Source organism: Arachis hypogaea, chromosome 17 (genome assembly GCF_003086295.3).
Source record: "Arachis hypogaea cultivar Tifrunner chromosome 17, arahy.Tifrunner.gnm2.J5K5, whole genome shotgun sequence".
NCBI lineage: Eukaryota > Viridiplantae > Streptophyta > Magnoliopsida > Fabales > Fabaceae > Arachis > Arachis hypogaea.
In genome coordinates this window covers 20,349,631-20,421,719 of record NC_092052.1, presented here as the reverse complement: position 1 = coordinate 20,421,719, position 72,089 = coordinate 20,349,631, and the positions used below count along the sequence as shown (strand labels likewise).

The 72,089-nt window shown below is 32.5% G+C and overlaps 6 protein-coding genes and 1 pseudogene across 6 annotated transcripts; 1 reads left to right on the top strand and 6 right to left on the bottom strand.

The window, feature by feature from the left end:
* Positions 1-13,409: 13,409 nt before the first annotated feature.
* LOC112762967 (signal peptide peptidase 2-like) lies at positions 13,410-15,945 on the bottom strand (annotated as a pseudogene).
* Positions 15,946-21,553: 5,608 nt separating this feature from the next.
* Positions 21,554-22,117, bottom strand: LOC140180523 (uncharacterized). The gene has a single exon (XM_072221742.1). It carries the CDS (start codon positions 22,115-22,117, stop codon positions 21,554-21,556), a length of 564 nt encoding a protein of 187 aa, XP_072077843.1.
* Positions 22,118-38,329: 16,212 nt separating this feature from the next.
* On the top strand, positions 38,330-40,025 carry LOC140180522 (uncharacterized). Its single transcript, XM_072221741.1, has 2 exons — positions 38,330-39,477; positions 39,677-40,025. The coding sequence occupies exons 1-2, from the start codon at positions 38,330-38,332 to the stop codon at positions 40,023-40,025; spliced, it is 1,497 nt and encodes a 498-aa protein (XP_072077842.1).
* Positions 40,026-45,470: 5,445 nt separating this feature from the next.
* On the bottom strand, positions 45,471-55,685 carry LOC112762965 (uncharacterized). The gene is made up of 17 exons (XM_029294253.2): positions 55,668-55,685; positions 55,359-55,574; positions 55,159-55,248; positions 52,111-52,246; positions 51,344-51,433; positions 51,026-51,196; positions 50,819-50,921; positions 50,555-50,727; positions 50,366-50,443; positions 49,824-50,262; positions 49,047-49,739; positions 48,811-49,004; positions 48,161-48,732; positions 47,842-48,076; positions 47,228-47,554; positions 46,221-47,137; positions 45,471-46,139 (listed from the first exon to the last, which is right to left on the bottom strand). The coding sequence occupies exons 1-17, from the start codon at positions 55,683-55,685 to the stop codon at positions 45,471-45,473; spliced, it is 5,121 nt and encodes a 1,706-aa protein (XP_029150086.2).
* Positions 55,686-57,264: 1,579 nt separating this feature from the next.
* On the bottom strand, positions 57,265-59,916 carry LOC112765919 (uncharacterized). Its single transcript, XM_029294659.2, has 4 exons — positions 59,767-59,916; positions 57,692-57,959; positions 57,484-57,580; positions 57,265-57,394 (listed from the first exon to the last, which is right to left on the bottom strand). Exons 1-4 carry the CDS (start codon positions 59,914-59,916, stop codon positions 57,265-57,267), a joined length of 645 nt encoding a protein of 214 aa, XP_029150492.2.
* Positions 59,917-62,714: 2,798 nt separating this feature from the next.
* LOC140180521 (replication protein A 70 kDa DNA-binding subunit D-like) lies at positions 62,715-64,454 on the bottom strand. Its single transcript, XM_072221740.1, has 4 exons — positions 64,183-64,454; positions 63,904-64,061; positions 63,019-63,142; positions 62,715-62,915 (listed from the first exon to the last, which is right to left on the bottom strand). Exons 1-4 carry the CDS (start codon positions 64,276-64,278, stop codon positions 62,715-62,717), a joined length of 579 nt encoding a protein of 192 aa, XP_072077841.1. The 5' UTR covers positions 64,279-64,454.
* A 15-nt stretch (positions 64,455-64,469) lies between these two features.
* Positions 64,470-67,848, bottom strand: LOC112762525 (uncharacterized). Its single transcript, XM_072223830.1, has 7 exons — positions 67,642-67,848; positions 67,327-67,456; positions 66,176-66,262; positions 65,864-66,008; positions 65,503-65,770; positions 64,826-64,922; positions 64,470-64,726 (listed from the first exon to the last, which is right to left on the bottom strand). The coding sequence occupies exons 4-7, from the start codon at positions 65,900-65,902 to the stop codon at positions 64,504-64,506; spliced, it is 627 nt and encodes a 208-aa protein (XP_072079931.1). The 5' UTR covers positions 65,903-66,008; positions 66,176-66,262; positions 67,327-67,456; positions 67,642-67,848; the 3' UTR covers positions 64,470-64,503.
* Between the last annotated feature and the right edge of the window lie 4,241 nt (positions 67,849-72,089).

Here is a 72,089-nt window from a genome sequence, read left to right as displayed (position 1 = left end):
GGGACACAATATTATTCAGATATGGAAACTAAATTTTAATGTAATTACAGTAATTAGGGAATATAAACCCTTGATGATAAAGAAATTATCAAAATAAAATTTAATAATGTAAGAAATATTAACATAAGGAAAAGTATGAGTAACCAATGCTATTATTATACAATGCATACAATGGGGTTTAATTGAAATTAAAATTAAATTTTGGGTACCGAGGGTTTAATTGAAATTAATACTGAATTATAATCATTAATTATAAAGATTTGTTAGTTTGAATGGTTCAAAAACTTAGGATTCAGTAAAACCAAAACACAAACCATGACCTATTCTCTATGAACGGCGTCGCCGACACAACCAACAACGCAACCCCTCTCACCGACGTTACTATCTCTTTTTCTCACTGGCTCGTGTTCACCGGAAGTCGCTCCCGAAGACGTTGAGGTCCTCATTGATGAACGCCCTTCTCCCAGCGTGTGGCTCCTTCCAGCGACACCGCATCATAAGGTGAGAATGGTTCCATTGAAACCACCGGAAGAAGTTCCCGAACATTTTGTTGCCGACGGTCAGCAGCCTAATAAGGTGAGAATGGTTTGATGAATTGTTCACCATGGATGCTTATTTATATAAGAGTTAGATGTTTATAAATTGCTACTTGCAAACTTAAAGTGAACATCCAAAATACTATTAAAGTAACCATCCAACATACTGTTAAAGTAACCATCCAACAAATATCAACCCATTTTTAATAATGGTCAGCTAGGATACGTCACGTTTCATACACATGTTCTTTGAGGTTCCGGTGATCTGTACGTTGACGAGCAGGTGGGGGTTTCTTCCGATGGTAGGAGATGAAAGCGCCCACGCGAAAAGAAGTTGGCTGCTGCACGTTTCGTGGGTGACGGCTCCTTGAGGGCGTTCCCGATGGCCGGCGTCGCGCCCAGCTGCTCCGTTGAAGAGACGGCGGGATGATCAGGACTTAGACGGCGCCGTTATTGATACCAATTGTGAGGATTGATGGGTTGATGGGTGACCTTCCTTTGTTGCAACAGGGATTGTGTGTGATCAAGGATTGAGAGGGTTTGGGTTTTGTCACGTTACTGCAATGTTCAGAAATAGCAAGGGTTTGGGTGTAGGGGGAGGAAAAACGGCAAAACAAAGGGGTTGATTGATTTGGGGAAAAACTGTGAATATAAGAAATTAGGTGGTATGTTAAAATAAACAACTAAAATATGATTAGGGTTATTAATTGATTAATTCTTTCTATTAATATTAATTGGGCCTAATAAATAGCCCATTGTATACATTGTATACATATCTCATTGTCTCCCTAGCGATGCTCTTAACATAAAGACCTAAATAAATAATCAAATAAAGTACTATAAACAAAGAAATTTTTAAAAATCTTTATGCAATTTTAATAGACAAAATCATTATCATATCATTACTTTATCATAATAAATTTAAAAAATTAAGCTAAAATTATTACAAATTATTAGGCGACAATCAAAACTTTCAACAAAGAAATACATTAGAATCAAACAATTTTAAAAATACTCATTATATATTTCAGTATAATTCAGAATAAAAATCTGCTCTATTAAATATTTTACCTCATATATTACTTAGAACTTTAAACTTTGACAATTTTATAAGATTTTTAGGCAACAGAAAAATCTAGAAAAATACACTACATCTTTAAAGATTACGTTTATTTTCTAAAAAATAATCCTCATTTAAGAAGTTGTATAGATATTCTTTGTTCACTCTTGATTCCACTATCTAAAAAATATATGAAATAATTGATGAATTCTTTTCGTGTACCTAACCATACAATTATTGGCACATGTTGAAAAAAGATTTATAACATAATATTTTATTTACCTACGCGAGTGCAGAAATTAGCTACTATGTCCAAACATCCCACAATTGTGCTCGAAATTTTCAAGAGAATATAACAGTGCTTCAAACTACAGTACCTACTCCAAGGACATGCACCCACTGTAATGCACGTCTATTTCACCATGAAACATTTGACATGTGTTGCAACGGGAAAAAGTCTCTTTGCTACAAGTAAATGCTCCCCAGAAATTTCTTGAAATCTTCTTAGACTCTTCTGCAGAAGGGAACTATTTCAGGAAACACATTCGTGGTTACAATCATGTTTTTTCCTTCACTTCGTCCGGTGTACACATAGACGAACAATTAGCTACAACAAAAAGACAAAATCCGAACTTGAGTGAAAACGAACTTGGAAACAACAAAAAGACAAGAGAGGAAAAAAAGGGAAAGAAAAGAAAATCCGAAGAAAGTTTGTTTCAAATCAAAATTAAAATCATATCTAACATTCAATTAAAACTATGTGTATCCGCTATCCAGTTAAACTTGAACGAAAACAAATTTGGAAACAACATAAACGAAGTCGAGTGAAAACTTGTGTTGTATCCAGTTAAACCTGTCGATTGAGATATTAAAGAAGATAATTATTTTGAAATAGTATCTTATCATATCATATCATATCTTAAATTAAACTTACACATATTAAAATTAATCAAAATCTTTCGTAATTGATTTTTAAGAATAGAAAGCATTTAATTCTATCATAGCTTAAAGCCTTAAACTCTAAATAAAGCACATCCTATAAATTCTGATTCATGAGTCTCACATTCTAGTGAAAAAAGTCTAACCTATTTTTGAAAAGTGTTTCTAGTGTCATCATGATTGCCAAGATGAGAAGCAAAAAAACTTTGAAGGAGTTGTTGAAAATGAATTTGGAAACAACAAAAAAAGAATTTGGAAACAACAAAAAGATAAGATGGAATGAAAGGAGATAAAAGAAAATCGGTTAAGTGATAGAAAAATACTTGAGTTGAAAAATGGGACTAGTGATATATTTCTCAATCACAAATCTTTTACAAATGTATGCTGCTGAATAATCTAGCATTACAGGTAACTGGGGCTCCCAGAAAATGACTATTCCTTCTTCAACTCCAATATTTCAACTCCAAAGAGTTATGGTATGCAAGTTTATTCCACCTTTTTGCTAGATTTGGGATCACTCTCTTCTTTAGCTGAGTTGGCTATTTTTGACTCGTCAAACTCCAATAACTGATTTGAAACAAAGTAAAAAAATTGTTATACATAAACTCTACAGGTCTGAGTCTAGTTAAACCTACATTCAGTTAGTCTTCCTCTAACTATAACTCAGTTCATAAGGATTGTTATTACTATGGTAAAATGTTAAACATACTTAATAACCTTATAGAAACTTTAACAGGAAACTTAGGTCAATTTACATTTGTAAATATGTATAAGATTTAGTTTTGATATGCAACATGATGCAGTTTGTTTGAAAGACAGTTAAAATCTTACCGTAAAAGAAAATTTAGTTACCGCAATAATTAGACATTTTCTTATTTACTGTAGACAATGTTATAATTTCAAACCAAAATTAAAACTCACATCCTTTCTAGTGGTTTCTAACACTCAATTAATATCCAAAATAGAATTTAACTTTCGATCCACTATCAATGAATCATTAGGTATTTTTATTTTAAAAAAAAATGTTTGGAACTTTTATTACCATTATGCTGTTGCAACTTGCAAGTAATTTGTTTTTGGAAAGTACCTTATTGGATATGTATTGCCCTCACAAAAAATTAGTAAGAACTTAACAAACAAAGGTAAAATTAGTAAGCTAAACGAACCTGTTTAACATCAGCATTCCATATGCAATGAACAGCCAAAGATCCAATTACAGCAGGGACAATGTATAAAAGAGCAGGCTGAAACAAAGATAAAAGGAAAGAAGGAGAGGGGTGAAGGGAGAATCCAATCAATCCATATTAAAAGAGAATGTATTTCCTATATACTCCTAAAAAAGCTAATTTCAAAAGTACTCCTTTCTACTAAAATGTACTAAGACTTCAAAGTTCATTTATAATAGATGAATATTTTAATGATATTTGAGTAAACATAAAAATAGGAGAAACTTTGCAACTTTAGTACTTAGTTTTGTAGCTGTCTTCAAACTGCAGGCCGGCCCAGCACACTATATGACCTTAATTTTGTCAGCCGGATGCACATTTCATCAGATTATTCACAAAATTGTCAAAGAAACATGATATTTTCACATGCTTGATCAGCCATATGTGTTAATATGATCTTCAAATACTTTCCATCTTAAACTACCATGACATCATAAGCGAAAGCCAAGAACAAAAGGGAGAAGTAAAAGAAGAAATAAGTACTCAAATCCAGTCGCCTAAGCAGCTTGAAACCAATTTATCACAAAAATTGTAAGCGCCAAGCCAATAGTATATCCTAAAAATAAGCTTTTGAAATATTGAGGTTGTTTTTCTCTGGACACATCAAACTGCAAAGCCAATGCTAAGAAGATACCTGAAGGTATTGTATCAAAAAAATGAAATAAAAAAATTATGACATAGAAGTCACTGACTCTTTACCCCCCAAAATGCACATAAGTATGAAAATATGAAATATGAAAACTGCATAAAATTCTGCAGTACAGGAAATACAATAAAAAAAGTATATAATCTTTTCATGACTAATTCCACAATGTGAAGCATATAAGAAAATATGAAACATGTTTAATAACAGAAATGAGATAGGAAAAATTCCCTATTCAAATGGTCACATAGAGAACAATGATTGAAACAACCATACAGCCTCTATAAAATAGTCATTGACTAAATATGTGGTTAACCATAGGTGAAAAGTTGAAGATCAGAATAATCTCAAAGAAGAATTTTACAGACTTAAATTAGGTGAAGATCTTAGAAGTTCTGGTTAGTAGAGGATGACAAAACCACAAGAATTTATATTTAACTTTTTTGTTATATCAGGTGTAATTAGGGAGATAACATTTAATATTTTATTTTGTTGTTGTTTGTTGTTCTACCAATGGCTTTTGAGGTTTCATGAAACCAAAGGTGAGAGGAACCATTCCTCCTCATTCCACATGAAACTCACTTTTGTATTCCTATAAATTGACAGATAATGTGGTAAAATGCATTACTTTTGTTTCAAAAACTTAAATTTTAACATTCCTCAAATTGAGCCACTTAAAAATTTCAACCTTCCTACTCATTAATGAACAACTCTTTTCCTATAACATATCAGAATCCAATACCATATATAAATTAAGAAGTTCTACACTAATCTTACTGCTACAAAAAGCCGGATACATTTGAAAGAAAATACATCAATAAACAAGTCAGCCTAACAGGGATGACAATGTCACCAAGGCCAAGCATTGAAAATGGTCGAGCAGAATCTGCTGTGGGGAACAAAAGCTGAAAAATAATCGGAATGATAAATATTAGGAAGATATTGTATAAAGTATATTGTTTAAATTCATATAAAGGAGGAGAAAATAAACTCAATTCACTTAGATAACACTTTAACTTTTATCGGAGCATCAAACGATTTAGCAACACTAACCATCACTGGAGTGAAGAAAACCCAGAAAATGTCATATACAAATAGTCCAGTCTGCACAACACATGAATAGAAAGGATACACACATCAACTAACAGGAAACACTAAAAAAAAGTGTAGAAGAAACTTTGTTTAAATACTAGTCTCGGTAAAAAAGATTGGAAATCAACAAAGTCAAGATATTAAAAAATAAGGAATTGCTTCTCCAAAACTTTGTTTTCTTTTTTTTTTCTTTCAACAAAAAGATGAGAGAACAAAAAGACAAAAGATAAAAAAAAAGGGAAATAAAATAAAATCCGTTTCTTTTTTTTTTTTACGTGAAAAAAAAATCAGTTAAGTGATAGAAAAATGCTTGGGTTGAAAAATCAGTTAAAACCTTACAGAAGAAAATTTTTCAAATAAAAATTAAAATCATATCTAACATTCAATTAAAAGTTAAAACTGTGTGTATCTACTATCCAGTTAAACTTGAATGAAAACCAATTTGAAAAGAATAAAAACGAAGTTGAGTGAAAACTTGTGTTGTGTCCAGTTAAACCTGTCAATTTAGATATTAAAGACTAAGATCATATCAGATAATTATTTTGAAACAGTATCTTATCATATCATATCTTAAATTAAACTTACGCAGATTAAAATTAATCAAAATATTCCGTAATTGATTTTAAAAACAGAAAGTATTTAATTCTATCATAGCTTAAACTCTAAATAAAGCATATCCTATAAATTCTGATTCATGAGTCTCACATTCTTGTGAAAAAAAGTCTAACCTGTTTTTGGAAAGTGTTTCTAGTGTCATCATGGTTTCCAAGATGAGAAGCAAGAAAACTTTGAAGGAGTTGTTGAAGCTGGATTTGGAAACAATAGAAGCTATGGCTCCGAATCCCTTCCGCTTTACAAGAATTGACGTCGTAGTGTCCCTGCGGGATCCAGAGTACTGCAAAGTGAACCGGGCAGCAATTAAGGCAACGAAGAGGTCCTACTGCAAAGAGGACCGTGCGATACTTAAGAGGTTCTCCAAAGCGTTGAAGATGCACTACTCTCTTGGAAAGGCATGCACGAAAGAGAATCAAGGCAAGAGAATGCTGAATAAGAAGAATGCTGCATCATCACCTTCAATAGGATCCATATTGGCATCTACATCACATTCAACAGGATCCACATTGGCATCTACATCAACAACAAAGACTGATATTCCAAAGCTTTTGGAAATTTTCAAGGCGATTATCGCTTCACTGAAAGGATTTGATGTAACTTTTGTGATGCAGAGGAAGTTAACAAAGACAGACTTGGATATATACTATAGTATAGGGGTTGTTAGGCTATTTCGTTCTTTCGTTAGGATCTCGATGGCAATATTTAGAGGCGAACCAAAATTTAGGTTCCAAAAACATTGTATACAAATACTCTTTGCAAGAACTTTCAACAATGTTCGTTGAACTTTTTATAAAATTAAATGTTAAATAATTAATTTTTTTCTTGTATTTGAGCTTATATTAGTTATTCTCCATTCTTTTTTCCATTAAAAATGCTTAACCTCCTAGCATCCACCTCTCATCAATCAAAAACTTTTATAGCAATTTAGCAGTTTATTTACATTTCGCTTTTCAATTTTTAGCTACTATCTTTGTTTAATTTATTATTTACTTACTTTAAAACATAAATATATATACAGAAATATTTTATATTTGAATTTAAATAAAATTTTATATTTTATATTTTAATTCTAACAATTAAAAAGATAAAATATATTTTTTGTCTTTGAAATTTTTTATTTGTATCAAATATACGTTTGACAACTTCAATAATAATACATAACAACTATATCTGGTTTGCTTGTGTTGAAGGTTATTCTTGTAAAATTGTTGCTTAATTGGTCTTAATTTTTTAAAAAAAATCAGCTGTTATAGATATATTTAATGCAATTGAAAAATTTTTGGGATAAAATTGAAATAAAATAAAACTTAAAAGTATTTTTAAAACTTTTAACAAACTTTAAGGACAAAAAATATATTTTACCTAATTAAAAATGCCATCGAACAAAGAAGGCTTCCTCTTGCAAACTTGTCAAAACTATGTGTACTCAGATAAACTTGGGTGAAAACGAATTTGGAAACAACAAAAAGATAACAAAGAATAAAAGGAGATAAAATAAATTGGTTAAGTGATAGAAAAATGCTTGAGCTGAAAAATGGGACTAGTGATATATTTCTCAATCACAAATCTTTTACAAATGTACGCTGCTGAATAAGCTAGCATTACAGGTAACTGGCCTCCCAGAAAATGACTATTTCTTCTTCAACTCCAATATTTCAACTCCAAAGAGTTATGGTATGCAAGTTTATTCCAACTTTGTGCTAGATTTGGGATCACTCTCTTCTTTAGATGAGTTGGCTATCTTCGACTCGTTGAACTCCAATAACTGATTTGAAACAAAGTAAAAAAGTTGTTATGCATAAATTTTACAGGTCTAAGTCTAGTTAAACCTACATTCAGTTAGTCTTCCTTTAATTATAACTCGGTTGATAAGGATTGTTATTACTATGATAAAATGTTAAACATACTTAATAACCTTATAGAAACCTTAACAGAAAACTTTAGGTCAATTTACATTTGTAAATATGTATAAGATTTAGTTTTGATATGCAACATGATGCAGTTTGTTTGAAACACAGTTAAAAAATCTTACAATAGAAGAAAATTTAGTTACCGCAACAATTAGACATTTTCTTATTTACTGTAGATAATATTATAGTTTCAAACCAAAATTAAAACTCACACCCTTTCTAAGTGATTTCTAACATTCAATTAATATCCAAAATAGAATTTAACTTTCGATCCACTATCATTGAACCATTAGGTATTTTTATTTCAAGAAGAAAATGTTTGGAACTTTTATTGCCATTACACTATTACAACTTGCAAGTAATTCGTTTTTTAAAGTACCCTAGTGGATATGTATTGCCCTCACAAAAAATTAGCAAGAACTTAACAAAGAACAGATCAGAGGTAAAATTAGTAAGTCAAACGAACATGTTTAACATCAATATTTCATATCCAATGAACAGCCAAAAATTCAATTACAATAGGTATAATGTATAAAAGAGCAAGCTGAAACAAAGATAAAAAGAAAGGAGAGGGGGAGGGAGAATCCAATCAATCCATATTAAAAGAGAATGCATTTCCCATATATATATATATATAAACTGAATCTAAAAAAGCTAATTTCAATAGTACTCTTTTTCTACTAAAATGTACTAAGACTTCAAAATTCATTTATAACATATGAATTTTTTAATGATATTTGAGTAAACATAAAAAAGGAGGAATTTTGTAACTTTAGTACTTAATTTTGTAGGTGTTTTCAAGCTGCAGGCTGGCCTAGCACACTACATGGCCTTGATTTTGTTTCTCAAGAAAGATGATATTCTGAAGATACAGTATCCTATATACTTAGAACATAACAACGGCGTATAAGTTATTCTGCCTCCACATTAAATCTTCTTAATACAGAGGATTAACAAAATTAACTAACTTAATTTGGACGATTAATTTTATTGCTAACACTAATTTTTAATTTTTACAAAAAAAATGTATAACATATAAAGTTTGTTTTTTTTTTCTTGTATAAGTGTAGGTCGAGACACCGCTGTTGGTACTACTTCAATGTCTCAACTAATTTCTTATCATAAACTAATTACAAATAATGCTAGAAGCCATGCAAATATGAATGGTCAGTATTCTATTTATATATCTAATATTTTATCATCATCATATAATATTCATTTAAAATATTTTTTGTATTGAATAAATGTAAAAGTTTGTTATCATACACTACTATATAAAATGTCTAATGACAAGAAAAATTATAAATTTAATAAAAAATAATGTTAAAACAAATATTTAATACATAAAAAATTCAAAATAGTCAATACATTCATAAGACTATTAATAATAGGAATAACTTTGTTAATAAAATTTTGGTAACAAAATATATCTTTTAAAATTAAAGAGTACAAGTAAAAATATCAAATTTAAACACAAAAACAACAATTAAAAAATAGTACTAAAATATTGATATTTTATCTCATGTATTTAAACATATACTGTACAAATTATATAGGTCTTTTTTATTATCAAGTCTTTATCCAATTAAGAATTCAATAAATAGTGAAATTTGGTAATGACACGTATCCTAATTTCTTAAAAAAAAGATTAAATACTAGATTAAATGTTACAAGTCAATAGGTAACTAAATAAAAAAAAATCAACTTAAAAACATAGATAACGTATACATTTTTAAGAGTTACTAGATAAATTTTTATTGAATAACTAACTAAAAAAATACTACTACCACAATTATCCAATAGCAATAATTATGGGACACATAATATTATTCAGACATGGAAACTAAATTTTAATGTAGTTACAGTAATTAGGGAATATAAACCCTTGATGATAAATAAATTATCAAAATAAAATTTAATAATGTAAAAAATATTAACATAAACACCTAAAAAATAACCAAATAAAGTACAATAAACAAAGAAATTTTCAAAAATCTTTATGTAATTTTAATAGACAAAATCTTTATCATATCGTTACTTTATCATAATAAATTTAAAAAATTAAACTAAAATTATTACAAATTATTAGGCGACAATCAAAACTTTCAACAAATTAAATAGCAAAGAAATACATTAGAATCAAACAATTTTAAAAATACTCTTTATATATTTCAGTATAATTCAGAATAAAAATCTGTTCAATTAAATATTTTACCTCATATATTACCTAGAACTTTAAACTTTGACAATTTTATATGATTTTTAGGCAACACAAAAATCTAGAAAAATACACTACATCTTTAAAGATTACATTTATTTTCCAAAAAATAATCCTCATTTGGGAAGTTGTATAGATATTCTTTGTTCACTCTTGATTCCACTATCTAAAAAATATATGAAATAATTGATGAATTCTTCCCGTGTACCTAACCATACAATTATTGGCACATGTTGAAAAAAGATATATAACATAATATTTTATTTATCTACGCGAGTGCAGAAATTAGCCACCATGTCCGAACATCCCACAATTGTGCTCGAAATTTTCAAGAGAATACAACAGTGCTTCAAACTACACTACCTACTCCAAGGATATGTACCCACTGTAATGCACCTTTATTTTACCTTGAAACATTTGACATGTGTTGCAACAGGGAAAAGTCTCTATGCTACAAGTAAATGCTCCCCAGGAATTACTTGAAATCTTCTTAGACTCTTCTGCAGAAGGGAACTATTTCAGGAAACACATTCGTGGTTAAAATCATGTTTTTTCCTTCACTTCGTGTGGTGTACACATAGACGAATAATTAGCTACCACAAAAAGACAAAATCCGAACTTGAGTGAAAACGAACTTGGAAACAACAAAAAGACAAGAGAGGAAAAAAAAAAGGAAAAGAAAAGAAAATCCGAAGAAAGTTAGTTTCAAATCAAAATTAAAATCATATCCAACATTCAATTAAAACTATGTGTATCCATTATCCAGTTGAACTTGAACGAAAATAAATTTGGAAACAACATAAACGAAGTCGAGTGAAAACTTGTGTTGTGTCCAGTTAAACCTGTCAATTGAGATATTAAAGACTAAGATCATATCAGATAATTATTTTGAAACAGTATCTTATCATATCATATCATATCTTAAATTAAACTTACACATATTAAAATTAATCAAAATCTTCCGTAATTGATTTTTAAGAATATAAAGTATTTAATTCTATCATAGCTTAAAGCCTTAAACTCTAAATAAAGCACATCCTATAAATTCTAATTCATGAGTCTCACATTCTAGTGAAAAAAAGTCTAACCTATTTTTGAAAAGTGTTTCTAGTGTCATCATGGTTGCTAAGATGATAAGCAAGAAAACTTTGAAGAAGTTGTTGAAGCTGTAATTGAAAACAATAGAAGCTATGGCTCCGAATCTATTCCGCCTTACAAGAATTGACGTCGTAGTGTCCCTGCAGGATCCGGAGTACTACAAAGTGAACCAGGCAGCAATTAAGGTAAATAAGAGGTCCTACTGCAAATAGGACCGTGCGGTACTCGAGAAGTTATCCAAAGTGTTGAAGCTGCACCACTCTCTTCGAAAGAAACGCATGAAAGAGAATCAAGGCAAGAGAATGCCGAATAAGAAGAATGCTGCATCATCGCCTTCAATAGGATCCACATTGGCATCTACATCGCCTTCAATAGGATCCACATTGTCATCTACATCAACAACAAAGATTGATATTCCAGAGCTTCTGGAAATTTTCAAGGCGATTATCGCTTCACTGAAAGGATTTGATGTAACTTTTGTGATGCAGAGGAAGTTAACAAAGACAGACTTAGAGCCTAATAACATCCAGTTAGCGATGCCGGAGAAGCAGATAAACGAAGAGTGCAAGTTCTTGGCACACAAAGATGCAATGATTGTGAGGATTCTTGAGGCTCGGGATGGGAAGGGGCAGCTGATTGGGATGAAAGTAGGGCTCATAGAACCGTCAGGTGAAGTGTGCCATGATCAGGTTCTGAAGAAGTGGAATATGACCTCTGCATCAACTTATAATCTAGTGAGTTCTTCTTGGTGTGACATTGTTAGGAGGAATCATCTCAAGAAAGATCATCTTCTCAACATTTGGGGCCTCAATGATGCCGCCAATAAATTTTATTTTCTTCTCCATCATGTAGGCTCTGAACCTTTTGAGCCTTGCAATGAAATCAAGACTTAGCAGTTAGTTTTAGGGTTTAAAAAGGAAGGGTAATTGAAGTATTTTAATGAAATTAGGGATAAAAAGATAAATAGGGATTGGGTAAATACTAAATAGTAAATACTATAGTATAGAGATTGTTAGGCTATTTCGTTCTTTCGTTAGGATCTTGATGGCAATGCTTAGAGGCGAACCCAGATTTAGATTCCAAAAATATTGTATACAAATACTCTTTACAAGAACTTTTATAGATCTACATTGAACTTTTTATAAAATTAAATGTTAAATAATTAATTTTTTTCTTGTATTTGAGCTTATATTAGTTAATTTTCCATTCTTTTTTCCATTAAAAAATGCTAACCTCCTAGCATCCACCTCTCGTCAATCAAAAAGTTTTACAACAATTTAGCAGTTTATTTACATTTCGCTTTACAATTTTAAGCTACTATCTTTGCTTAATTTATTATTTACTAACTTTAAAACATATATATATATATATAGAAATATTTTTTATTTGAATTTAAATAAAAATTCAAATTTTATATCTTAATTCTAATAATAAAAAAGATCAAATATATTTTTTGTTCTTGAAATTTTTGATTTGTTTCAAATATATCTCCTGACAGCTAAATTTTCGAAAAATTTATGACTAATCCAATAATAATACATGACAACTATGTCTGATTTATTTGTGTTGAAAGTTGTGCTTGTGAAATTGTTGTTGAATTGGTCATAAGTTTTTTAAAAATCAGCTGTCATAGTATATTTGATACAATTAAAAAATTTTTGGAACAAAATTAAAATAAAATAAAATTTATGAATATTTTTAAAACTTTTAACAAACTTTAAGGACAAAAAATATATTTTACCCTAATTAAAAATGCCATCGAATAAAGAAGCCTTCCTCTTGCAAACTTCTCAAAACTATATGTACTAAGGTAAACTTGAGTGAAAACGAATTTGGAAACAAAAAAAAAAAAAAGATAAGAAGAAATGAAAGGAGATAAAAGAAAATCGGTTAAGTGATAGAAAAATGATTGATTTGAAAAATGGGACTAGTGATATATTTCTCAATCACAAATCTTTTACAAATATATGCTGCTGAATAAGCTAGCATTACAGGTAACTACGGCTCCCAGAAAATGACTATTCCTTCTTCAACTCCAATATTTCAACTCCAAAGAGTTATGGTATGCAACTTTATTCCACCTTTTTGCTAGATTTGGGATCACTCTCTTCTTTAGCTGAGTTGGCTATTTTCGACTCGTCAAACTCCGATAACTGATTAGAAACAAAGTAAAAAAATTGTTATGCATAAATTCTACAGGTCTGAGTCTAGTTAAACCTACATTCAGTTAGTCTTCCTCTAACTATAACTCGGTTCAAAAAGATTGTTATTACTATGGTAAAATGTTAAACATACTTAATAACCTTATAGAAACCTTAACAGGAAACTTAGGTCAATTTACATTTGTAAATATGTATAAGATTTAGTTTTGATATGCAACATGATGCAGTTTGTTTGAAAAACAGTTAAAATCTTACAGTAGAAGAAAATTTAGTTACTGCAATAATTAGACATTTTCTTATTTACTATAGATAATGTTATAATTTCAAACCAAAATTACAACTCACATCCTTTCTAGTGGTTTCTAACATTCAATTAATATCCAAAATAGAATTTAACTTTCGATCCACGATCAATGAACTATTAGGTATTTTTATTTCAAAAAGAAAATGTTTGGAACTTTCATTGCTATTACACTGTTACAACTTGCAAGTAATTTGTTTTTTCAAAGTACCTTATTGGGTATGTATTCCCCTCACAAAAAATTAGTAAGAACTTAACAAAGAACAGACCAGAGATAAAATTAGTAAGCCAAACGAACTTGTTTAACATCAGCATTCTATATGTAATGAACAGCCAAAGATCCAATTACAGCAGGGACAATGTATAAAAGAGCAGGCTGAAACAAAGATAAAAGGAAAGAAGGAGAGGGGTGAAGGGAGAATCCAATCAATCCATGTTAAAAGAGAATGCATTTCCTATATATATATATATATATATATATATATATATATATATAAAGCTAATTTCAAAAGTACTCTTTTATACTAAAATGTACTAAGACTTCAAAGTTCATTTATAATAGATGAATATTTTAATGATATTTGAGTAAACATAAAAAAGGAGAAACTTTGCAACTTTAGTGCTTAGATTTGTAGCTGTTTTCAAACTGCAGGCTGGCCCAGCACACTACATGGCCTTAATTTTGTCAGCCGAATGCACATTTCATCAGATTATTCACAAAATTGTCAAAGAAACATGATATTTTCACATGCTTGATCAGCCATATGTGTCAATATGATCTTCAAATACTTTCCATCTTAAACTACCATGACATCATGAGCAAAAGTCAAGAACAGAAGGGAGACGTAAAAGAAGAAATAAGTACTCAGATCCAGTCACCTGAGCAGCTTGAAACCAATTCATCACAAAAATTGTAAGCGCCAAGCCAATAGTATATCCTAAAAATAAGCTTTTGAAATATTGAGGCTGTTTTCCTCTGGACACATCAAACCGCAAAGCCAATGCTAAGAAGATACCTGAGAGTATTTTATAAAAAAAATGAAATAACAAAATTATGACATAAAAGTCACTGACTTTTTACCTCAAAATGCACATAAGTATGAAAATATGAAAGATGAAAACTGCATAAAATTCTGCAGTACATACAGGGAATACAATAAAAAAAAGTATATAATCTTTTCATGACTTATTCCACAATGTGAAGCATATAAGAAAATATGAAACATGTTTCATAATAGAAATGAGATAGGAAAAGTTCCCTATTCAAATGGTCACATAGAGAACAATGATTGAAACAACCATACAACCTCTATAAAATAGTCATTGACTAAATATGTGGTTAACCATAGGTGAAACAAAATTGAAGATCAGAATAATCTTAAAGAAGAATTTTACAGACTTAAATTAGGTGAAGATCTTAGAAGTTCTGGTTAGTAGAGGATGACACTACCACAAGAATTTACATTTAACTTTTCTGTTATATCAGGTGTAATTAAGGAGATAACATTTAGTATTTTATTTTGTTGCTGTTTGTTGTTCTACCAATGGCTTTTGAGGTTTCATGAATTCAAATGTGAGAGGAACCATTCCTCCTCATTCCACATGAAACTGACTTTTGTGTCCCTATAATTGACAGATAATGTGGTGAAATGCATTACCTTTGTTTCAAAAACTTAAATTTTAACATTTCCTAAGTTGAGCCACTTAAAAATTTCAACCTCCCTACTCATTAATGAACAACTCTTTTCCTATAACATATCAGAATCTAATACCAGATATAAATTAAGAAGTTCTACACTAATCTTACTGCTACAAAAAGCCGGATACATTTGCAAGAAATACATCAATAAACAAGTCAGCCTACCAGGGATGACAATGTCACCAAGGCCAACCATTGAAAATGGCCGGGCAGAATCTGCTGTGGGGAACAAAAGCTGAAAAATAATCGGAATGATCAATATTAGGAAGACATTGTATAAAGTATATTGTTTAAATTCATATATAGGAGGAGAAAATAAACTCAATTCACTTAGATAAGACTTTAACCTTTATCGGAGCATCAAATGATTTAGCAACGCTAATCATCACTGGAGTGAAGAAAACCTAGAAAATGTTATATACAAATAGTCCAGTTTGCACAACACATGAATAGAAAAAATACACACATCAACTAACAGGAAACACTAAAAAAAAAGTGTAGTAGAAACTTTATTTAAATACTAGTCTCGGTAAAAAAGTTTGGAAATCAACAAAGTCAAGATATTAAAAACTGAGGAATTGCTTCTCCAAAACTTTGTTTTCTTTTTTTTTTCTTTCAACAAAAAACCGAGAGATCAAGAAAAAGGGAAATGAAAGAAAATCCGTTTAAGTGATAGAAAAATGCTTGGGTTGAAAAATCAGTTAAAACCTTACAGAAGAAAATTTTTCAAATAAAAATTAAAATCATATCTAACTTTCAATTAAAACTTAAAATTGTGTGTATCCACTATCCGGTTAAGCTTGAATGAAAACCAATTTGAAAAGAATAAAATCGAAGTCGAGTGAAAGCTTGTGTTGTGTCCAGTTAAACCTGTCAATTGAGATATTAAAGACTAAGATCATATCAAATAATTATTTTGAAACAGTATCTTATCATATCATATCTTAAATTAAACTTACGCAGATTAAAATTAATCAAAATCTTCCGTAATTGATTTTTAAAAGTAGAAAGTATTTAATTCTATCATAGCTTAAACTCTAAATAAAGCACATCCTATAAATTCTGATTCATGAGTCTCACATTCTTGTGAAAAAAAAGTCTAACTTGTTTTTGGAAAGTGTTTCTAGTGTCATCATGGTTGCCAAGATGAGAAGCAAGAAAACTTTGAAGGAGTTGTTGAAGCTGGATTTGGAAACAATAGAAGCTATGGCTCCGAATCCCTTCCGCTTTACAAGAATTGACGTCGTAGTGTCCCTGCGGGATCCGGAGTACTGCAAAGTGAACCGGGCAGCAATTAAAGCAACGAAGAGGTCCTACTGCAAAGAGGACCGTGCGGTACTTAAGAGGTTCTCCAAAGCGTTGAAGATGCACTACTCTCTTGGAAAGGCATGCACGAAAGAGAATCAAGGCAAGAGAATGCTGAATAAGAAGAATGCTGCATCATCGCCTTCAATAGGATCCATATTGGCATCTACATGACATTCAACAGGATCCACATTGGCATCTACATCAACAACAAAGACTGATATTCCAAAGCTTTTGGAAATTTTCAAGGCAATTATCGCTTCGCTGAAAGGATTTGATGTAACTTTTGTGATGCAGAGGAAGTTAACAAAGACAGACTTGGAACCTAATAACAGCCGGTTAGTGATGCCGAAGAAGCAGATAAACGAGGAGTGCACGATCTTGGCACACAAAGACGCAGCGATTATGAGGGTTCTTGAGGCTCGGGATGGGAAGGGGCGGCTGATTGGGATGAACGTAGGGCTCATAGAACCGACAGGTGAAGTGTGCTAGTGGAATATGACCTCTGCATCAACTTATAATCTAGAGAGTTCTTCTTGGTGCGACATTGCTAGGAGGAATCATCTCAAGAAAGATCATCTTCTCAACATTTGGTGCTTCAATGATGCCGCCAAAAAAGTTTTATTTTCTTCTCTATCATGTAGGCTCTGAACCTTTCGAATGAAACCAAGACTTAGCGGTTAGTTTTTAGGGTTTAAAAAAGAAGGGTAATTGAAGTATTTTAATGAAATTAGGGATAAAAAGGTAAATAAAAATTGGGTAAATACTATAGTATAGTGGTTGTTAGGCTATTTCGTTCTTTCGTTAGGATCTCGATGGCAATATTTAGAGGTGAACCAAAATTTAGGTTCCAAAAATATTGTATACAAATACACTTTGCAAGAACATTCAACAATCTACATTGAACTTTTTATAAAATTAAATATTAAATAATTAACTTTTTCTTGTATTTGAGCTTATATTAGTTAATTCTCCATTTTTTTCCATTAAAAATGGTTAACCTCCTAGCATCCACCTCTCATCAATCAAAAAGTTTTACAACAATTTAGCAATTTATTTACATTTCGCTTTTCAATTTTAAGCTACTATCTTTGTTTAATTTATTATTTACTTACTTTAAAACATAAATATATATATACAGAAATATTTTTTATTTGAATTTAAATAAAATTTTATATTTTATATTTTAATTCTAATAATTAAAAAGATAAAATATATTTTTTGTCTTTGAAATTTTTATTTGTATCAAATATACTTGACAACTAAATTTTTAAAAAATTTATGACTAATTCAATAATAATACATAACAATTATATCTGGTTTGCTTGTATTGAAGGTTATCCTTGTGAAATTGTTGCTGAATTGGTCTTAATTTTTTTTAAAAATCAGCTGTTATAGTATATTTAATGCAATTCAAAAATTTTGGGATAAAATTGAAATAAAATAAAACTTAAAAGTATTTTTAAAACTTTTAACAAACTTTAAGGACAAAAAATATATTTTACCCTAATTAAAAATGCCATCGAACAAAGAAGGCTTCTTCTTGCAAACTTGTCAAAACTATGTGTACTAAGGTAAACTTGAGTGAAAACGAATTTGGAAACAACAAAAAGATAACAAGGAATGAAAAGAGATAAAAGAAAATCGGCTAAGTGATAGAAAAATGCTTGAGCTGAAAAAATGGGACTAGTGATATATTTCTCAATCACAAATCTTTTACAAATGTACGCTGCTGAATAAGCTAGCATTACAGGTAACTGGCCTCCCAGAAAATGACTATTTCTTCTTCAACTCCAATATTTCAACTCCAAAGAGTTATGGTATGCAAGTTTATTCCAACTTTGTGCTAGATTTGGGATCACTCTCTTCTTTAGATGAGTTGGCTATCTTCGACTCGTTGAACTCCAATAACTGATTTGAAACAAAGTAAAAAAGTTGTTATGCATAAATTCTACAGGTCTCAGTCTAGTTAAACCTACATTCAGTTAGTCTTCCTTTAATTATAACTCGGTTGATAAGGATTGTTATTACTATGATAAAATGTTAAACATACTTAATAACCTTATAGAAACCTTAACAGAAAACTTTAGGTCAATTTACATTTGTAAATATGTATAAGATTTAGTTTTGATATGCAACATGATGCAGTTTGTTTGAAAAATAGTTAAAATTTTATAGTAGAAGAAAATTTAGCTATCGCAATAGTTAGACATTTTCTTATTTACTGTAGACAATGTTATAGTTTCAAACCAAAATTAAAACTCACACCCTTTCTAGTGGTTTCTAACATTCAATTAATTTCCAAAATAGAATTTAACTTTTGATCCACTATCAATGAATCATTAGGTATTTTTATTTCAAAAAGAAAATGTTTGAAACTTTTATTGCCATTACACTATTGCAACTTGCAAGTAATTTATTTTTGCAAAGTACCTTATTGGGTATATACTGCCCTCACAAAAAATTAGCAAGAACTTAACAAAGAACATATCAGAGGTAAAATTAGTAAGTCAAATGAACATGTTTAACATCAGCATTCCATATGCAATGAACAACCAAAGATCCAATTACAGCATGTACAATGGATAAAAGAGCAAGCTGAAACAAAGATAAAAGGAAAGGAGAGGGGGAGGGGGAATCCAATCAATCCATGTTAAAAGAGAATGCATTATATATATATATATATATAACCTGAATATAAAAAAGCTAATTTCAATAGTACTCTTTTGGGATAAGTACTTTTTTCGTCCCAAAGGTCTGGGGTCAAAATCAATTTCGTCCCTAATCTTTTTTTGTTATTAAAATCATCCTCAATCTTTACAAACACATTAAAATCGTCCTTCCCCCAATTACAAAAAATTTTGGACACATTTACCCCTGAGGTTGTTACCGGTAGTTGAACCACATAATGGTATAGAAAATTAAGTTTTATTGTTAATTAAAAACCTCACCCCCAAACCAGAAGCATAAAGCGTCTGCTAGGGTTAGGGTTCGAGTGCAGCAATGGCATCGGAGAGCTCAAGGTCGTATCGGAGCAGGGGGTCTACGCACAAGAGGGAGATTCTTTGTGGGCATGGAGAGAGACCAGTGTTGCGAGTTTTGCGAACCAAAGAAAACCCAGGTCGCCGATTCTAAGGCTGCGTCTACTATGAAGTGAGTTCATGTTTTGTTGTTCTCAGCTGACCCCAACATTTTATTTCTGGGCACTGAGTATGGTGGGCTCATGTAGGTTAATGATGAGTGTCAGTTTTTCCGTTGGGCAGACCCAGAAGCTAAAAGCGAAGATCCAGATGTTTCAAGGTTGAAGAGAAAAGTTGTAGCCCTGAAGGCAGACGTGAAGGCATCTGAGTGGAAGTTGAAGGTTGCTGCAGTGTTTGGTATGGTTGGCTGGGTTGGTTGTTTATGTTGCTTTTGTTGAATCACAACCAGGGTTTACCATGTTTGGTGCCTCTGAAACTGGGTTGATGAAAGTTTGGTAGAAAATAGGGCAATTTTAGTTAGTTTGTACTTAGGCATTGAAGTCTACTTTATGTAATTAAAAAATACTGCTGTGGCTGGATAGTAATTTAGTATTGAAAGTGGTTCTTGTAGGGTAGTATATGTGTATGTAAGTGATGGTGTGTGTCTGTAATTTGACAAGAAATTGGCAATGAAAGTGGAAATGGTTGAGATGAAATATGACTGAAGAATTGTGTCTGTTTTACTAATGCATAACATGTAGTATAGAATACTTGCACAACATCAGAATGAAAGCAGAAATAGATAAACCAAAACACAACCAAGTGACTTCATTCATTAACAAACGCAGTGTAATAGTCTTAAACCATTCATTAAACTATATGACACTTGGACTTATATCAAAACAACAGTAATTCTGTTCACTTTTACACAACATTAGGCATAAAGAGTATGTAATAAGTTCCAATCAAAATGAAATCTCACAACCATACAGTATGATCAAAATATATCTACATTAACCAGCTAACAACTTAAATAGTTACTAAACATTGTTAAAGTTTTTCCCATTCCCTTGGAGGCAGTTTTGCCATCAGCCTCAACTTCCTTGGAGAAACATGCAGGGCAATGTTGTGAGTGAAGGAGACCTTGTTCATAATTAGTTGGCTTAAGCTGGATGCACCCTTCTCCTTGGCAGCTGGTGGTGGTTGGGTTGAGCTTCTGATGGGCTTCATATTGGGCCTTCGCTGGGGAGTAGCTGCTGGTGTTGTATTGGGCCTGGTTACATGTGTTGTGGGCTTGGGGATGGGCTGGGAATGAGATGACTTGGACCTGGTTATGGGGGTTGAGCTAGTGGCTGGTTGGGACTGTGATGATGAATTTTCTTGTGGTTTGGACCTCTTCCTCCCTCTTGTAGCAGATTGCACAGCAGGTTTTGAAACTGATCTCTTCCTTCTTCTAGTAGCTATCTTGGCAGCAGTTTGTTTAGGTGGTTGGGCTTGCAATACACCAACAAGGAGACAGATAAACCCCAACATACATATGAAAAATATTGTAATAAACCCTAACAGTCATGTAGAGAACTGAACTTACAGGGAGGGGTGGATTGCTGCACCTTCCTCTCTTGTGACCTAATGCACCACACTTTGAACACCTCTGTATCTGTCCCCTCCTAGACAAGTGTGTCTGGCATCTAGCCTCTGATTCATCAGGTCTTCTTTTCCTTTTCTTTACTGGTCTGTGGCTAGGCTTCCAATAAGGTGGAGGCATGACATCATCGAAGTTAGTGTGCTCTCACAGACCTAGGCCATTGAGAGGGTTGATTATCGATTCATAACACTTGACATAGGCATCTCTCTTGTAGCAGTCATCCACATACGAATCCAAGTCAAGACCCTTGAAGTTTATACAGCTGATGGCATGTGTGCAAGGAATTCCACTTAGCTGCCATTTCCTACATGAACACTCACGAAGAGACAAATCAACAGCATATTTGCTCAACCCATTGACAACCTCATAAGTTTGTGCAACAGACCAGTAAGGCCTCCACTCACCGGCTGCCCTTCCTCTTCTCTCTATCTTCTTCCTAATTCGAGGTAAAATTATTCCATTGAACTTTTGAATTCTTTCTCTATTAACAGCCCATCTACTCATTAGGTACACCCGAATTTCTTCTAGCATAGTAATTATGGGCTTCTCCCTAGCATCTAATATTTCCCCATTAAAGCTTTCACACATATTGTTTACAAGAGTATCACATTTGGAATGGAAGTCAAACCTGGACCTGCTCCAGAATCTAGGAGAAATAGAGTTGAGATGCCTGTGAGCCTCCACATTTACCGCTCGGACCACTGCCATTTCTCTCTCTCAATCCTTTCAGTGTGTAGCCTTTGCACATCTCCACATCAATTGCTTCAATTGCAGTCCAAAAAACTTTTTTCTAAAGTTGATGTAGAGATGCCGCACGCAAAACCTGTGATCTACACCTGGGATCACCTCATCAAAAGCTGGCAGTAAACCCTAGCAAAACGAGGTAAAATTGTCTATGCATAAGTATATTAAATGAGGAAGCTAATTCAACTTGACACATTAATTATTTACCTTCTACTGATCAGACATGAAGGTTGCCCTGCCAATTGTCTCAGACCCGAAATCATGAATTAGCAGTTTCAGAAACCAAGTCCAGGTATCTTTCGTCTCTGACTCTACAACGGCATAGGCGATAAGGATCATCTGATCATTCGGGTCCCAACCTATAGCAGTCAACAGCTGATCCCCTTGAGGTGTTTTCAGAAAGCAGCCATCTAACCCAATGAACTTCCTACACTGCAGAAAGCTTTTTTTGCAAGCGTCTAGGCATACATAAAGTCTTTGAAATATGCAATATTTGTTCAAAGATGAGTGTTGCTGCTCGATCTCAAAGTCAGGGACCTCTGTACCTTCAGCGTCACTGAGGATCTTGGATTAGAACGGAGCAAATCATAGCTGTAATCACCAATCCTCTTGTACTGCTTCCTATACTCTCCCTGTATGTCATCCAACGCCGCTTGCCTTGACCTAGCTGCCATTGAGGTTGTAACTGTCAGATTCCACTTTCTCTGTGCCTTGTTCACCAATTCCTTGATCTTAACCTTTGGATTATGTTCCACCTTCTTCTTAAAAGCCCTACTCAGCCACGAAGTATGCATTATCCCAACCCTATGAGACTGTCCACAAGTATGCTTAAGGTTCATGGACCGAAGCTGCCAAGTTGCTTCCTCTTTCATCTTAGCAGCATATAACCAAAAAGGACAACCAGGCTGACAAACAGCCCTCACTCTAACCAAATCAAGCTTCGCATACCTGAGTCTGCTTCTCGTTTGTACTGCATACGACGTCATAGTGTCCTTAAATTCCTCTCTTGAAGCAAAAACTGTTCCCACCTCCCACTTGTAACTACTCATGTCTTTACAATCCTTATAAATTGGATAACTCCTTCTCTCATTGTTATCTTCCCCTTTTCCTTCCTCATCATCTGAACCAACACCAACCTCATACTCCAAGTCCACTTCATCGCTATTGAAGCCTTCCTCATCACTAAAATCGCCATTCATAACCCCTTTGCCTTTATCAACCCTGTTACTATTCTTGGCACTTGTATCTTCCTCAAACCCACTCTCATCATTATATTCCTCGTCACTATCTGTAAAATGAATGTCGTCTGCACTATCACCCTCAGGATCAGACGGAATAAACTCCTCATCATTGCTGTCATCATCGCTATTTGTCTCAGTCTGTTCATTTTCAGCAGCCACATCTGTATCTAACTTATCTCCTTCATTGCCTTGTTGCACATCATCATTTTTCATCTCTTGACCTTTTTCACCCTCATAAACCACCAACTCATTACCGGAATTCTGCTCTGTTTGGCCTCCAATATCAATAAACCCAGCTTCAGGAAATTCTTCTGCATCCTCAACCACATGCACCACAAACACCTCAACATGACCCCTCAAGTTCGCTATTTTGCACATCTTAAGTGCATCTCTATCCGTAGCAAATAATTTCAGGGCCTTCTCTAACCATTGACAAGCTGGATCCTTATACCATAGAGCTGAAATGTTCTCTCTGGTGTATCCGAACTGCTTTAGCTCTGCATATGCCTCAAATACAGACCAGCAATCACTATTAACATCTTCAATGACTGTCTTTTGTCCCCCTAAATACCGCAACGTCCCATCTTCATAACGAAATCGACCCCAATGGTAGATAGTCAGAGTAAGGCTTCCCATTTCTTAAAGACACAAAAAAAAAACCAAATCAAACCCTCACAATACTAAGATAATAAGAGAATCTGTTCAAACATTCTTACGTTCTAACCCGAAATGAAACCGTAACAAATGCTGCATACATACCTGAATGAAAGATGACAATGTCGGACCGACCTCCTTCCTCACCGTAGCTAGTGACCTCCAAATGCAGTTCCAATACTCCTCCGGTGACGACACACCACAGCTAGGGCATCATTGAACATGAAACATCACCTTTGAAGTCTGTAATGACAAATGAGATAGTGAATGCCTTTCGCGAGAATGAAAATCGAAGCGTTAGGGACCCTCAGGGGTAACTGTGTCCAAAAATTTTCGTAATTGGGGGGAGGACGATTTTAATGTGTTTGTAAATATTGAGGATGATTTTAATAACAAAAAAAGCTTAGGGACGAAATTGATTTTGACCCCAGACCTTGGGGACGAAAAAAGTACTTATCCCTACTTTTTTCTACTAAAATGTACTAAGACTTCAAAGTTCATTTATAACAGATAAATATTTTAATAATATTTGAATAAACATAAAAAAGGGAGGAACTTTGCAACTTTAGTACTTAATTTTGTAGGAGTTTATAAATTGCAGGATGGCTCTGCACACTACATGGCCTAAATTTTGTTTCTCAAGAAATATGATCTTCTCAACATACAGTATCCTATATACTTAAAATATGTAACAACGGCTATATAAGTTATCTTGCCTCCACATTAAATCTTCTTAATACAAAGGATTAACAAAATTAACTAACTTAATTTTAACGATTAATTTTATTGCTAACACTAATTTTTAATATTTCCAAAAAAAACGTATAACATATAAAGTTTGTTTTTTTTTTGTATAAGTGTAGGTCGAGGCACCGCTGCTGCTACTACTTCAATTCCTCAACCAATTCCTTATCATGAATTAATTACAAATAATGCTAGAAGCCATACAAATATGAATGGCCAATACTCTATTTATATCTCTAATATTTCATCATCATCATATAATATTCATTTAAAATATTTTTTGTATTGAATAAATGCAAAGATTTGTTATCATGCACTACTATATAAAATGTCTAATGACAAGAAAAATTATAAATTTAATAAAAAATAATATTAAAACAAATATTTAATAAATAAAAAATTCAAAATAGTCAATACATTCATAAGACTATTAATAATAAGAATAACTTTGTTAATAAAATTTTGGTAACAAAATATATCTTTTAAAATTAAAGAGTACAAATAAAAATATCAAATTTAAATACAAAAACAACAATTAAAAGATAGTACTAAAATATTGATATTTTATCTCATGTATTTAAACATATACTGTACAAATTATATAGGTCTTTTTTATTATCAGGTCTTTATCCAATTAAGAATTCAATAAATAGTGAAATTTGTTAATGGCAAGTGTCCTAACTTCTTAAAAAAAAGATTAAATACTAGATTAAATGTTGCAAGTCAATAGGTAACTAAATCAGAAAAAATCAACTTAAAAACATAGATAACGTATACATTTTTAAGAGTTACTAGATAAATTTTATTGAATAACTAATTTAAGTACGAACTAAAAAAAATACTACTACAACTATTATCCAATAGTAATAATTATGAGACACATAATATTATTCAGACATGAAAACTAAATTTTATGTAGTTACAGTAATTAGGGAATATAAACCCTTGATGATAAAGAAATTATCAAAATAAAATTTAATAACGTAAGAAATATTAACATAAACACCTAAAAAATAACCAAATAAAGTACAATAAACAAAAAAAATTTTAAAAATCTTTATGCAAATTTAATAGACAAAATCTTTATTATATCGTTAGTTTATCATAATAAATTTAAAAAATTAAACTAAAATTATTACAAATTATTAGGCGACAATCAAAACTTTCAACAAATTAAATAGCAAAGAAATACATTAAAATCAAACAATTTTAAAAATAATCTTTATATATTTCAGTATAATTCAGAATAAAAATCTGCTCTATTAAATATTTTACCTCATATATTACCTAGAACTTTAAACTTTGACAATTTTATATGATTTTTAGGCAACACAAAAATCTAGAAAAATATATTACATCTTTAAAGATTACATTTATTTTTCAAAAAATAATCCTCATTTGGGAAATTGTATAGATATTCTTTGTTCACTCGTGATTCCACTATCTAAAAAATATATGAAATAATTGATGAATTCTTCCCGAGTACCTAACCATAAAATTATTGGCACATGTTGAAAAAATATCTATAACATAATATTTTATTTACCTATGCGAGTGCAGAAATTAGCCACCATGTCCGAACATCCCACAACTATGCTCGGAATTTTCAAGAGAATACAACAGTGCTTCTGTAAGATCCGGTTAATTAACGGCTAATTAACCCATAAATGAGAATTTATTCTAGAAAGCCAAAAATGTTATTTTTATGGCTTAATATGATAGAGGAAATTGAGACGAGAATTTCGATACCAATTTTATAGAAATCGGACCAAGATTGGACCGAACGGGCCAAACCGGGCCAACCGGACCCAAAGTGGGCCCTTGGCCCAACATAACTAAACCAAAACCCTAGTTTTCAGCACTCTCTCTCCTCACAACACACTCAAACACGCTGAAATTGAAGAGAGGGGAGGAAGAACACTCTCTCAAGTTCTTTCTCTCACTTGATCTTCAAACCACCATAACTTTTGATCTAGAGCTCCGATTGCCGCTCCGTTTGCGGCCACGCGTTCACCGCGGAGAGCTCTACAAAACCCATACAACTAATCTTGAGGTAAGTCACGTGCTTCTGTTCGAAATTCCAGCCCTTATTTTCGAGTTTCATGGGTAAAATGTTGAGATTTTGGGTTCTTTGATGTTATAGGACCCAACTCTCTTGAAGGAGAAGGTTAATGTTGTCTCCTTGGACCTTGGGTGTGGTAAGATTCTCAACCCTAGTGTGATTTTGTTGTTCTATGATGTTTGGGTTTTGAGATGTTGTGTATGGGTATGATGATTGTGGCTTAGGTTGTGTATATGTGAATATTGGAGCTTGATTGGTGATTTTGGAAAGCTTGGAAGAGGGTTTTGTGTGATAAAATCTGTTCTTGGAGGTGTTGATACCTTGAGAGCTTGTGGACAAGTGGTTTGGAAGTGCTCCGGTTGAGCTTGGGGAATCGGCTAAGGTATGGTTTTAGTTTCCCGTATCTAATATGTAATGTGGTAGGAAATACTTAGGCTAGAGGCCCTAAGATAGGCATTGAATTGTTGGTGTTGTTGAATGGTTGAAATATATGATGTGTTCATATATGTGATTATGAATATTGATGCCTTGATTGTGTGAAATATGAGAAATGCATGTTGTGATATATGCTTGATGGATGATTGAGGTTGAATTGATGGGTGGTACCATGTTGATGGTGAGTATGATGTTGATTATGTATAATGATGGTTAATTGGAAATGGTATTATTGGAAATTGGGATGAGGAAGGATGTATGACATGATATTGTGTTTGTCCTTTAGCCATTTGATTGAGAAGTGTTAAAATGGTTGGATGTGGTTTTGGAAACCTTGGTAAAGTGTCAATGTGTGAGTTGAGGATGGCTTGTTGTTGATTTTGGTACATTTTGAATGATTTCAAAGAGAAGGATTGAAATTGGCATGTTTGATTGATTTTGAAAAGAGTTGAAAGTGGCTTGTTTTGAAAATGGCACCTTGTGGTTTTGTATGAAAACATGGTTTTTGGGCATACTTTGACGGGACGTAACTTGGACTACGGATCTCTGATTTGTGCCAAATCTGTTTAGAAATGAAATTGGATCCAGGATGTCCATGCCGTTCGAAGAACGAGTGAAAAACGATTTAAAATGAGGAAGTTATGTCCGTCGGAAGATTGGGGTTTGAATCTGTAAATTCTGCAGCTTTTAACTTAGAAAATTTTTAGCAGAATGACCCCTCGCGCATAGGCGCACTTGGTGCGTACGCGCCGTTCTTCGAGAAAGCGCCATCCACGCGTGCGCGTGGAGTGCGCGTACGCGTGGACCTGTTTTCATCCCAAAGTTGATTTTTGAGTTTTAAAAGCCAAATTTCATACTTCTAAGCCTCCGATCTCACCACTTATGTCTTAAATCATTATGATATGCCTAGCATGAGAAAAAGGGCTAGTGAATGTGGTAACTTGCGAGTGAAGCAAGGGAAAAAAATGAATGATCATTGAGGATCAAAGATGATTATGTGAGATGCGGAGAATGGCGGTGGAAGTGCTTGTTGTGCCATGGGCCGAAGGGCCGTAATTGTTAATGAATTGGCTGGTTATGGATTTAACCGTGAGCCGGATGGCTAGATTATTGCCGTGTTACGGCGGAGCCATGTTTATGGCCAAGTATAAATGCATATATGATGTTGATTGAATTGTGAAGGTTTGCACTTCCACCATTGGAGATGAGGGTTTCCCTGGGTAGTAGCAATGGCTAGCCACCATGTGCTCCAGGTTGAGACTCGAAGCTCTTTTGACCCTATGTCGTAAGTGTGGCCGGGCACTGTGAAAGGCCCGGATGAGCTCGCCCCCATAAATATTCACCAGTGATGGTGATGGATAAATATTCACCAGTGATGGTGATGGATAAATATTCACCAGTGAGGGTGATGGATATGGATCATGATTATGATCAAGTTTATGATGAGTATAACTCGAGTTGGGGATGCACGACAGAGAGACAGTCCAATGGTTAACTACCAGGACTTGTCGGGTTGGCTCTATAACCGACAGATGATATCATCAGCCACTAGGGACAGGCATTCATCATATGCATACTATGTGAATTGTTTGAGATTGCCTATTTGACTGCATATTACTTGCTAATTGTCTAAATGTCTTAACTGCTCCTATTTGTATATTCTTTGTCTGATATAACTGTGTTTGCTATAATATACTCCTGCTGGTGGTTGGGAGGTTTGAAGGAATTGGAAAGGGAAGTATTAGTTAGACTGAAGAATCTTTAGTCAGATACCCTTATATGGTTTAGCTTGTTTATAAGCTTTGATATTATCTGGAGGAAGTTCTAGGATTGCCTTTGGCTTTCCTCTATTATTATGTATTATATATGTGGAAGCTGTTACCGTGCTGGGGACCTCTGGTTCTCACCCATGCGGATTTTGTGGTTTTCAGATGCAGGACGCGAGGCTTCTCGTTGAGGCATGCTGGAGACTTCTGGATTAGCGAAGATCCTTTGTTCTTGGGACTCTGTTTTGGTTTATATATCTTGTTTAGATACTTTTATCTCCATTAAATAATACAAACTGTGATGACTCCTTCTAGAGGGGATTTTGGAGAATAGGTTGTATGTATTTGTGTCCCTTTGGGTTTCCTTTGGGGTTTCCTTATTTTATTATATGTATATATTATTATGCTCGGACCGGTTATCTTCGCAGCCGGATTTTGAGTCTTGATATTCCCGTTTTTGACACTCTTTATATATATGATCTTGCGTTAGCTTATCCTTTGCTCGTTACGTTATCGATCGGAGTGTTGCGCGTTTGAGTTACGGTTTTTGTTTACCCCTTTTTCTTCAAAGGCTCCTAGTTATAATCAATCATTCATACTACTATACGTACTAAATTTTTGTTTTAGAGGTCGTAATACCTTGCCATCTCTGAATTATGACTTAAGCATAAGTCTCTGTATGGTAGGGTGTTACATTATGGTATCAGAGCAGTTCGTTCCGGTAGAGCCTGAGGAATGGACTGACTATGCTTCTGTGCATTCTCTGTATGTGTGTTATATGCTATTAGTATATCTGCTTGATATAATTGGCATAAACGTTCATGAGCATGCATTTGGGACTTTGAAGCACTAAACTTCCGATATTGAGACTGATCAACTTAATATCGATTGTTTGGTGTGTATAGGAACCAGATGGCGCCTCGTGGACGCGGTAGAGGCCGTGGGAGAGGACATACGAATGCTCGTGCGCCGGAGACTAACCCTAATAACCCGGTGAACTTTATGACTGCGTTGGAGAACATGGCTGCTGCTATGCAAGCCACTGCTGAGGCTCTTAGTCAACAGATGAACAACCATGGTAATGACGGAGGTGGAGTACAGGGCCTGATGACACTGGCAAACTTTTTGAAGGTTAATCCACCTAAGTTCAAGGGAACTACTAGCCCGACTGAAGCCGATAGATGGTTTCAGGCTATGGAGCGAGCACTACAAGCGCAGGTGGTGCCTGAAGGACAGCGTGTTGAGTTTGCTACCTGTTTGCTCACTGGTGAAGCGTCGCATTGGTGGCAGGGTATCCGACGCCTCCTGCAGCAGGGTGATGACTATATCACCTGGGATGTCTTCCGAGAGGAGTTCTATAAGAAGTACTTTCCGACTTCTGCTAGGACGGCCAAGGAGCTTGAAGTGTTGCAGCTGAAGCAGGGTACTATGTCTGTGTCTGAGTATACTGACAAGTTTGAGGAGCTGTTCAGATTCTCTCATATGTGTCAAGGGACTCCAGTGGAATATGAGGAATGGAAGTGTGTTAAGTATGAAGGAGGACTCCGGAGCGATATTTTCAGTTCAGTGGGACCAATGGAAATTAGGACTTTCTCCGAATTGGTGAACAAGTGTAGGGTTGCTGAAGAGTGTGTGAAGAGGGCAACCGCTGAGAAAGGAAGTCACAAAGGATCATTTTCATAGAACCGAGGGAAGAGTTTTGCACCTAGAGGTCTGCCTTTCAAAAGGGGAGGTTCTTTTAGGAGGCCCAACAACAACAACTCCCAAGGAAAAAGGTTTGGGAAGAAGCCTCAAAATGATCAAGCTTGTACTAGGTGTGGAAGTCACCATCCGGGAGTACCATGCAAGGCTGGATGGGGTTTGTGCTACAATTGTGGAAAGGCGGGGCATAAAGCCACAAGTTGTCCGGAGAAGCAAAAGCAATGTGCTGGGAAAGCACAACAGACTGGTCGGGTGTTCACCACCTCAGCTGTGGGTGCAGAGGGATCCGAGACACTCATTCGAGGTAACTGTGAAATGGCTGGTCAAACTTTAAATGCTTTACTTGATTCGGGAGCATCGCATTCATTTATTGCATTTGAGAAAGCCCATGAGTTAGGATTGAAGATCGTAACCTTAGGTTATGACTTAAAAGTGTATAATGCTACCCATGAAGCCATGATAACTAGGCTAGGATGCCCGAAAGTTTCGTTTAGGTTCAAGCAGCATGATTTTGTCTATAATTTAATCTGCTTACCGATGATCGGTCTTGACCTTATCTTGGGATTGGACTGGTTATCTGAGAACCATGTCCTGCTCGATTGTTCTACAAAGTCGGTGTACTTTATGCTGGAAGATACAGAAGGGCCGGTCGTGGTGAATAATTATTACTTGAATTCGATGATGGTGAACTGTTCTGGAATCGAATGTCAGGGTATCCTGTTGTTAACCGCTGGTGTTTCGGGTGATGATCAAAGGTTGGATCAGATTCCGGTAGTGTGTGAGTTTCCGGAAGTGTTTCCCGATGATATTAAGGAATTTCCACCTAACCGAGAGGTCGAGTTTGCTATTGAGTTGGTGCCTGGGGCGGGACCAATCTCAAGTGCTCCTTATAGGATGTCACCATTAGAGATGGCCGAGCTAAAGTGTCAGTTAGAGGAATTGTTGGGTAAGAACTTTATCTGACCAAGTGTTTCCCCGTGGGGTGCTCCAGTGTTACTGGTAAAGAAGAAAGATGGAAGTATGCGGCTCTGTGTGGATTACAGGCAACTGAACAAGGTCACCATAAAGAATAAATACCCATTGCCGAGAATTGATGATCTCATGGACCAATTACAAGGAGCTGGGGTTTTCTCTAAGATCGATTTGCGATCCGGTTATCACCAGATAAGGGTGAGGGGTAAGGATATCCCTAAGACCGCTTTTAGGACTCGTTATGGTCATTACGAGTACACCGTAATGTCTTTTGGGTTGACGAACGCTCCTGCAGTATTCATGGATTACATGAATAGAGTATTCCGTCCGTTTCTGGATAAGTTCGTTGTTGTCTTCATTGACGACATACTGATTTACTCCAAGACTGAAGAAGAGCATGCAGAACACTTGAGGACCGTGTTGCAGATTTTAAAGAAGAAGAAACTCTATGCAAAACTGTCTAAGTGTGAGTTTTGGAAGGATGAGGTGAAGTTTTTGGGTCACGTGGTGAGTAAGAAGGGAATAGCCGTAGATCCAACCAAGGTAGAAGCTGTGATGGATTGGAAGCAACCAACCACAGTAACTGAGATAAGGAGTTTTCTGGGTTTAGCTGGCTATTACCGAAGGTTCATCAAAGGCTTTTCGCAATTAGCTTTGCCGTTGACAAAGTTAACTCGCAAAGACACTCTGTTTGTTTGGACTCCTGAGTGCGAGGAGAGCTTTCAGACATTGAAGAAAAAGTTGACCACTGCACCTGTGTTAATGTTACCTGAGCCGAACAAGCCTTTTGAGGTGTACTGTGATGCATCGTTAAAGGGCCTAGGGTGCGTGCTGATGCAGCATCATAATGTGGTGGCGTATGCCTCACGACAGTTGAGACCTCACGAAGTTAGTTATCCTACGCACGATTTGGAACTCGCTGCGGTTGTGTTTGCCTTGAAGGTGTGGAGGCATTATCTCTATGGGGTTAAGTTCCAAGTCTTCTCCGATCACAAGAGCTTGAAATACCTCTTTGATCAGAAAGAGCTTAATATGAGGCAGAGAAGGTGGATGGAATTATTGAAGGACTACGACTTTGAGTTGAATTACCATCCTGGAAAAGCGAATATAGTAGCGGATGCGTTAAGTCGGAAGTTGTTATATGCGTCTTGGATGATGCTTCAAGAGGAGAAGTTGCTCAAGGGATTAGAGAGTCTAAAAATTGGTGCTCAAGAAGTATGTGGAACCTTGTGTTTGAGCCGATTAGAAATCTCAAGTGACTTTAAGTCCGAACTCCTAAAGGCTCATGAAAATGATGAAGCATTATGGAAGGTGTTACCGGCTATCGAGCAAGGAAAACAATGGAGAGTGTCGGAAGAAAAAGATGGGTTATGGAGATTCAAGAGTAGGATCATTGTGCCGGATGTTGGTACTTTGAGGCAAGATATCTTAAAGGAGGCACACAAAAGCGGATTCTCCATTCACCCGGGGAGTACTAAGATGTACCATGATTTAAAGGCGATGTTTTGGTGGCCGGGTATGAAGAATGATGTGGCGGAATATGTTTCAAAGTGCTTAACTTGTCAAAAGGTAAAGATTGAACATCAAAGACCTTCCGGGATGTTGCAACCCTTAGAGGTTCCGCAATGGAAGTGGGAAAGTATTGCAATGGACTTTGTGTCGGGATTGCCAAGGACTAGGACTGGTTTTGATGCTATCTGGGTGATCGTGGACCGACTGACGAAGTCAGCTCACTTTTTGCCCATTCGGATGACTTACACCCTTGAGAAGCTAGCACGGTTATACATAAAGGAAATTGTGAGACTCCATGGTGTACCTGCTACTATAATCTCTGATAGAGATCCTCGTTTCACTTCGAGGTTCTGGGGTGCATTTCAGAAAGCTTTTGGAACTCGATTAAGCTTGAGTACAGCGTACCATCCTCAAACAGATGGTCAATCCGAGAGGACGATCCAAACACTAGAGGATATGTTGAGAGCTTGTGTTTTGGACAAACCGGCGAGTTGGGATCGGTATATGCCGTTAGTAGAGTTTGCATACAATAATAGTTACCATGCGAGCATCGGAATGGCTCCGTATGAGGCTTTGTATGGGAGAAAATGTCAATCTCCACTATGTTGGTATGAAGCTGGAGAGAAAGGCTTGTTGGGGCCGGAAATGATAGCTGAGACCACTAACAAGTCAAGAAAATTCGAGATAGGATGCTTACGGCGCAGAGTCGTCAAAAGAGTTACGCCGATCAAAGGCGGAAGCCCTTAGAATTTGAGGCAGGAGATCATGTTTTCCTGAAAGTTACTCCGACCACAGGAGTAGGTAGAGCGATTAAAGCAAAGAAGTTGAATCCTCGATACATTGGTCCATTTCAGATCTTGAAGAGGATTGGGCCAGTGGCGTATCGGGTGGCTCTAACACCCCATCTTTCAAACCTGCACGACGTATTTCACGTGTCGCAGCTTCGAAAGTACACTCCTGATGCTAGCCATGTGTTAGAACCCGAATCGGTTCAGTTAAGAGAAGATTTGACGCTTCCAGTGGCTCCAGTCAGAATTGATGATACTAGTATCAAACGGTTGCGTGGAAAAGAGGTTTCATTAGTCAAAGTGGCTTGGAGTCGAGGCGGTGTTGAGAAACACACTTGGGAACTTGAGTCGGAGATGTGAACGGATTATCCGAACTTATTCTCAGGTAATTGAATTTGAATTTGAATTTTGTGGGCAAAATTCCCAATTAGGTGGGTAGAATGTAAGATCCGGTTAATTAACGGCTAATTAACCCATAAATGAGAATTTATTCTAGAAAGCCAAAAATGTTATTTTTATGGCTTAATATGATAGAGGAAATTGAGACGAGAATTTCGGTACCAATTTTATAGAAATCGGACCAAGATTGGACCGAACGGGCCAAACCGGGCCAACCGGACCCAAAGTGGGCCCTTGGCCCAACATAACTAAACCAAAACCCTAGTTTTCAGCACTCTCTCTCCTCACAACACACTCAAACACGCTGAAATTGAAGAGAGGGGAGGAAGAACACTCTCTCAAGTTCTTTCTCTCACTTGATCTTCAAACCACCATAACTTTTGATCTAGAGCTCCGATTGCCGCTCCGTTTGCGGCCACGCGTTCACCGCGGAGAGCTCTACAAAACCCATACAACTAATCTTGAGGTAAGCCACGTGCTTCTGTTCGAAATTCCAGCCCTTATTTTCGAGTTTCATGGGTAAAATGTTGAGATTTTGGGTTCTTTGATGTTATAGGACCCAACTCTCTTGAAGGAGAAGGTTAATGTTGTCTCCTTGGACCTTGGGTGTGGTAAGATTCTCAACCCTAGTGTGATTTTTTTGTTCTATGATGTTTGGGTTTTGAGATGTTGTGTATGGGTATGATGATTGTGGCTTAGGTTGTGTATATGTGAATATTGGAGCTTGATTGGTGATTTTGGAAAGCTTGGAAGAGGGTTTTGTGTGATAAAATCTGTTCTTGGAGGTGTTGATACCTTGAGAGCTTGTGGACAAGTGGTTTGGAAGTGCTCCGGTTGAGCTTGGGGAATCGGCTAAGGTATGGTTTTAGTTTCCCGTATCTAATATGTAATGTGGTAGGAAATACTTAGGCTAGAGGCCCTAAGATAGGCATTGAATTGTTGGTGTTGTTGAATGGTTGAAATATATGATGTGTTCATATATGTGATTATGAATATTGATGCCTTGATTGTGTGAAATATGAGAAATGCATGTTGTGATATATGCTTGATGGATGATTGAGGTTGAATTGATGGGTGGTACCATGTTGATGGTGAGTATGATGTTGATTATGTATAATGATGGTTAATTGGAAATGGTATTATTGGAAATTGGGATGAGGAAGGATGTATGACATGATATTGTGTTTGTCCTTTAGCCATTTGATTGAGAAGTGTTAAAATGGTTGGATGTGGTTTTGGAAACCTTGGTAAAGTGTCAATGTGTGAGTTGAGGATGGCTTGTTGTTGATTTTGGTACATTTTGAATGATTTCAAAAAGAAGGATTGAAATTGGCATGTTTGATTGATTTTGAAAAGAGTTGAAAGTGGCTTGTTTTGAAAATGGCACCTTGTGGTTTTGTATGAAAACATGGTTTTTGGGCATACTTTGACGGGACGTAACTTGGACTACGGATCTCTGATTTGTGCCAAATCTGTTTAGAAATGAAATTGGATCCAGGATGTCCATGCCGTTCGAAGAACGAGTGAAAAACGATTTAAAATGAGGAAGTTATGTCCGTCGGAAGATTGGGGTTTGAATCTGTAAATTCTGCAGCTTTTAACTTAGAAAATTTTTAGCAGAATGACCCCTCGCGCATAGGCGCACTTGGTGCGTACGCGCCGTTCTTCGAGAAAGCGCCATCCACGCGTGCGCGTGGAGTGCGCGTACGCGTGGACCTGTTTTCATCCCAAAGTTGATTTTTGAGTTTTAAAAGCCAAATTTCATACTTCTAAGCCTCCGATCTCACCACTTATGTCTTAAATCATTATGATATGCCTAGCATGAGAAAAAGGGCTAGTGAATGTGGTAACTTGCGAGTGAAGCAAGGGAAAAAATGAATGATCATTGAGGATCAAAGATGATTATGTGAGATGCGGAGAATGGCGGTGGAAGTGCTTGTTGTGCCATGGGCCGAAGGGCCGTAATTGTTAATGAATTGGCTGGTTATGGATTTAACCGTGAGCCGGATGGCTAGATTATTGCCGTGTTACGGCGGAGCCATGTTTATGGCCAAGTATAAATGCATATATGATGTTGATTGAATTGTGAAGGTTTGCACTTCCACCATTGGAGATGAGGGTTTCCCTGGGTAGTAGCAATGGCTAGCCACCATGTGCTCCAGGTTGAGACTCGAAGCTCTTTTGACCCTATGTCGTAAGTGTGGCCGGGCACTGTGAAAGGCCCGGATGAGCTCGCCCCCATAAATATTCACCAGTGATGGTGATGGATAAATATTCACCAGTGATGGTGATGGATAAATATTCACCAGTGAGGGTGATGGATATGGATCATGATTATGATCAAGTTTATGATGAGTATAACTCGAGTTGGGGATGCACGACAGAGAGACAGTCCAATGGTTAACTACCAGGACTTGTCGGGTTGGCTCTATAACCGACAGATGATATCATCAGCCACTAGGGACAGGCATTCATCATATGCATACTATGTGAATTGTTTGAGATTGCCTATTTGACTGCATATTACTTGCTAATTGTCTAAATGTCTTAACTGCTCCTATTTGTATATTCTTTGTCTGATATAACTGTGTTTGCTATAATATACTCCTGCTGGTAGTTGGGAGGTTTGAAGGAATTGGAAAGGGAAGTATTAGTTAGACTGAAGAATCTTTAGTCAGATACCCTTATATGGTTTAGCTTGTTTATAAGCTTTGATATTATCTAGAGGAAGTTCTAGGATTGCCTTTGGCTTTCCTCTATTATTATGTATTATATATGTGGAAGCTGTTACCGTGCTGGGGACCTCTGGTTCTCACCCATGCGGATTTTGTGGTTTTCAGATGCAGGACGCGAGGCTTCTCGTTGAGGCATGCTGGAGACTTCTGGATTAGCGAAGATCCTTTGTTCTTGGGACTCTGTTTTGGTTTATATATCTTGTTTAGATACTTTTATCTCCATTAAATAATACAAACTGTGATGACTCCTTCTAGAGGGGATTTTGGAGAATAGGTTGTATGTATTTGTGTCCCTTTGGGTTTCCTTTGGGGTTTCCTTATTTTATTATATGTATATATTATTATGCTCGGACCGGTTATCTTCGCAGCCGGATTTTGAGTCTTGATATTCCCGTTTTTGACACTCTTTATATATATGATCTTGCGTTAGCTTATCCTTTGCTCGTTACGTTATCGATCGGAGTGTTGCGCGTTTGAGTTACGGTTTTTGTTTACCCCTTTTTCTTCAAAGGCTCCTAGTTATAATCAATCATTCATACTATATACGTACTAAATTTTTGTTTTAGAGGTCGTAATACCTTGCCATCTCTGAATTATGACTTAAGCATAAGTCTCTGTATGGTAGGGTGTTACAGCTTCAAACTACACTACCTACTCCAAAGACATGTACCCACTGTGACGCATGTCTATTTGTAACAGCCCAGACCATCCACTAGCATGATATTGCCTGCTTTGACACACAAGGCCTCACGGTTTTTCCTTTGACGATAGGGATGATAGCCGAAGCCCCCCCACACTCACTCGTCAAAATGCGTCATGCTAGGGAGAGGTATCCACACCCTTATAAGGCATGCTTCGGCTATCATCCCTATCGTCAAAGGCAAAACCGTGAGGCATTGTGTGCCAAAGCGGACAATATCGTGCTAGCGGGTGGTCTGAACTGTTACAGATGGTATCAGAGTCGGAGCCCGGATTGATGTGCCAGCCAGGGCACTGGGCTCCCTTAGGGTTAAAACTCCACAGGATCGTCTGGATCTAACAACTAGGATTTTCAGTGCCGAATTCGAACAATTAAAGGAGGATGTAATTACCAAGGGTGTATTGGAAAAGGTGAAAAGTTATATTTATGTCACCGAGTTTCAGAAAAGAGGATTGCCACACGTACATATGTTGCTAATCCTAGAAAACAATGACAAGTTGTGTGATCCTGACCAATATGATAGTTTGGTTCGAGCGGAAATACCATGTAAAGAAGCAGAACCACACTTACATGAGGCAGTGCTAAGGCATATGGTCCATGGTTCTTGCAAAACACTTAATCAATCTTCACCACGCATGAAAAATGGTCAATGTAAACGCAACTATCCAAAAGAGTTTGTAGCAGAGACACGACGAGGTGATGACTCGTATCCTCAATATTGGAGGCAATTTGATACTCCAATCCCTATAAACCAAAATGTCACAATTGATTATAGATGGGTAGTTTCGTACAACCCTTGGCTACTACTGAAGTATGATTGCCATATCAATGTAGAGATATGTAGCAGTATCAAGAGTATAAAGTATCTATACAAGTATTGCTATAAGGGACCAGATTGTGTTGCAATGGAGGTTCACAGAAGTTCTCATTATGATGAGGTGAAACAGTTTATTGATGCAAGATGGATTGCTGCTCCAGAGGCATGCTGGAGAATATTCAAATTCAACCTTTACCGAATGTACCCATCAGTTGAAAGGTTGCAGGTTCGTTTGCCAAATCAACATCAAGTGAGCTTTTATGAGCACCAAACTATTTCTGAAATAGTTAATGATGAATATTTTTCAAGAACAATGCTCACTGAATTCTTTGCACTTAATCGGGTCGATGACCAACAATCTAGGCATCTTTTGTATAGGGAAATCTCAGAATATTACAGTTGGCACAACAAGGAAAAAGAATGGCGTCGACGCAGGTCACAAAAGAGGGCTATCGGTCGGGTCTATACTGTTTCACCAACAGAAGGAGAAAAATTCTATTTGTGTATTCTATTGTCAAATGTAAGAGGACCAACTGGTTGGGATGATTTGCTAACGGTGAATGGTGTCCAATATTCGTCCTTTAAGCAATCCGCTCAGTATCGAAGACTGTTAGAGAGTGATAGCAGTATAAGATCATGTTTGGTTGAGGCTTCCATGTTAAGAATACCATGTGCTTTAAGAAGGTTGTTTGCCACGATCTTAATTTTTTGTGAGCCAACAGATGTAAGAAGGTTGTGGGACGAGTTTCTTTCATACATGGTAGATGATTATCCATCAACAAGCACTACAGACAAATCGTTTGCTTAGAGATTTAAATGACATCCTCCTACAACATGGAAAACATATTGCACAATACAATTAACCAGCTCTAACCTCGGACAACGACAATAACAACTTGATGTCTAGAATTATTCAAGAAGAGATGTCCATCAAAGTTCCTCGAGAAGATCTGTATTCTATAGAAAGATTGAATCATGACTAGTCTGTCGCTTTCAGGTGCATTATGAATACAATTGATCGAAGAAAAAGTGGAGTGTTTTTCGTTGATGGACCAGGCGGAGCAGGTAAAACATTTCTTTACAGAGTTATAATTGCAGACTTAAGAAGTAAAGGACATATTGCCTTGGTAACTACGTCATCAGGAATAGCTGCAACTTTATTGCCTGGTGGTCGAACAGCTCATTCTAGATTTAAGATCACAATCAATATAGAGCCATCCTCCATGTGCAATATAAGTAAACAATCTAATCTCGCAAAACTGATTAAGCAAACGACAGCGATAATTTGGGATGAAGCGCCAATGGCTAATAAAGAGACAATGGAATCATTGAACCGCACATTGTGAGACATCTTAGAAAACAATAATCCATTTGGAGGGAAGGTGATGGTTATGGGAGGGGATTTCCGCCAAGTACTACCTGTTGTGCAGAAAGGAAGTAAGTCGCAAATGATTTCAGGCTTCTATTGTTAAATCACATTTGTGGGCATTCACCAAAATTCTCCACTTGCGACAAAATATGCGATCTCTTAATGATCATAATTTTGCGGAGTATCTTATGCGCATAGGGGATGGGATTGAGCCTACCATATGTGAGGACTTGGTACAAACAGAAGCACACATGGCAATACCATGGGAAGGTGAGGCAACATTATACAAATTAATAGAAGAAACCTTTCCAAATTTGCAATCTCATGGGTGGGATGCATCTTATATGGTGGAGAGAGTGATATTGACACCCAAAAATCATGATGTGCAATAGCTTAATGATATAGTCATCAACCAATTTCCGGGTGACGAACAAATTTTAGCATCCTTTGATGAAGTAGAAGGAGATACAAATAATCTGTATCAACAAGAATATCTTAACTCGATCTCCATAGGTGGATTGCCACCTCATATGTTGAAGGTAAAAAAAGGTGCTCCTTTGATGTTACGGAGAAACATAGATCCTAAGGCAGGCTTATGCAATGGCACAAGGCTACCGTGTCGAGGAACTTTTCAAAACATGTTAGATGTGAAAATTTTAACAGGCCATCACTTTGGACAAAGAGCTTTTCTGCCTCGGATAAAACACAAAACAACTGAGAACACAGGATTACCCTTTGTGCTTATTAGGAAGCAATTTCCTGTAAGGTTGAATTTTGCCTTAACGATAAAAAAATCACAAGGGCAAACTATCCCTAAGATAGGGATCTATCTCCCTAAACATGTGTTCAGCCATGGTCAATTATACGTTGCTCTATCTCGAAATGTTTCTTAGTCAACCACAAAAATCTTAGTCAAAGAAGGAACAATAGATGGAAAAAGCGGACAATTCACAAAGAATGTAGTGTTAAAAGAAATTTTGTTACCTGCACCTCAGGTAATTTATGTGCTTAGCAAATACGTGAGCCTTTTTACAAATATAATCGTGTATTATGTAATTTTATCATTACAATATCAATATTGGAATAGATAGTTTTGTTCACTAATTTTAACAACTAATGACTAAGATTTTTAACAGATAAATTGATATCAAGAGAGCTCATCGGCATATTAAAAGAGATAAGCGAAAGGAACTAGAACCTCTACTTTACCCAACAGGTATGCACCAACTACGATTCACATAAATTATAAAAATTATATCATACATCCTTAAAATATATCATTATTGGTTTTTTAAGAAATTATAGTTTACAATGTTTATATTTACTTTGAAAAAAATTCAAAATTTGATTTCATTAAATGTTGCAATCAATTTTATAATTTTAGCAATAAAATTATAAAAACTAAAATTTTAAAACCAATAAAAGGTAGAAGTATGTCTTATTTGGAATGTATCATTACTTAATTCTAAAGTAATATATAAAACACTACTGAAATACATTGTGATACATATATGCAATAAATTACAGGGAACAAGATTCCAATCGTTATGGAGTACATGGAAGGATGAGCAATCAATTGCATCAATGAGACCAATCGACAATAAAGTAAGGTTTGCAACATTAATGACAGTGACAATTGCATTGATGATACATATTTTTGTTTTAGTGTTATTGATCAAACGTGAAATTGACTCAGGTTCATCCACTCAAAATTTATTCTATTGGTTGGGGAGGTACAGTTAAAGCAGACAAAACTCAATTATGGAAGATGGTAAAAAGAGAAATATTGGATCAAAAGAATAAAAGGTAATGCAATAAACTTTTATTACATAATAAATATTTCCGTCTATTTCGTCATATATGCCAATTATGTTAAAACTTTAATTTTTTTTTCAGCCATGAACTTAGAAGAACACAACTAACTCATTTCGATACAAAACAATATCATTGCAGGTAATTGTTATTAACAAAAAAATACTTAACAAAAAAAGATGTAATATCATTTAATTTACTTTTTGTCAATGATAAACAAGGATTAAAGTAATTTCTTTTGTCCTTTCAGAAAGTTCAATACAAAACAAGATATCACAATTCTACAGGTTTCAATTGAATTCTTCTCTATAATAAGGAATCAATTTAATTGAATAAAGCTGAAGTGTTTATATAGTTATTTTTATGATAAACAAAATCTGACAGTTTTTCAATATGCAAGAAGTTATTGACAAGGAGATGTATGATGAATTACGAAGAATTTTTTTCAGGTACACAATCTTTGTATTCTCCTAATTTTTTCATTAATTCTCTTATAGTTTGATATTTAAAAACGAAAAAAATAAGCATATTCATTTCTTCTATCTTTCCACTATTTGTAGAAAAATGAAGGCCTCTTCAGATTCAGAATCATATTTTGGCCTATCACTTAAAAAAGAAGAAGACAAACATGAATATCCATGATATTTAGGCAAAATTAATCTTTTGTAAATAACTAACATGCATTTTAGTCTATACATATACTCTTTTTAAATTAGGATAACATTTTTGTCGTTATTTCTTGAACTATACATTTTTCTGATAATATATACATGTATCTTTATTGTGTGCTTTTATAATTTAGCATTTTAAAGGTTTTTTATAGTAATTTTACTCTCAACAAAATATCATATAAATAAAGCTACGTTAATTTTAAAATGATAAAAAAATATTTATCTGACAAATTTAAATGGTGAATGATATATTAACACCAACACTAAAATATGATATAAATAAGATCACGTCAATATTAAAATAAAAAAAAAGGTGATCTAATAAATTTGAAAAACGAATAATATATTTTAAAAATAAAATTAATTTCTTCAAAACAATAAAAAAGCGGCTGAAAGTACCTATTGAACCGTTATTCTCTCATAACGACGTTAAATACGTTTTTTTATATCATTTTAGTCAGATACACCACTACAAACCCAATATTAAAAAAAAAAAAAAGGTTTCATCTTATGTTACTCATTAATAATTTGAAAAGAATAACGATAATTATAAAATCTCATATTATCTAATAAAAACTCGATCATTTTTATAAATATAAGACAATCACCACTTCTTACATTAGATTTTTGTAAGAATTATATTTATTCGTCCACTTATTCTAGAGACCTAGTAGTAGATATTAGATAGTATGAATTTCCCTCTTTATTAATGTGTAGCACATGTTCTTATTATTACATTTGTTGTGACATAATCGTGTTTAATTAATACTATTGTAGCTTTTCTTCTGTATACACCAATTTGAAAGTTAACTTATGCATGACATTTAATCATTTTTGTTCGGATCCAGAAAAATACCATAAAAATGTAACAAAGTAGACTGAACCAAAAAGAAAAAATGGAAAAAGTAGGGAAAAGTTGTAATCAATAAACACCTACATACCATTTTGGTGGGAAACGGTCAACGGTCAACAATGAAATAATCAATTTGACAATAATATCACTTCAATGTATAATCACTATAGTGAATGGCTGAGTGCCAACTAATTGCATAGTATATATAATTATATATTGCTTCTAGAGTCAGTACACCCATTTTTTTCTTTGTTTTCCAGTTAAGATCATTGATTAAATTATTGAAGGCTAAGTCCATATGTAATAAACTGGTGAACATAACAGGTTTTTTTTTTTTTTTTTTTTGGCAGGGTTGAACATAACAGCTTAACCCTACAAGAAAATTACAATTATAATCAATTGAAAACTATTTTATTAAAATCATCACTTATATGAAAATGCCTTTATGTAAAAATGATAAAGCAATATATGATGAACACATGTTATAATAGTAGTTAAATATATTAAATAATCTAATAGTTTTTAATTATTATTTTTATATACTATTTTTATGTAAATAATTACCTTCTATCAAAACCTAAATCATTAGAATTGACGAGTGAAGATCCTCCCTACGTAGTATAAACACTATAAACTATAAATAAAGGAAATATTTGAAAAAAAAATTGGTCTTCGAAAATTTTGAATTTTAAGACTACGTTTGTTTTCGAGAACAGAATAGAATAAGACACTGAAAACAGGATAGAATAAATTATAAAAATTATAAAAATTAACAAAAATATTGAAAGAAAAAATAAAAAATAAGTTGTGTTCCTTGTTAGTATCTTCGTGTCCTTCCTGTCAGAATGAACACAAAATATATTAATTCAGTATCTCTAGACACATTATCTTTATCTATGTTTTCTCTATTAAACATAATTTTATGTCTCTATATTCATGTCTCAATATCCTATTTCTGCAAATAAATACAGCCTAAAATACAAGGGACTGAGTGAGCTGATAAATTTTACTCTCTTTTTGTGTTTGGTTGGTCTTGGTCAATTTTTTCCCCTTGAGAGTCAATTATAGAAGTTGTGAAGTTGGACTTGTTGTTGACTTGTATGACTAGTCCAAAATCAAAGTAGGCTCAGATTCATTCATATTCAGCTCCCCCTTCCTTGTCAAGTCCCATTCATTTCAATATCATAATTCTCCTAATCAATCTTCAAGGCAAAACATGATTACTCATTAGATCATATATCATATGGATGGAATAAAGGAATCTCATACAATGTTTATTTCATTCTATCATATATAGTTTAAGATATTTTTTCTTGATCAATATTAAATTTATTTTTATTGAAATGATGGTAATGAAATGGTCACAATAAAATGATTTATTTTGAAAGGGAACTATGAGCTCTTTTTTTTTTTTAAATAAAAGTCTCAATATATATTTATTATTATACAAATATAAGCAATTATTTTTAGTCCTAAAATTGTCCCAAACACAGTTGGTCAATGATTTTATTTAAATAGTCAATTAAGATTAACTTTCTTATTGAAGATTTGACTAGTTTGCCTAACAAAAACTGTGCATTCATGACGGTCCAAACAGAAAACAACACTGAGAGTGATTGGGTCTTAAAAAGGAAAAAGGACAATAAATAATGATAGGAGATTTCCCGGAAGCTAGCCTACAGTAATTTGCATTCATATTATCAAATTCTACTAGCTAAATCATGATGATGATTATTATTATTATTATTATTTTATGCAATGTTAATTTATCACATTTTTTTTTACCAGCTGTGTCGCCTCACAGCCCTTATTTAAAACATATGATGCCTTTATTCCATGTAGTATTATTAATTACTAGTGTATAAACCCGTGTTCAGCACGGAAAATTTATAAAAGTAAGAAAAAAATTTATATGCTTCGATACTTAAAACAAAAATACGAAATAATTATTATTTTAAGATATTTATAAAATTATTATCAAAATCAAAGTTTAACTTAAAAAAGGAAGTAATAATTATTTTATATATTTTAAAATAAAATAATTATACACTGATACAGAATTTAAAATAAAATTAAAATATTTACATTAGAATACTATTTTTTCAAAGACTTCTCTATAAACAACATTGATAGTTGAATTTGCAGACATTCCTACGTGATTCATAAGTAAAACTTTTAAACCTCTCTTACTCTTAACTCTTGAAAGTGCCACATATAGTTGGCCATGTGTAAAAACTGGTCCGGGCAAGTACAATCCAACATGAGATAAAGTTTGTCCCTGAGACTTATTAATTGTCATGGCAAACGATACTATTATGGGAAACTGTCTTCGTTGGAATCTAACTGGGACAGTTTCATTTGTTGGTACCATATTCATTCTTGGAATCAAAGCAATATGACCAACATTATTACCCGTTAAGACTTCGCATTCTATGACATGATTTCCAAGCTTCCTAACTTGTAGCCTTGTACCATTACAAAGACCACTGGATTGGTCAATATTCCTCAGTAACATCACCGGAACACCAACCTTGAGTATTAATTTATGTGGAGGTAAACCAGAGCAATTTATGCTATTCAGTAATTCAGGACCATAGAGATCTAGTTGACTCTCCATATTCCCTTCATCCATACATATGGAATCCGAACTAAGATATAATTTTTCTCCTCCAGGAATGATAGCCATCAGATGGTTGTTGACCTCTTCAACGATGTCTAGTGTGGGAGCCAGTATAGTTCTTGTTTTGAAAAAATCCTTTGAGGATATGTTTTCCAGAATATTTGGATAAGAAAAATGAACTAACTCATCAAATGCCTGGTCCGAAGAAGGAATAACAATATCTCCTGGAAGACATATCTCAGATTCACCATCCATATTGTCACCTATTAGACCATCACCAACTTTCAATAACCACTCACCAAATTGCTCTGTCTCGTCTTGATCTGAAGCAGTCGTCCCTACAGAGAGTCTCATGTTTTTTGTTAGTTTGAGCACCTGGCAAAACTTCCAAAGGTAAGACGAATTCACTGTTGAATGAACGATATCTTGTCTCGATCCTCGTGGAATGACAGGAAGAATTTGTCTAAAGTCTCCACCTAGTACAACTACTTTTCCTCCAAAGGGCAAATCTTTGTTATATGTTGGAGAACACCTCATGATGTCACCCAAGCATTTGTCAAGCGCTTCATAGCAGTACCTACTAACCATTGGGGCCTCATCCCAAATTATAAGTTTGGCTTTCAACAGTAACATTGCTTGAGGGGAACCAGGTTTGATGTTACATACAGAATCCTCAGTTATATTCAGCGGTATTTTGAACCTTGAGTGTGCCGTTCTTCCATTGGGAAGAAGTAAAGATGCAATACTACTCGAAGCAACGTTTAACACTATATCACCCCTTGAGCGAATCTCAGCAGACATAAGGTTCCAGAGAAATGTTTTTCCAGTACCTCCATGACCATACACAAAGAAAAAACCCCCTTCATCATAATACACAGCTGTAACAATTTTATCGAATGCATATCTCTGCTCAGGTGTTGCGATGGCTAACATATCTGAGGCATTTTTCTTTAAATCATCCCTGTTAAAGTTTAGCTCTTCCCTTATAACCCTTTCGGTTAACAAAGAATTATCAACTTCAGTTGCTAAAGGCATAGGAGGATAGTCTTTCAAGGTCTTACCATAGGAATGTAAGATCTTGTCTATATCCATTAAGCACAACTGCTTAATCTCATCATCTGACATTGTTAACTCTGCATATTATACGATACCATAAAAATTCAATCAAACTAAAAATGATCAATAAGAAAGAACTTTTATCATTGTAATTAATAGAAACTCACCACTCATGTTCATCACGACTCTCTGTTGATACAAAATATCATCTGAGAGTTCATGCCAACATCTATCCCAAACATGTTCTGGTCTTGAGATATTGTTGGATGTTAATAGAATGACAAATAACCTCCTAACATATGATCCTGAGGCCCATGAGCTTGCTTCCTTAATTGCATCAATGAATTCTTTGTCATCTTGCAAGAGTCCAAGGGCGAAGCATGCATCTCTATACGTAGCATAAATTATTCCTCCAACTGTTCTTATATCTCGAAAACTCGTACATCCTCCTTGAGTATTCAAGAGAAGTCGTTGGTAATATTCTTCGGTATTTGCTGCAAAAAACTTAGTTAAAATCCCACTTTTAAGTTGTTAAATGGATTAAGCTACGCTATTTTAATTATTATGTAGCTTCACATCCGCTTAAGAATAATTTTTCTAAAAAATATTGAAAAATAAAAAATCGTATAATCTACAAATTATAACTGTTGAAAGTTATATGAACATTTATTTTCTAGTGTAGATAAATTGAATAAAATGGATATGGGGTACAGGCTGTTAAGATTTTAAATTTAAATCCTTAAATAAGTAAGATCAAAATTGAATGTAAACTCGTCATTACCTGCAGGTACATGAGTCAACCTTCCAATTGCGAAGCCTTTCTTTCGAGGAAACCACTTTGAAGAATCGTCCTTCCAAACAAACTTGGTTGGAAACTCAGCATAAGTCAGACTTTGAGCATAAGGATATGACATGTTCGCTTCCATCCATCCCAAAAACATGGACCTATGAGATATTGCTCTTTCGACGATATCATTCACATTAGAAGTTTCACCATAAACCACAGGTTGCTCATCCTCCAAATGGAATGGAAGTCTAATCACAAATGGTTCTTTCTCTTGGATTTCGTATCCAAATAGACGCTAGACTGCCTCACATGCCGAAATATATCTACAATCATAGTAATTCCTAATTTCGTCAACAACTTGTGTGGCTTCTGACGGATCACCAGCATTGTATAGAGTAGCTGTTACGCGGTCATTACCCTTGTGTACATACTTAAACAGATACTTAATAGGACTTGTTTGGCATGTGTATTCCACATTTATGTGGCACCCGAACTTGAGCAACAATTCTGGATTATACGGAACAATGAACTTATTGTCTAGTACACATTCCCTTTTCTTCACTGTTCGACCGTTATCAGTACGCCTATATTTGGGAAATCCGGCCTCATCAATGAGTGTTCGCTGTCTAAACTCTTTAGGATAGAACTTTGAACAGGATCCATTCTTCATGCAAGGTGAATTCTTGTTGTATGGACCACATGGACCATGTACCATGTAATTTTGAACAGCTCTATGTAGATTTGGCCTTTCATTTTCATCAGGAATCTCAGCTGTTATATGTTTGTCTATGTCATCTGGTGTTTGTGGCTTGAACTCGTTACTCATGAATAAAAGGATATGTGCATGCGGAAGCCCTCTCTTTTGAAACTCTACAGTACAAACGTCTGAAAATTGAAAAAGACAAATGAGCAAAGCATTACAACATAGGATTTTAATAAAGCGTTGCATAAACACAGACTTACATCCCAAAATTTTGCCAAAGATTTTTCCCTCTTTGAGGTCATCTATCAAACCATCAAGCTTGATCTTGAAAACTCGACACAATATATCAGGACGGTCTTCTGCCTTCAATCCAATGGAAGTCACTTCTCTTCTTATCTCATCCCATTCAGGGTTACAGGTCATGGTGATAAAATAGCTAGGATATCCTGCATATCTGCAAATTGCAAACGCATCTTTACAATTATTCATCATATACCTAGGTCCACCGGTAAAAGTACTGGGAAGTATTATTCTTTTCCCAAGCCTTGCAGCATCTACATCCCCGTTTATAAGACTTTCATGCAGACATTTGTATTTATCAACCCTCAACTGTGGTTGTTTACACCTAAAGAATTTTAACCTCTCTGATTCCACCATTGTGTAGGCATCTACCAGAAACTGTTGGAATAATCTCTTTGATCTCAGAATTAACGGAGATTCACCCGTCCTTTTCTGTAGTCGAAAAGCAAAGAATTGTCGCAAAGTGATTGTTTTGTTTTTCTTTGTAGGTCTAGCGGAGATAGAATCTGATGTTGCAATACCCAAACGAAATCCATCCTCCCCATACGGAAACAACAATGGATATTGCAAGGCTAAATAAGATGGATGAAAAACATCAATCCGCTGGAGCTTTCTAGATTGACTCTCTATAATAATATCTCTATCATTACTAAGTTGTTCGACATCGCCAACAATCAATGCAGCCACTTCAGATGCAGATGGCAAGTTGTATGTCCTGCCATCTGTAGTCCTTTTACTAATCAACTTAAGCTTTATGTTTGTGCAATTTTCCTGTTGGTATCTATCTCTTGCATAGCGAAAACTCTTTGCCAAACTATTATATCTATCTAGCATGTTTCTTAATATTGCCACAATTTTCCTATCTCGCTCATTTATAGCTTCATTGGAACTGCGAAAAAAAAATAAAATTTATGTTATTTTCTCTCACAAATAAGAAATAACTAAAAAATTTGACTGATTGCATGAAAATTACCGAAGTGTGCCTATTCGATTATCAATCTCATTTTCTGTGTCATAGATATATAGCTGGACAAATGTTAGTCGCAAACTATCAGGAGGAAGTAAGCTACCAATGCTATGGTAGTTTTGACCCCCAAGCTTAAAAATTGGAGGAGCAGTCCCATTGTTCACCCCACGGTCAATTTTTCCAGCCATTGATGTAAAACAAAACATTGAATTAAATGTCCTTATATTTTTTAGGAAATGAATACTTCTTTGATCTCCTCCAGTATGAAGCTGAATGAGCTCATCAGGAGGCACAAAAAGTAGAGGAAGCTCAATCTTTCCTTCCATACAACATAATGAAAACTTTGGTTGGGGTGACTGTTTGGATTTAGCAAGCCTTTCTCCAGACCACATCCATGCTTTACAGTGTTGACATTGATAAATAGGATTTCCTATATCCCATACATCTGTCGAATGAACTCTCTTTAGCTACTCAGTTGTCATACCGATACAATTTAGTCCATGATGTACACAGATGCAAATAAGCATACAGATAAAAATTTTACATACCGTCTAAGATTTCTGAGGACGGTATAAAATTATCTTCCATATCCACATCCAACATTGAATCATCATAACCATTCAAAACTACAGTAAAAAAATTATAAAAAATGCAAACATAATCATTTTGATGTATTACTAATAATTCATATATCTTGTAAACTACAAACTTAAATTCTTGATATAGTGAGAAATTACCTTCATCATCAACTAAAGGGTCAACACGTTGGCCACTGTGTGTGTCAGCACTTGGTAGATGTGTCTTAACAGTCGATAAATTTACATCTTCATAAAGTTGTGCCAAATTAATAGACACCGAAGCAACAACAGAGGAAGATTGTCCTTTTTGCACCCCAATCATAGTAGAACTTCTTTTCAAAAAAGTTAAATTTCATTCAAATAAACCATAGAAACTATAGAAAAAAAAGAATATAATAATGACGACTATCTTTTCTAAATTACCTTTCTATTAGGCACGATCGGTGGAAACCGGAGTGTGATGGAAGCTGATTTTGTGAAACGACTTCGGTTAGATTATTGACGGGTCCTTGTACACTGGAGTATGCTAGAATTGTAATAAATCTATGTTATATAAATGATTTCCGATGAAGTATAATTTTTGTTAAATATTGGTGTATGAATCATTTGGCAATCATTCACTATACGTACTATTTGTTAACACGGACAGTGGAGTTCTTGTCAATGAAGGATCCGTCTGTAGAGTTAAAGATTTAGATCTTATCTCTGATGTAGAAGGTCTTACATAATTAGGAGGAGTATTTTCCTGTCCAAAAATTTCATGCGAGGCACAGTGTATACCATGCATAGATAGTTGCTTCCCTATGAATGAGTAATGAGAAATATATAGAAAATTTTCATCATTAAACCGATATAAATTAAATTTAGATAAATATGAGTCAATTACAGTGAAAAAAATGTCACATTTATCTTTACTGGATTGTAAACTGAGAATATTAGATGAGGTACCAATTTCTCGACACACTGTTCTTTGACTTGTAGTAATATGATGCACATTTTTATGTACGTCAAAATTTGTATTATTGTTGTTCTTCGACACTGTTAAGTCAAAAAAATAAATGAAACACAAATAATAATTATTCAATTAACTAATCTCGTATTTGATTTTATATAATTTTAGTAGTATACTTTCGTAGTTAAAATTTTTTTTGTATTGGTTTAGCTTTATTGAATTATTTTTTAAATTATTAAACTAAATCAATGAGTATTCATATCATATTATTCAAAATATAACCAATCATCAGTTAAAAATAAATACAATGCAATTTAAATAACAAATAAAACTCTAAATTTAAATATAATTTTAAAATTTCAATTTATTTAAATCGAGTTAAATAGATATACACAAAAGCATCAAATTTTATATTTTCCCAATTAATATAGAGTTTTATGTATTAATTTAGGATAAATAGTATATTATTTTAAATTATGATAGAGTATATTTTAAATAATATTAAATAATTAATTAACCTAAATAGTATATGAAGATTTGAAGATTGCATAGTTTTTATGTAATTTATAGCTTATTAAATATGAGTTTAAAAAAAATTATAAAGATGAATAGTTATTTTTAGTTTTTAAATCACTAAACTAAAATATTTAAAAAAATTATGTATAGTACAAACTACTTCGCTAATATTCTCAACAATAATAATAGTTTAAACTGTAATTCCCATAAAAAATAGAAATTAAAGAAGTTTTAGAAGAACACCTACCAAAAGCACCAAAGAAAGCAGACTCATTATCATCAAGTCTTTTTCGTTTTCTTGCCAAAATTATCTTTCGTCTTAACCTTGCAACCTTCGATTGTGTGATTGGAGTGGGATACATTATCGTTGTTAAGTCACTTATCTACAATATACTTCTTCCGCAACAATGAGCTACGAATACAAATTTTCAAATTTTAATACTTATTTTGAAATTAAATTTTGAATATCCATTAACTCACAATACTGATTATTTATTGATTAATTTATGAGGTATCAATTTTTACTTAAAAAATAAAAAACTTAATTTTTAAATATGTAAAAATATATTAACAGTGACTTTTAATTCACAAATTAATAATCTAATTAAAATGGATATATATATATATATATATATATATATATATATATATATATATATATATAACATTATATATTATTAAATAATTGATTGAAAATATACACTCCTGCACGACAATTTTTAAATTTGAATTTAGAAGTATTCAATAAATCACATTTTTTAATCAACCTATAACACAAAAATTAGTTAAAGACAAAATATTCAACACAGAATAATTTTAGTCATTTAAAATTTAAATATTAAAAATTAGATTACGTATTAAAAATTAAATACAACTTTGTGGTATGCTTCAATAATAATAATAATAATAATAATAATAATAATAATAATAATAATATACTTTTAAAAGGTGGTACTGCATGTTCTCCGTGATATGTAATTTTTAAATTTATTTTATAAATAATAAAATATATAATTTTGGATAATTACATTGAGTGAATAATAAAAATTAGTATCCAAATTAACAAACTTTAACCTATCTGATAAAAGAAAATGAAACTTACATAAAACATATAAAAATTACATAAAACATAGTGTATTATGTAGTAACAGTATTTTTAGAGAGTGTATAATAATCTTTTTTTTTTCAAATATTTAACAATTAAGCTATATTATATTAATTCTTTTCAATTACTAAACTAATAAGTTTATAACACGTGAACAGTAAAAAAATAAAATTGTAAAGAAGTTGAACAAAATAAAACCAAAACACTAATCAATAGAAGACTAATCAACACTTAAAAAATTTATTTGAAATGAAAAAAAATAAATAAAACTTACATAAAGATGTGGTGCAATGTGCAACAGTAACACCTTCAAAAGGATATCTAATAATCAAATATTGAATATGAAAGATTATATGTAATTGTAGAGTTCTTATATAGAGCTATTGTATTTTGGGCTGGGCTAAAATATTAATGTGTATATGTTATAATTTGTTGGAAAGAATCAAAGATATTATTTTATTTTAAATTAATAGTTTTCTTTTTTGAACGAAATAAAAAGTTTCTATTTACGGAGTCATAAATATAATATAACATACTTTAATGAGTCACAACAGCATACAACACCAACACCCTAACAATCACTCTCATTCAGTAATTTCTCTCATTTAATAATATGTTTTATTTGATAATTATACGTTCAATGATTAACTAATAATAAATTAAAAGCACTTTTTATTAATGTTATTATTTTATTTCGAAAAAATTCATATACTAATTTTTATTTGCAGATTTTGAGTTTAGGTTGAAGAATTTAGAATATAATTAATATATATCGGTCCCATGTCATAATTGCTTAAAACTTGTGCCATTTTCTTCGTGAACCACTCCTATTTCTGAATATTTTTCTGATCTCTAAACAACTTCATGAATCAAAATTTTTCTCTAAATCTCGATTTTAAGCGGGGGGGAGAGGAGGGAGAGTGGAGGGTCACTGTTGTCAAAATAGAGACAACGGGCAGCAACTCTCCCACATCATCTAACTGTGTGTTACCAGGAGAAAGAAGAGAGTTTTTATCAACAGAGAGAAAAAAAAATTTTAAGTAATAATATAATTGGAATAATTCCACAAAATTATATAATTTATTTAATTAATTTTATTAAAAATCAAGACAATTAAACATAAGTCACCTAATATAAAATTAATAGTTCAGTATTAGAATCTTAAAATAATGCTACATGAGAATATAATCGAATATTGAAATTTTATTATTCTTAAAATTGATAATGAAACCTTTTTATTTCATTATTTTATTTTTCATAAAATTATTTCATTATTTTATTTTTCATAAAATTTTTTTCTAAGAATAAGTTGAAAATAGCATATAATAAATAAGTGACTCTATTAATTAGAAGTTGGTAAAATCGCTATCCTTCGAGTTAATTCTAAATTATAAAATTGGAAGAAAAAAAAGTGTTAAGTGTAGTGGAATTTTGGAATCCATGTTGAACATTTAAAAAAAAAAAAAACACCACCAAGAAGCTTAAATGATTGTATCTTCTTTAAAATACGATGATTGATCCCACCCAAATAATAATAACTTGAGGAGTAAGGTCGCTGAACGCCAATGACTATTGTTTGATATACAGGTCAATTAGTCAATTACTTTCTTGTTCTTTTTAGTCAATTACAGAAATAGCAGATATAATCATATAGTCAAAAAATCTGTATTCTAAAAGTATTCAATAAATTTTAATAAAAAAAATAACATCTAAAATAATAATTATATATATATATATATATATATATATATATATATATATATACACGCTAACAATACCCATAATTATCTAATTATATATTAGAGTCATGTTTGACTTGTATCAAAATAAAAAGAAAGTATTTTCAATGTCATTAGCATGTCCCAAAAAACATAGATAATTAAATAAAACAAAACAACAATTATTTAATATAAAATATTTTAAAATTTGAATAGTATCTATTCTCTCAATAAACATTAGTCATAGCCAAGACTCTACCAAACCTTTAAAACATGCTCCTTTATCTCCATTACATGAAAAACCTCATGTTTCACAGCAGCTACTTTTTAATGGAAGGAGCACCAGACATGTTGAACTCATCCAACAGACGTTTCAAACAAAATAAAACAAAAAAGTATAATTAAGATTTTAACCAAAAAATAAATTCCAAAAATATAAAAGAGGCCATATAAGTGAAGACTAAATGAATACCCTCACAACAGGTTTTTTAATAACAGACAAATTTTCCACAATTGGATCAGGTGACTCATCACAAACAGAACATCCATCTTCACCTCGAGGCTACATAAAAAAACAATGAAAAAAATAAATAAACAGAATCTCATATTTGGCAAATTAATCCTTAATATACATAGTCTAAAAATTAACAAAAAATAAAGAAGAAATCATACATGCATAGGGTTAATAGGACCAGCACGGGGTACACCAGATTTTACTGGGCCTTGAGTGTCCCTCCACCTCGGTAAATTGGAAGAATCAGAACGTATCACCGATACATCATAAGAATCGCACCATCCAGTAGTTTCTACTTCGACCTTGAATAGAAACTCCTTATCAAGGAAAAACTCATTAAAACCAGTAGGATCTTTGCTTGCTTTCCCTTTTTCCTACACCAAAAATTTTACATTTATATCGTTTTAAATAAACAAACATATCTTATTGACAATCATAACGTGTTCAACGAAATTGGTTTCACGTACATTCAACTCTTTCACCATCTCAGTACAGGTTCATCCGAATAGTGCTGCGACCTCTTTATCGAACACAACAAAGTTCGTTGTACCAGTACCATCAAAAACCAACAAATTCAATTTATACCTGTTTTTTTTTTAATTCAAAAACATCAATTAACACCTGGCCTATCACCCTTTAGTTACAACAAAATCATAAAAATGATATTCAACATAATTTAGATGCTCAAACACAATTTTTTTTTAGATTTATCAGTTTTCTAGATTTTAGCCTAGCAAAGGAGACTTTGGTATAAAAGTGTTGTAGTTATATGAATTTTTTTCTGTGCACTCTATCTTTGTTTGCCAGCTTTTTTTTGTGGCTAAACCAGATTTCCATCGACCAAAGCAGTTTTTGTTTTTAATAAATATTAGTATTAAGCCAGATATTGCTAAATCATTAAAAATCAACATAATCAATTAGTTAACTATATTGCATTTTTATGAAAAGATTGCACAAATAAATCTAATTAGAGTAATACCTGTCAACCACATTATTCACGTCCCTATTACAGCCATCGCAGAAGTATTCATCCGCATTAGCTTCTGCCTTCACGCTGCAAACACATGATTTATACCACCAACTTGGAACGGGTTCAACATCAAGAACAGTGGCCCGAACAACATAGAATCCAACCTATATAGGAACAGTTTGAAAGTTTTAAAAAAAAATTAACCAAACGAAAAAAAGTAGTTTTATATAAAGCACTCACATCCGCAGCAGCACGTAACTCCTTTATTGTCTTCCTCCCAATAGAATATAAAACTTCATCTTCATCAAGATATGCTGATTTGCCAGAAACCACAGACAGGTACTGCGAGATCTCTCTATAGTACACACTACTTATCAATCACGATGCCACAAAAATACAGCCAATATGCACAACCATAAATAATTCACAATATTGTTACAATACCTTTTTCGAAGCATCAAAGCCTCAGGAATATCTGGATTTATCAAGAGTCTAGTACCATACATAATGTTCTGCACAATATTGGTACCTATATATAACAATCATTGTTTAAATGAGTTGTACAATTATACATGACAGAAGAATTATCGAATGGAAGGTAACCAAAAGTGTACTTAGATTTAAAAAAATAACTATAACCTACCGTGAACCTAATTAATTATTAAAACTTTTTATTTTAGCAATGACATATTAAAAAAATATTCAATGCAAATATAAAATAATAAAAAGTATTATATAATAACAGAAATATAGTTTAAAATTATATATTGATTAATTAATTCTCGAGTAATTCAACATAGGATTTACAATCAACGAAGAAAAAAAAACTGCTGATACCTCGTTTATCCAATTTTATATAATAATAGTTTGTATCACTTCAACCAATTAAATTTTAGAAATTAAAAACAAAAAAGAGAATTTCCAATGATATTTAAAAAAATCTCTACTTATCTCAACTGTTTTTACTATATGAAAATATTGATGGCATAATCTTCCTTCTAATGACAACCTTTCATGAGCCACCCATTTTGCATCTCAATAATTAGTAGAAATAGTTACAATAAGAATATAATTATTTGATAGTAATCAAATACTCACGTACCTCCAGCATTTTTTACTCTTACAAATTGAAAAATAACTATTGGCAGTTGTTGATCGCCCGATGCTAGAAAATCCTTGATCCGGTCCACTATCTCTCCAAGAACAACAATATTAAGCCGTAAACTGTATAGAAATGCAAATTATTTAGAAAATAAAAGATTACTTATTTAAACATATTAAGTGGTGAGTAAGGATTGTTGGAAAAAACGCACCCGTCATTCTCAATATGAATGACCATCATGTTAATAAGTTTACCATCGTTCATGTATTTCCTCTCACCCTCCACGCCGGCCATAACTCCAGCAACGTCTTAAATAAATATCAAACAGAAAAATGTACCCAAATCACACCTTTTAGTGATATTTTGTCATAATTAAAAAAAAAATCAACTTGTGTACTTGCCATAAATTATACACTTACCAACCAAAAAAGGATGATGAGGAGAGTATCCCATAATTTCCCTAAAAGGAACTAACTTAATACCATATAACGGTATTGCATCACAGAAAGAGGGTAAGACAGTAGTTCTATCTTGAAAAAATAACCGAAATTGATGCGATGTTGTGCGATACAACCCACAGTTGTTGTTAACTCCAAAATATGTAAAAACATACACAGTTCCTTCCGATATCAATGACTCGAACACAGATATCAAATCCTCACCTACAGAAGCATGCATAGTTGTTCCCTATTTTTTCACAAAGAAAAAAATTTTATTATTCACTTTCTATAGGATCTCATTGTGGCATGACTTCATCATATTGAAGATAAAGTTGCTTCATATATATTAAAAATAAAAATATAAAATACTGTTAATAAATAGTTATGGCCTAGAATTAATATATATCGGTCCCATGTCATAATTGTTTAAAACTTGTGCCATCTTCTTCGTGAACCACTCCTATTTTTGAATATTTTTCTGATCTCTAAACAACTTCATGAATCAAAATTTTTCTCTAAATCTCGATCTTAAGGGGGGGAGGAGGGAAAGTGGAGAGTCACTGTTGTCAAAGTAGAGACAACGGCAGCAACTCTCCCACATCATCTAACTGTGTGTTACCAGGAGAAAGAAGAGAGTTTTTATCAACAGAGAAAAAAAAAATTTTTAAGTAATAATATAATTGGAATAATTCCACAAAAATATATAATTTATTTAATTAATTTTATTAAAAATCAAGACAATTAAACATAAGTCACCTTTAATAAAATTAATAGTTCAGTATTAGAATCTTAAAATAATGCTACATGAGAATATAATCGAATATTGAAATTTTATTATTCTTAAAATTGATAATGAAACCTTTTTATTTGATTATTTTATTTTTCATAAAATTTTTTTCATTAAGAATAAGTTGAAAATAGCATATAATAAATAAGTGACTCTATTAATTAGAAGTTGGTAAAATCGCTATCCTTCGAGTTAATACTAAATTATAAAATTGGAAGAAAAAAAAGTGTTAAGTGTACTGGTATTTTGGAATCCACGTTGAACATTTAAAAAAAAAAAAACACCACCAAGAAGCTTAAATGATTGTATCTTCTTTAAAATACGATGATTGATCCCCACCCAAATAATAATAACTTGAGGAGTAAGGTCGCTGAACGCCAATGACTATTGTTTGATATACAGGTCAATTAGTCAATTACTTTCTTGTTCTTTTAGTCAATTACAGAAATAGCAGATATAATCATATAGTCAAAAAATCTGTATTCTAAAAGTATTCAATAAATTTTAATAAAAAAAATAACATCTAAAATAATATATATATATATATATATATATATATATATTATACGCTAACAATACCCATAATTATCTAATTATATATTAGAGTTATGTTTGACTTGTATCAAAATAAAAAGAAAGTACTTTCAATGTCATTAGCATGTACCAAAAAACATAGATAATTAAAAAAAAAACAAAACAGAGCCAATAACAAATTGAAGAAAAATTTTACTAAATAATACAATTTTTTTTAGTCCTATACCTATAACAAAAAATGACGCATCAGCCAATTCAAATGAAACACACTAAATATAAACATATTATGTAATACAATCATATTGATAAATTATTTTGGCTTATAAAATTATATTTCCTTAATAAAATTCTTTAATGCAGAATTTAAACCAAAATAAGACACATTAATTTTTAAAGCATTATTTAATTATTATAGGACATTATAAGGATAATAATTAAAATTATATAAATTTTCTTATGAAACAAAATTTAAATGAAACAATATTTAACAGAGTTAAAATTTAAATCTTTTTTTACTGTAAAATATTCTTTTATAAAAAATTTTCTTGCTTTTCTTGCAAAGAAATATATAATTGGGTTTTATTCTTGTTCAGTTTTTAATTGAATGGTCACAAGAAAATCTTAAAATTGTTGAGATTGAAATTGTAATAATTATGAGTGAGAAACATACAAATGTGGGACTATGTGTATAAAAATAGAGAAATAATTGTATGGATAAATAAATTAGAAGTACCTGCTCATCCATCAATACCATTTCAATAGAGCTACTGGACTTGGGGTCTTTGAATTTTGGTAAAGACCAGAGTCTGATTACTCTGACATGAATCTTCCAGCTCTCTTTTGGCGGTGCAATCATCTCTAACAAATCATATTGTCTATCCATTTTTTCTCTAGATAAAAAAATAAGAGCAAACGTAAATTATAGCAAGTATGTATGATAACAACATAAGACCATACTTCCTAGGCTTTTATAGCAACTAAGAAGAGGTATATTTTTTGGGTAAATCACTTTAAAATTAGACTGCATCCAAAATCATATTTTTTCCATAATCCAAAAGAAGAAAAAATCTGTCTTGATAATTTAAAAAATAAAAAAAGATTTGAATTGAAAATACCGCTCTTATTCTATATCATAAATACTGTTAATTAAAAGTAAATTGAGTAAAAAAAGATATGAAAATAACAGCTGAATTCATGTCTTCCTTTAAGAAAATATATATATATATATATATATAATAATACCCATAATATATGTATCAGAAAAATCAATAATATATACGTGTACAGTAATACATATAAAGAAAGATATTGTATTATTTTATTTCGAAAAAAATCTCATAATTTTATTGTTATTTTCTAAACCATGTATCATACGTAGCAAATTTAAGATAATTTTATCCAAATCATATGCCTTTTTTATGAGCTTAAATTATTAGAAAAAATAATTTTATAACATAGTATCATATTTTTTATAATTTAAAATTTGAGGTATTGATTTTTATTGAATCCAAAAAAAATATTGCAACATAAGACAAATAAAAAAAATAATATATAAGATTTAAACAAAATAAAAAAATTACGTGAAAAGACGTATTAAAAGAGGAATCAATTGTATGATAAATTTAATTATATATGGGTCGCATGCAATTTGGGATTAGGGTTTTAAATTACATATATTAATGAATTAGTTCAGAGACTTACCATGGTTACAACCAAGGTTCTGAGAACAGGGAAAGGACCCAAGAAAGGATCCATCGGGAAGCTGTTGTTAGGACTGGGCATGTTTGTGTGCAAGTGTTTCAAGTTATTGGTTTTTTTCTCTATAATCTAAAACACAAAACATACAACGGTGAGCTGAATAATCAAATAATAATCTACAAATTTTACAAAAACACAAAGCAGCAGCAGTACAACAGATCCAGAACCCCAAAATCAAATAATCATTCAACGATTTCAACAAAACAAAATCCTATAATCATTCAATAATTTGTTGATTTTAGAAGAGAGATCCAGAGAATAAAATGAAAATCGAAGAATAGGTGCACACCAAAGCCACTGACCTTTGAGATAATGACGCCGAGACGACAGCGACAAGACGACCGCGAGCAACAGGAAGAATCCGACGGAGGATGGGCGCCGAGTGATGAAGAAGACATCAAATAGGGGATCTGACCTGGAAAAACACCGACAGTACAAAGAGAAACTCTTCGGACAGCCACGGACGGCGGCAACCGGTCACTCCGTTTGGCGGCAGTGGAGGCTAGCTAGGGTTTTCTCTTCTTGTTATCTTTGAATGAAAGAATGAATAAAGGTAACAAAAGAGAGGAGGGAGACCAGCATGCAGTAAGTGTTATTCCTTTTTTGTTTTCTTTTGTTTTATTTATCTATTCTAATTTATAAAAGTAACAAAAGAGAGGAGGGAGACCAGCTAACGTGTTCTTGTTTTCTTTTGTTTTCTTTATTTATTCTAATTCCCTTTCTGTTTTCTTTATTCTAATTCCCTTTTTATTTTCTTTTGTTTTCTCTATTCATTCTAATTTATAAAGAGACTACTTGTGATTGATCAGATTCTCTACACTTATTTTGATAAACGAAAAAATTGATTAAAAAAAGTTCTCATTTCTGTTCATTGAATAGATTCTATCTATTTTAAAATAATTGTTGTTTTAATTTTAATTTTTAGATTCATTAAAAAATTAAAATATGCATTTTAAATTAAAATAAAAGCCATACCTATTTTAAAACTGAAGAAGTATATGATAATGATAATAATAATGATGATGAATGAGCAAATAATTTCAGTAATGCATGATTTATTCCCAAGTTCTCAAAGTAATAATCATATCCATGAGAGAGGGGATTCCAATGCAAGGTTCAAGATATTCCAAAACCAAACATGTTGTGCATAGTTGAATCTCACTCAACTCTCCTTGCAATTGCCAACATATTATCACCACCACCAATATTACACTTATTTCTTCAACGGACTTTCATTTTTTTATATAATTATTTAAATACTAATAATAACAATAACTATTTATTAAAAGAAAACACACTCAAAATCTTGGATTAAATAAACAAATATACGAAACAACTCTTGTATCAAGTTATAAGAGATAAATTAATGTCAACACAAAAATTCTGAAAAATAAACTGCTCATATATTGTAGATCCTAATAACTCTCAAACAACCATAGTTCATTCAAATAATAGTTTAAATAAATTATTCTCCTATATTTTAAATCGAACTGTGTAGAGGCGTGTTGATTTAGTCCTCCCCCACAACCCACTTCCCTTTCTTAGATTTGGATGAAACTGACTCCTCTCCAATCTCTTCAATATGTTTCTTAGCTCCGAGAATCTTAGAATTATGTTTCTCATCAACTGCAGGAGATGGAGTTGGCTCACTCTCACAAGCCTGGGATATGCCATCATGTACCAATAAATATAAGAATAATAATATTTTAATTACTATGTAAAAATTAATAACATCACTGTAACAATTTAAATTGGAAATCATTTGACACAAACCTTAGAAGTGTTGTATGGACCAGTAGACAAACTCAATAGTTCAGAATTTTCATGGGACAAAAGGCCCTACAAAACAATTGATTCAATAAAAAGATATCATCAAAATCTAGTTGATCTGTTTTTCTAATACAAAAACAAAAGAAAAAGTTATTAGACAGAGGGGATTACAGTGTCGGGATTGTATTTATCCAAGAAGGCAGAGACCAGAGAATTCTCATTAGTCATTCTCAGCACATGAATCGCATATGGTTCATAAGAGTTCAGATTCCTCATCTTGAGTTGCACTTTGAAGATGAACTTAATATCCCTAAGCTTATTAATCTCTTCGGGACAGGAATTTTTCTCAACACCCTTCACAGTTAGGGAAAAAAAACTTCATTCATGCTCTCATAAGTAATAAAAATTAAGGTATAGTCCAGACTATTAACACAAAAAAATGAATATGACATCAAACCTTAGTCACACAAGACTGCCTAAGGTCCTTAGCAGAAACTCCAAGAAACTTTGCAGCTTCTCCATCGAACAAAACAAAAGAGGCAGCATCGGTGTGGTCTATCACCCTTATGTGGATGATGTACCTATTATTCACCAAAAAATATATAATCCAAGAACAACACACTACATAAATCTTACCAATAATCAGTGTCTATACTATGCTATTACTGAATTGGATGCAAATAATTTTTTAATAGCTTACCCAAGAGTCTCCATCCCACAAGGAAGAATAAAACGTATCAAATGGAATTAAAAAAATCTAAAAGCAAGTGACCCCGTGAACAAATCAAAGCTAAATAAACCAGTAGCCAATAAATTTTTTTATATTTCCCTTGTGAATCAGAATCCAAAAACACAGAAATAGCAAGCCACAAAAGTAACTTTGCAATGTGATTTCAATAATAGTTAATCTAAATCTCCAACCCCACATTCACACAATTATCACCGACTGACCATAACAAAAGCAAAAATTATGAGCAGTGCCTTTTAATTAAAAAAAAATTACTAATCAAGTAGAATTTTACAACATGTAATCAAGAAAAAAATAATAATCATGAACAGTGTAAAACTTCACATCAAACTCAAAAACAACACATAAGATTCTATATTCGATCTGGAAACTCAGAAAGGGGAATTATCCAAGAGTCTTCATCCCACAAGCGAGAATAGTTTAAAATAATCCTTATTATATATAATTCATAAAAAATGTTATAAAAATACCTATTAGAATAATAATAATTTAATAGTGTATGAGCAAATAATACAAATGCATAGATTACACCATTATCTTCGAGGACAAAGAGTATATAATGTGTGAATGTTAAAGAAGTATCGTGAGTCATACCTTGGCTCATAGAACCCGTAGTCTCTAATGCAATTGGGACAAAAATATTTTTTATCAAGTTCCTTCAAGCCACGACGACACTTCTTACATCCTTTGTACCACCAACCAAATTCAGTCTCAACTTCTTTAATCGTCCCGGCTGTAACAAATACAGCATCCTAAAATCGATGGATGGGAGGGTACAACACATCAATTGAGATTATGATCCAACAAACATTAGAACTAATACAATAAAAAAATACAATAAAAAAAGGAAAACTAATAAAGAAAGAATTTTACCTGATTATGCTCCTTTATCTCTGCAATTGTTTTGTAGACTGACAGACGCAAAAAATCCTCCTCATCTGAAACAGGTTGACCACAGACCAGCGGCATTATGCCTTGTCCGTCAACAGGATCCAATTTGTTCACCCTTGCATTTTTAAATCAGAAATTATGAAATTTGTCAATAGTTTAATAATCAAAAGCATTGTATAAATAATCTGCTGACCACAATACTGATCTATACACTGTACCTCGCAAAGAAATCCCTGGCAGCTGGAAACTCAACATTGATAAACAGTTTTGAATTGTAGTTTGTGTTAGATACACCCATGACCCCTACAAAAGACATAACAAAACAAAGAAAATACCATAAGCATATGATGACAGAAAACATGCATTTAAATACCAGTAAAATAAACAAATAAACAAACCACTATAAAATTTCATCTTGCCCATTTGGAGAATAACCACATAGGTAAGACACGGGTGTTCCTCTAGATATTTGAGCAATTCAAAAGCAAAAGACTGCCACAACGTTACCCTTAATTTCTGTCCACCCCTATAAGAAATAGCAATTCTTGTAGATTAAAGAGAGACACAAAATTCCAAAATAAGATTTTAAAACAAAAGCCACTATCAAAAAGATATTAAGTATTACTCAAGATCATCAAGTTCTATGGTGATATAACTTGACGGCTTCCCGTCCCGTGTGAATTCGACCAAGTTACCCTTAGAAGCAAGCTGACCTATCACATCTACAAAATAAAAGCACCAATCTATTGATTAACAAAACTCTATATGCCCAAATTTTTCTCTTTGGAATCAACGCATTTTATTCATGTTGAAATCAGATCCCTTTAATTCTCTTAAAAATAAAAATAATAAAAACTGTTAATAAATAGTTAGGGCCTAGAAATCGAAGTTCCTGAAGAAACAAAATTATAGGACATTATAAAGATAATACACAAAATTATATAAATATTTTTATTAAACAAAATTCAAATGAAACAATATTTAACTGAGTTACAAATTATATTATTTCTTAATATAAAATTACAGCAAGGGAATATTTGTTACAGAAAGGGAATAATAAAAAAATTCTTCCTTAATATAATATCTCAATGAAACAAATTTTAGATTAATATTATATGAATCTACAATAGTTGAGACTTGAGAGGAATAGTAACAACCATCAATTGAATCCATATCTGTCCACTATATGCTCATAATAAAAAAAGACAGCAAATGGTGCAAAACAATATATAGGATTAAAAAATTAGACTTTAAAGAATTAAACAACACATGCATCATAGATTAATCTAACAAAGTACTTACCAACTAAATAACCATCTTCTTTAGACTCTGATTGAATTGTTTTGAACAGAACAAAATTAAATCCGTTCAATGGAACTGAAGAATCTTGTACCGGACGCACAATCGTGTCCCTCTTGAAATGGATCCTAAATTCGTGTCTAGTAGGCTTGAACTTGATGGTATTCAAAGCAACTCCAAAATTAGTGACCACGTACACGTTGCCCTCAGCGAGTAAGCCCTCGAAGATAGGAACAAATATGTCTTTTACAGTGCATTGAATTGTATCTCCCTGAATGCATTAATTTTATAGAGTCATAAATAAATGAGGTTTATTGCTCAGTCATTACCAAAATAAATCTGAAATGAAAAGAGAAAATTTTACCTCTTCATCAAGGACAACCATCTCAATAGGTGCCTTCATCCCAGATCTTGCAAATTGAGAAACGGTCCAAAGTCTAATGACACGTACTTTGAGCTTCCACACCTTATGCGCTGGACCAGCATTGATACACTTGATGAGATCATACCTAAAAATCAAAGACCTCATATTTAGTGAAAGATAAAAAAAAACTTATTGTGAAACAATCCACATGGCAGTAAACAGTCTCACCTAGCTGCCATTGCTACCTGCCACTACAAAATTACTTAAATAAACTGAATTTCAGTGTAGATAAAGAACAAATGTGGTGATCACCTATGCCAAATTTATAGAGTCACAGCACTGTTCAGCCCCAGTATTGGTAAGGATTGCAAGAATCTTTACGTTCCTATCAAAATCCAGCTAAAAAAAGGGAAAGTGTTTAGACTATTCAGGATTAAAGAATCTGAATCATATCAATAAAATCAATAAATCAATAAATCAATAAATAAAATAAAATTCAAAATTAGGTTAGAAATCAACGGCCAACATTTAATGTGTTCCATTTACATGGCAAACTGGAGTTTAATTCTGAAAAATCAAAATAAGAAGCAATATATGCTGAAGAGGAAATCACCATATTTACATACATTAGTAATGTAAAAATGAATTTTCTACTTAATATACTAAAACTGAATAAGTAATGTAAAAATGAATTTTTTTAAATTATATTAAGTAAAAAATTCTGAATAAAATATATTATATATTAGTAATGTAAAAATGAATTTTTTTAAAATTAATTTTTTATTTAAAATTAATTTGGCTTATTAACCTAAACAAAATTTTTTTTAATTAAACTTAGATTTATTTTTTTTGTTAATCTTAACCATATGTATTCCTACATATTAATAATAAATTTAAAAATAAAATAATTATATTTATAAATTTTATTTTAATATAAATACTAATATATTTTTTTATTAAATTTTTTTGCCTCTTCAAATATTTTTTTCAAGTTCCGTCTGTACTCCTACGTACTCTCATTTTTTATTATATTAATTTGTATTTAATATAGAAAATTTGGAATCATAAGCTATTTTAATTTCAAGAGGTACAGACTAAAGGCGTTATGAGAATTAAATTTGATATATAGCACCAATTTTTTGTTTCCTAATCTGATATAATTTCCAAAAGATTTGTTATCAGTACCTTCCATATATGACCAAAGATTGTGTTGAGAGGATAGTATCATATTTTCTATAATTTAAAATCTGAGGAATTGATTTTTATTGACTCCAAAAAAAATATTGCAACATAAGACAAATAAAAAAAATATATAAGATTTAGACAAAACAAAAAAAATTAAGTGAAAAGACGTATTAAAAATAGGATCAATTGTATGATAAAATTAGTTACATATGGGTCGCATGCAATTTGGGATTAGGGTTTTAAATTACATACATTGATTAATTAGTTTAGAGACTTACCATGATTACAGCCAAGGTTCTGAGAACAGGGGAAGGACCCAACCAAGGATTCATTGGGAAGCTGCTGTTAGGACTGGGCATGTTTGTGTGCAAGTGTTCCAAGTAATTGGTTTTTTTTGTTCCGTGTAATCTAAAACACAAAACACACAAAGCAGCATCAGTACAACAGAGCCAGAACTCATAAATCAAATAATCGTTCAAAGATTTCAGCAAAACGCAAAACCCTATAATCATTCAATAAATTGTTGATTTCAGAACAGAAATTCAGAGAATAAAATGAAAATCGAAGAACAGGTGCACACCAAAGCCACTGACCTTCGAGATAATGACGCCGAGACGACGGCGACAAAGCGACCACGAGCAACAGGAAGAATCAGACCCAGGATGGGCGCCGAGTGATGAAGAAGACATCAAATAGGGGATCTGACTTGGAAAACACCGACAGTACATAAGAAAGACTCCTCGGACAGCCACGGACGGCGGCAACCAGTCACTCCGTTCGGCGGCGGAGGCTAGCTAGGGTTTTTCCTTTTTGTTTTCTTTGAATGAAGAAATGACTGAAAGTAAGAAAAGAGAAGAGGAAGACCAGCAATCAGTAACGCACCGACATCGCATTAGGCAAACCGAATGTATACCGGTCCGGTCCAATTAATGTATTTAAGTCAAAGGATTATAAATTAATGTATTATAAATTAATGTATTATAAATTAATGTTAATTGATATGTAGTAGATAAACCAATTTAATTAGAATAAATAACAATTTATTTATTTTATTTTAAACTTTTATTTTACTTTAGACTTTATAAATAAAAAGATTAATTCACTAATAGAACGAATTATAATTAATGTAGTATAATTAATTAAATAATATAAATGATAATAAATTATCTAAATTATATTAATTATAATATTTAAATATATAATTAAATCAAATCAAATCAAATAAATTAAATCGGGAAACACTCTCAGAAGCATGCCACATCAGCTTCATCATTAAGTGCAGATATCCGATTTTTATATAATAGAATAGATGTTACATATTTGTGAAAATCTCTTGAATTTTTATGATTTTATTTAATAAAAACAAATATTTAAATATTATGATAAAAAATTAGAAAATAAATAAATAATTAAATTCTAAAAATATTTAAAATTAGTATTTAAAAATATCTAGATTATTAACTAAAAATATTTAAGATATATAATATTTAAAAAGAATAATTTAAAAATTATGATGTATCAACTCTATAAATAAATTATCATAAAACTCATTATAATCAAGTGAACAAATATTCAAGTTTCACAATATTTTTGTACTTTTTCTTTATTAACTTATTAATAACATAATTTTTAAAATTTTCTAATTATTCATCAAAACTATTCAATCATCAAAACTATATATCATTTCTACTCTTGTTATAACATTCAAATTCCTAATCCACTAAACTAATTTTAAACTATTTCATAAAATTAACCACTATTATATATTTAATTATTTTTTGTTTTGGTCGTAATAATTTAATTACTTATAGTTACAAGTTTTGATATCCCAGGAGCTACATGTTCGTGCGGAAACATATGAATATTTTTTTCTTCGTTGCTTGTATTATATCGAATGAATAATTTTATATTTAATGAAATCAAAACACACTTATTTCTTTTGACTTCTCATTAAAATAATTATCAAGATTTTATTTATAATCATAATAATATAACCCGGGGGCTAGTGGGAGATTATTTTAATTTGAGCCTATTACCGCTGCTTAAATTACCTAGCTAGACTCTATCGATCAACCCTGGTGCGTTAAACAGTTTAAACTTCATAAATAATTAATTAGTTTAATAATTTCAAATTTTCAATTATATTTGTGCCATACATAGTAGTATAGTGCATTAGTACCTAGCTATTTGTCTTGAATAGCTAGGTTGCTAGATAAAACCAACTAGATTTACTAAAAGGTCTCGTCAGAAAAAGCATGAGTGATATATATACCAAATGATTTAGTTAAGGCACATACCAATACTCGATTGTTGGCTTGAATTTTGACAAAAAACTTGCAAAAAAACAATTATTAAATAAATAAAAGGAAGCAGCTGATTCACGGAACTTTTCGTTTCCTATAAATAAATATTTTGGTGTACTTGGTTTCGTACCAACATTTTTGTTGTTGTTCCAATTAATTCCATGTTCCATACTAAGGTTAAACATGCTGTCAAAATGTAGCTTCTCATGTTTCATGTGTTACAATCTATGATACACGAATACTGGCACGGATACAGAATACGATATAATACGAGATACGTTAACATGCGAATTTTAAAATCTTATAAGCACGGAGACACGCATACATATAAAATATAAAGTATTTTTTAGATAAATCGTAATGATATTTTGATATTTTATTGATGTTTTATTTTAAATAAATCGTAATGATATTTTATTGATATTTTGATATTTTATTGATATTAAAATATACACACCGGTGAAGAATTTTTTATTTTTGATTAAGACACGGTTTGGACACAACAGACATGCGTGTCGGATGAATATCGATGAGTGTCGTGTCCAAAATATGTCCAACACACGGACACGGCAACTCAGCGAAGTGTCCATACTTCATAGGCCACAAGCTATGACGATGCACGGACACTGATAAGCAGTGACGAATCCAGAAAATTTTGATAGTGGGGGCAAATTAATATATATATATAAAATAAAAATATTATGTATACATAAAAATTAGTTATCAAATTATTTATTAATCATTATATATTCGTATATAAATATATGTATTATTTAATTTACTTTTAATGTATATTTTTTATTTCAATATATATACACAGATAATTATTTTGATGTAAATATAACATGGTTAGTTTTTATAATATCTAATTTTACAAATTAAAACACTAAAATAATCATTTATAAATAGGGTAAAGTATATTTTTTGTCTTTAAAGTTTGACAAAAGTTTTAAAAATATCCCTAAGTTTTATTTTGTTTCAATTTTGTCCCAGAAGTTTTCGATTTGCATCAAATATACCCCCTGACGGCTAATTTTTCAAAAAATTTAAGATCGATTCAACAACAATTTCATAAGAACAACCCCTCAATACAAGCAAGTCAAGCATAATTTTCATGCATTATTGTTATATTGGTCTTAAATATTTTGAAAATTTAGCCTCCGGGGGTATATTTGATGCAAATCAAAAACTTCTGGAACAAAATTGAAGCAAAATAAAACTTAGGGGTATTTTTAAAACTTTTGCCAAACTTCAGGGACAAAAAATATACTTTACCCTTATAAATATCTGTCTTTTTATATAGGATAATGCTACATATTCATATTTTTTTGTTAATCAAGTCCAATCAAATTTGTCTAAGACAACAAAAATCAGTTATGACTAATATTATTTTAAGTTTTATTGTTTAACTTGGTTAGACTTAGTTTATAAAAAGAGTTGGATGTGTAGTCTTTTTTTACATATATATAAGTAAATACTTATTTAAAAATTTACTTCTTATACAATTAGAAGTCAATTCTTATTGAGATTCATAGTTAAAAAAGTTCTTTCAATTAATGTAGTTATAGAAAAAAAATTAAAACTAATATAAAAAAAAGATAAATAACACTCTTTCGAGTTGATTTCTAAGAAAAAATACAAATTTTATTTAAATTGAGAATTGATCATTCTAATGACATCTAATATGAAATTTTTAAATTGACTATGAAATACCAAAAGTTGGGTAAAAAATTATTGTGGATCAAATTTAATAATTTAGTGGGGGCGAATAAATATTATTATCATATACTACTCAAAAAAATTTCAAATCGTAGTGGGGGCGATTGCCCCCACACTCATATACATGCATCCATCCCTGCTGATAAGGATACGGAACACAATACGATATAGAACACGCCTAAAATCTTATAAGATACAGGGACACGTATACATATAAAATATAAAATATTTTTTAAATAAATTGTAATGATATTTTGATATTTTATTGATATTAAAATATAAATTAATTTTTTAATTATTTTTAATGTCTTATTTTAATTATATTAAGTATTTAAATTTTTTTTCTTTTAATAAATAATAATATATAATTATATACTATATCTAAATTTATTTCAAGAATATATGTTAAGAATAAGATTGGACATACTAACACGTGATTATATTTATGTTACAATAGTACAAAGGGTTTAGGAAAGAAAAGAAAAAGAATATTTTAGAATAGTATCATATTGATTTCTTATATTATTTGATTACAAGGTTCTACCCAATATATAGACTATGAGTACGCTAATTATAGAATAATATCCTAATAAATTACATTGATTTTTTTTTCTATCCTCTTCCTTATTATTTGATATTTTCTTATTTTGTTCCCTATATAATTATGATATTCTAATAATTTAGGTGTGTCCAAACGTGTTTGAAAATTTTTTTTAATTTTTTATTAAGACACAGTTGGACACAATAGATACCTGTGTCGGACGAGTGTTGGTAAGTGTTGTGTCCGAAATGCGTCCGATACGCAAACACGACAACTCAGCAAAGTGTCCGTACTTCATAGGTCACAATATAATAGTCTTTTTGAGTTGAAAACAAATATAGACGTTATATTAAAAATAATATTTTTTTGACAAATTATTATTGAACTCTTCGATAAATTAGTATTCGATAAATAATAAATAGGATAAACTACTAATTCTACTCATTAATATTTATAATAATGACAAATATATTCACAC

What these genes read in the sequence shown, in the direction of transcription:
- LOC140180523 (XM_072221742.1), bottom strand. Translation starts at nt 22,117, where the DNA reads ATGGCAGTGGTCCGAGCGGTAAATGTGGAGGCTCACAGGCATCTCAAC.
- LOC140180522 (XM_072221741.1), top strand. Translation starts at nt 38,330, where the DNA reads ATGTTGCTAATCCTAGAAAACAATGACAAGTTGTGTGATCCTGACCAA. An exon ending in ACAAGCACTACAGACAAATC is followed by an intron (nt 39,478 to 39,676) that starts GTTTGCTTAGAG and finishes TGTCGCTTTCAG; the next exon opens with GTGCATTATGAATACAATTG.
- LOC112762965 (XM_029294253.2), bottom strand. An exon ending in AACAGTGTGTCGAGAAATTG is followed by an intron (nt 51,197 to 51,343) that starts GTACCTCATCTA and finishes ACTCATTCATAG; the next exon opens with GGAAGCAACTATCTATGCAT. An exon ending in CGATCGTGCCTAATAGAAAG is followed by an intron (nt 50,728 to 50,818) that starts GTAATTTAGAAA and finishes TTTTTTGAAAAG; the next exon opens with AAGTTCTACTATGATTGGGG.
- LOC112765919 (XM_029294659.2), bottom strand. Translation starts at nt 59,916, where the DNA reads ATGGATAGACAATATGATTTGTTAGAGATGATTGCACCGCCAAAAGAG. An exon ending in TGGTATTGATGGATGAGCAG is followed by an intron (nt 57,960 to 59,766) that starts GTACTTCTAATT and finishes GTGAAAAAATAG; the next exon opens with GGAACAACTATGCATGCTTC. An exon ending in TCATCATCCTTTTTTGGTTG is followed by an intron (nt 57,581 to 57,691) that starts GTAAGTGTATAA and finishes TATTTATTTAAG; the next exon opens with ACGTTGCTGGAGTTATGGCC.
- LOC140180521 (XM_072221740.1), bottom strand. Translation starts at nt 64,278, where the DNA reads ATGCCGCTGGTCTGTGGTCAACCTGTTTCAGATGAGGAGGATTTTTTG. An exon ending in AGATAAAGGAGCATAATCAG is followed by an intron (nt 64,062 to 64,182) that starts GTAAAATTCTTT and finishes CATCGATTTTAG; the next exon opens with GATGCTGTATTTGTTACAGC. An exon ending in GGCAGTCTTGTGTGACTAAG is followed by an intron (nt 62,916 to 63,018) that starts GTTTGATGTCAT and finishes CTAACTGTGAAG; the next exon opens with GGTGTTGAGAAAAATTCCTG.
- LOC112762525 (XM_072223830.1), bottom strand. Translation starts at nt 65,902, where the DNA reads ATGAAGGCACCTATTGAGATGGTTGTCCTTGATGAAGAG. An exon ending in TGGTTGTCCTTGATGAAGAG is followed by an intron (nt 65,771 to 65,863) that starts GTAAAATTTTCT and finishes TAATGCATTCAG; the next exon opens with GGAGATACAATTCAATGCAC. An exon ending in ATAGAACTTGATGATCTTGA is followed by an intron (nt 64,727 to 64,825) that starts GTAATACTTAAT and finishes TATTTCTTATAG; the next exon opens with GGGTGGACAGAAATTAAGGG.